Raw genomic sequence first — 71,887 nt, 5'->3', positions numbered from 1 at the left:
TGGTAGGTCCCAGCTAGGGTTTCTGGTCCAGGAGATCTAGGGGAGACTCTAGAACCTACCTTTCTTTTTTCCTTTTTTGGCCGTACTATGCCACTCCACTAGACCATTCAGGTATGACCTAAATCAAATCCCTTATGATTATACAGTGGAAGTGAGAAATAGATTTAAGGGCCTAGATCTGATAGATAGAGTGCCTGATGAACTATGGATGGAGGTTCGTGACATTGTACAGGAGACAGGGATCAAGACCATTCCCATAGAAAAGAAATGCAAAAAAGCAAAATGGCTGTCTGGGGAGGCCTTACAAATAGCTGTGAAAAGAAGAGAAGCGAAAAGCAAAGGAGAAAAGGAAAGATATAAACATCTGAATGCAGAGTTCCAAAGAATAGCAAGAAGAGATAAGAAAGCCTTCTTCAGCGATCAATGCAAAGAAATAGAGGAAAACAACAGAATGGGAAAGACTAGGGATCTCTTCAAGAAAATCAGAGATACCAAAGGAACATTTCATGCAAAGATGGGCTCGATAAAGGACAAAAATGGTATGGACCTAACAGAAGCAGAAGATATTAAGAAGAGATGGCAAGAATACACAGAAGAACTGTACAAAAAAGATCTTCACAACCCAGATAATCACGATAGTGTGATCACTGACCTAGAGCCAGACATCCTGGAATGTGAAGTCAAGTGGGCCTTAGAAAGCATCACTACGAAGTGAAGTAAGCCAGAAAGAAAAACACCAATACAGTATACTAACGCATATATATGGAATTTAGAAAGATGGTAACAATAACCCTGTGTACGAGACAGCAAAAGAGACACTGATGTATAGAACAGTCTTATGGACTCTGTGAGAGAGGGAGAGGGTGGGAAGATTTGGGAGAATGGCATTGAAACATGTAAAATATCATGTATGAAACGAGTTGCCAGTCCAGGTTCGATGCACGATACTGGATGCTTGGGGCTGGTGCACTGGGACGACCCAGAGGGATGGAATGGGGAGGGAGGAGGGAGGAGGGTTCAGGATGGGGAACACATGTATACCTGTGGTGGATTAATTTTGATATTTGGCAAAACTAATACAATTATGTAAAGTTTAAAAATAAAATAAAATTAAAAAAAAAAAAAAGAAAAGAAAGCATCACTACGAACAAAGCTAGTGGAGGTGATGGAATTCCAGTTGAGCTATTCCAAATCCTGAAAGATGATGCTGTGAAAGTGCTGCACTCAATATGCCAGCAAATTTGGAAAACTCAGCAGTGGCCACAGGACTGGAATAGGTCAGTTTTCATTCCAATCCCAAAGAAAGGCAATGCCAAAGAATGCTCAAACTACTGCACAATTGCACTCATCTCACATGCTAGTAAAGTAATGCTCAAAATTCTCCAAGCCAGGCTTCAGCAATACGTGAACCGTGAAATTCCTGATGTTCAAACTGGTTTTAGAAAAGGCAGAGGAACCAGAGATCAAATTACCAACATCCGCTGGATCATGGAAAAAGCAAGAGAGTTCCAGAAAAACATCTATTTCTGCTTTATTGACTATGCCAAAGACTTTGACTGTGTGGATCACAATAAACTGTGGAAAATTCTTCAAGAGATGGGAATACCAGACCACCTGATCTGCTTCTTGAGAAATTTGTATGCAGGTCAGGAAGCAACAGTTAGAACTGGACATGGAACAACAGACTAGTTCCAAATAGGAAAAGGAGTTCATCAAGGCTGTATATTGTCACGCTGTTTAATTTATATGCAGAGTACATCATGAGAAACGCTGGACTAGAAGAAACACAAGCTGGAATCACCAGATTGCCGGGAGAAATATCAATAACCTCAGATATGCAGATGACACCACCCTATGGCAGAAAGTGAAGAGGAACTAAAAAGCCTCTTGATGAAAGTGAAAGTGGAGAGTGAAAAAGTTGGCTTAAAGCTCAACATTCAGAAAACAAAGATCATGGCATCCGGTCCCACCACTTCATGGGAAAGATGGGGAAACAGTGGAAACAGTGTCAGACTTTATTTTTCTGGGCTCCGAAATCACTACAGATGGTGACTACAGCCATGAAATTAAAAGACGCTTACTCCTTGGAAGGAAAGTTATGACCAACCTAGATAGCATATTGAAAAGCAGAGACATTACTTTGCCCACAAAGGTTCGTCTAGTCAAGGCTATGGTTTTTCCTGGGGTCATGTATGGATGTGAGAGTTGGACTGTGAAGAAGGCTGAGCGCCGAAGAATTGATGCTTTTGAACTGTGGTGTTGGAGAAGACTCTTGAGAGTCCCTTGGACTGCAAGGAGATCCAACCAGTCCATTCTGAAGGAGATCAGCCCTGGGATTTCTTTGGAAGGAATGATGCTAAAGCTGAAACTCCAGTACTTTGGCCACCTCATGCGAAGAGTTGACTCATTGGAAAAGACTCTGATGCTGGGAGGGATTGGGGGCAGGAGGAGAAGGGGACGACAGAGGATGAGATGGCTGGATGGCATCACTGACTCAATGGACGTGAGTCTCAGTGAAGTCCAGGAGTTGGTGATGGACAGGGAGAGCTGGCGTGCTGCGATTCATGGGGTCGCAAAGAGTCAGACACGACTGAGTGACTGATCTGATCTGATATGATCTGATGCCACTCTGCGGGGTTTTAGTTCCCCAACAAGGGATGGAACCCAAGCCCTGGGCAGCGAACGTGCAGAGTCCTAGCCACTGGACCACCAAGGAGTTCCCTGGAATCTGCATTTCTCACACGTTCTCAGGTGATGCTGGTGCTGCCAGTCTGAGGACTGTGTCTGAAGAACCACTGTCTTAGGGGTACAAAGTCAAAATTAAGTCTATCTCTAGTCAGGCAGAGTCAAGATAGGAGGCCTCTTACTCCCTCCCTTGAGTCTAAAATGGGAAGTTCTCAAGCCTGAGCGTCACTCGGGTGCAGGAACAGGAGGTGGGCTGCCTGGGTGTGCTCGTCCCAGGGGCGGTCACAGCCACAAAGGTCCGGCGTCTCAATCCTGAGGACACGGCAGCCATGTCTATTCCTACAACCCGGCCATGAGCGAGTCTTGGTTCTGAGCAGTAAGACCAGCAGTCCTCCCTGCATTGACAAGGTCATCGGAGGGGCAGATGGGGACTGAGCTCGGTCCTCCCTGTGCCACCGAACCCCAGCTCATGTGCCCAACACACAGTGAGGCCAAACTAACCAAAACGACAGAGTTCGGAGCAGAGAAAGGTTTATCGCAGGAACATGCAAGGAGACAGAGAGCTCATGCCCCCCAAAATCCTGAACTCCCCAAAGGTTTCTGCAAAGCATTTTTAAAGGCAAGGTGAGGAAGGGGCACAGTTGGTTTCTGCAAATTTCTTTGTGTAGGAATCCTTTGTTCTTGCAGCTGTCCATGTAGGGCTGGCCACGATGTTCCTGTAGCCCTCCACCAAGACAAATACTATTCTCCGTTCTGAAATTTTTATTGCTATACAAATGGAAAAGTGTTATACCCTTAAAGGTCAGAGCCTTGAGAATGGGCTGTCCTGTCTATTTCAGGCTCTAGGCAACATTCTTTACCTAAAGCAAAAGTGATAGAATACAAAGGTTAGATGAATGGATAAAGGTGTGGTACACACACACACACACACAGGAATATTACTGAGCCATAAAAAGGGATGAAATTGTGCCATTTGTGGAGACATGGATGGACCTAGAGTCTGTCATACAGAGTGAAGTAAGTCAGAAAGAGAAAAACAAATACTGTAGATTAACACATGTATGTGGAATCTAGAAAAATGGTATAGATGAACCTATTTTCAGGTCAAGAATAGATGTGGATGTAGAGAATGGATGTGTGGAAACGGAGGGGCGGAGGAATTGGGAGACTGGAAGTGACGCGTATACAGTTGTATGTAAAACGGCTAGTGGGAACCTGCTGTAAAGCAGAGCAAGCTCAGCTTGGTGCTCTGTGATGACCTGGAGGGGTGGGGAGGGGGTGGGGGGAGGCTCAAGAGGGAGAGGATTTACGTGTACATATAGCTGATTCACTTCATTGCACAGCAGAAACTAACACAACATCATAAAGCAATTATACTCCAATAAAAGAAGCAGAGCTCATGTGGACTCAGAGTTGTTCCTCCCTATTATCACACCGGCTTGAGAAGGCCATCAGGAGGTGTTGCCCCGTCCAGCCAGAGACAGTGGGCTGGAGGGAGGGGACAGAAGGATCGCCCTCTCTTGACCTCCCTACAGCCCAGGTGACTCTGGGCCCTGGCCCCAAGTCATACTTCAGAAGGCCCAAGCCAGTCCCTCCTCTGGCCCCTCCCCCGCAAGGGCACCCACTTCTAGATCATCTCCAGATCTGAGCCCCCTGCCCTTCAAGGGCCTGCACAAGCCTTCCTTGGCTGTAGTCGTCGAACCGCACAGCCAGTATCCAAAGCTCTGAGCAGTGCGTTGCTATCTGGGATGGAAGGAGCCCTAATCTGTAGTATTACTGATTTCCACAGTATCAACATTCCTACTGGGGCCAATTTCAAGACACCAGTGTGAAGTCAGCAGGGTCACAAAATTCCTTTAAAAAAAAAAAAGCTTCTCTTGCTATGGAATGAAAGCAGGAGTGCAGAAAACAGGGAACAGGCTAGCAGCCTTCATTTGTACTTTTGCCTCAGTCCTGTGTTTATTAGCAGCAAGCCAAGAGCACCATCCTAGACAGAGTATTGAAAAAGCAGAGACATCACTTTGCTAACAAAGGTCCGTATAGTCACAGCTATGGTTTTTCCAGTGGTCAAGTATGGATATGAGACTTGGGCCACAAAGAAAACAGCACTGAAAAATTGATGCTTTTGAACTGTGGTGTTGCAGACTCTTGAGAGTCCCTTGGACTGCGAGGAGATCCAACCAGTCCATCCTAAAGGAAATCAACCCTGAATATTCACTGGAAGGGCTGATGCTGAAGCTGAAACTCCAGTACTTTGGCCACCTGATGCAAAGAGCAGCAGAGGATGAGATAGTTAGATAGCATCATCGACTTGATGGACATGAATCTGAGCAAGCTCCAGGAGAGAGTGAAGGACAGGAGAGCCTGGCAGGCTGCAGTCCATGAGGTCATAAAGAGTTGGACACGACTTAGCAACTGAACCACAGCAACAAAAGAGCATCACTCCTGCATCCACAGGGAGGCTGGGCCGGTCGCCGCCAACGGTGGCCGTCGTCCATGCGCTCGCAAAGGAGGGCCTTCTGCCCTAATAGGCCTCCATGCAGACGCCGGTACTGTTGGTTTCCTACCCACAGCCGCCCCCCAGCCCCTTGTTCTTTCCAGGAGAGCCTGCTGCTCTCCACAGAGAGTCAAAGACCCTGTATATATGTTTGTTTTCCAGGTTTTCTTGCCAAATGAGACCCAACTGGCCAGTGGCAGCTGAGACACATAGTCTGCGGGGACCTCCTCCTGTAAGAAATTTCCCCTCATACACAAGAGGAAGGTTTCTCCTCTTCTCCTCTGGACATAGTGATTCTGCCGTGATGCCTGACAAGGTGCCCACGTGCAATGTTACAAACATGCACAAGATGACAAAGACACTTCTTTTGTTGTTTTAATTGTGACAAAAGACACATATCATAAAATTAACCATTTTCAAGCATATAGTTCAGTAGTGTTGAGTACCATCACATCATTGTGCAACCAGTCTCCAGAACTGTTTTCTTACCCATTTTCTGAAGTGTACTTGCTTCACAATGTTGTGTTAATCTCTGCTGTACAGCAGTGACTGAGTTATAAAGATGCAGACATTCTTCTTCATATTCTTTTCCACTGTGGTTTACCACGGGTTACTGAATATAGTGCCCTGTGCTCTGCAGTAGGACTTTGTCCCTCCTGTATAAGTAGGTCACATTTGCTGACCCAGCCTCCCACTCCATCCCTCCCCTGCCCTTCTTTGGCAACAGCAGTCTGTTCTCTATGTCTGTGAGTCTATTTCTGTGTCATAGATAGGTTCATTTGTGTCGTATTTTAGAATCCACATGTAAGTGATATCGGTGTTTGTCTTTCTCTGACTTCACTTAGTATGATAATCTCGAGGTCCATCCGTGGTGCTGCACCTGGCATCGTTTCGTTCTTTTTTTTTGGATGAGTAATATTCCATTGTACAGATGCACCACATCTCCTTTATCCACTCATCTGCCAGTGGGCATCCAGGTGATTTCTATGTTTACTGTGAAGAGTGCTGCTATGAACGAAGGCGTGCATGTATCTTTCTCAATTATGATTTTGTCTCCAGAACTTTTCTCATCTTGCAAAACTGAAGCTCTGAAATACCTCACCATCCTACCCCACCCCGACCCTTCATCCCCAAACACCATTCTACTTCCTACTTTCTGTCTCTGTGAATGTGACCACTCCAAGTATATAAGTGGAATTATTTAGTATTTGTCCTTTTATAACTGGCTTATTTCACTTGGCATAAGGTTCATCCTAGATGTGGGATGTGCCAGAATTTTTCTTTTTTACGACTGAATAGTATTCCCATCACATACATATAATGTGTTTTATAATGTAAAATTATATAAAATTATAATTATAATAAAATTATATAAAATTATAATAAAATTATAGTTGTCTTGTATTCCCATCACATACACATAAACCACGAGCTGTGCATCCATTCAGACGTCAGTGAACACTTAGGCTGCTTCCACCCTTTGGCTACCATGAATAAGGCTGCTATAATCTGGATGTACAAATACTTTTTCAAGACGCTGCCTTCAATTCTTCGGGGGTACAGTCCCAGAACTGGCATTGCTGGATCATACGGTAATCCTATTTTAAAAGTGTGAAGGACTGCCATACCATTTCCACAGCAGCTGCACCACCTAACATTAACACCCACAGTGCACAGTGGTTCCGAAGCATCACATCTTTAACAACACTATTTTCTTTTTCTGTTTTTCTGTTTGTTTGACGAACAACAAACAGCCACTATCTAATGGCTGTGAGGGGTGCTCTCGAGTTCTTGATGGCACTTGGAGCCACGGAACCAGCCTGGAACTGCCCTGCCTCCAGAGGTCTTATGCAGGAAATAAGTAACAAATATCCTTCTTGCTTTCATCCCGTTTAGGTAGGTCTTAAGTATCTTCTAGTTGATGCACTGCTCTTTCCATGAGACCCCAAACAGAAAGGACTAATTCAGGATTTTAATCTGTTTCTCATACAGGAAGTCCTTTAGATACGAACCTTCAAGTTTCGGATTTTCACAGATGTGAAGTCGCACTCTCATGTCCAGTCGCTTCTCGGCTCTCATGTCTGGTGTGCACTGTCACCCGCGTGCGTCTGCTGCGAGTGGCTGTGTTTGTGTACTTGCTGTACAGTGTTGTCCAGAGTAAAGTAGCACAGTATCTTCATTTCAAGCCCAGGATGTCCAGAAGCAAATGTAAAAGCAGCAGTATATAGCTGACTGTGGTAGCTGGTACCTAGGCTAACTCTGTTGGCCTTAGGAACAAGTTGGACTTACGGATGTGCTCTCAGAATGGAGCTCGTTTGTACGTAGGAGGCTTACTGTACTATGTGCTGCTTCCTGCACTCTTGGAACCTAACTCGAATTCTAGGCCAGGATCAAGTCATTCTGTAGAGCTATGCAAATACAAAGGAGTGCTCCTAACCAGCTTTATCCATAATAACCCCAAACTGGAAACAGCCCAGATATTCATCAATAGGAAAAATAAACCGGTACACCCCTACAAAGGGATACTATGCAGCAACATACAGATCAGAGCAATAGTTATTGTCTCCTTAGCAGCGGGGATTGTCTGGAAAGGGGTACAAGGAGACTTTGGGGGTGATGGTAACGTTCCGTCTCAGCTGGGTTTGGGGTTGCAGGGGCAGAAAGCCTGTCACGCAGAGTGGAGGCTGTATCTGAAGATGTGTGCATTTCCTTGTAAATTTTACATCAAAGGAACAAACTGTGAATTAATATTTACCTCTAGCGAACTGTATGCAAGCTGAAAATCTTAGGGGGCAGCTTCCTGGTGACTGCAGTTTACTTTATTAAAGTATTTTTGTAATAGATGAGGCTTCCCTGGTAACTCAGTGGGTAAAGAATCCACGTGCCAATGCAAGAGACACGGGGTCACAATCCTGATCCAGGAAGATCCCACATGCCGTGGAGCAGCTAAGCCTGGCGTCCTAACCACCAAGCCGGTGCTCTAGAGCCTGGGGGCCACAACTGCTGAAGTCCCCGAGCCCCAGAGCGTGCGCTCCTCAGCGAGGGGGTCCGCGGCACCGAGAAGCCCACGCACCGCAAATAGAGAGGAGCCCCGCCCTCTGCAACCAAGAGCCAGCACCGCCAAAAATAAATAAAATGATCTTTAAAAAATCACGATCGGTGGGTGAATGGAAGGGTGGACAGACGTGTAAGAAGTACCGAATGACGATGGTAAGATACGGGTTGCAGGCGTCTGCGTGTTTCCTGTAAGATTCTTCTGACATCACCAGCTAAGAGCATTGGAAAATGACAGTAGCTGGAAGTTTTGGTTTCACATGATAAAAAGTTTCTCTGAATTCCTTGAGGGCTGGAGTAAAATTGAAAGGATGTAGGTGAGGCGATGAGAGAATCAACAGCAAACGTTTTACACTCTTTTACACTTCTACTACAAAAACTTACTCTTTGGTTAGGATCGAAGACGCAAGCGCTGCTTGCTGTGCAGGAAAGTCTGAGACGGGGCGCCCGGGATTCACCGAGAACTCGAGGAGCCCCTGAACCGACAGGTGAGCCTGGCGCCCTTCACCGGGCGCTCCTGACGTCTCTCCCGCCCTGGGCCCTCCTCCGGCTTCACTGGAACCTCCGGGGAATGAAACTCCTTGACACACCCCCAGGCCCTGCACACTTGTGTCCCCGAGCCCCGAGAGGTGACTTGGAGCGAAAGGCAGGGGCCGATCGGCCGGCAGGGCGCAGTCAGCCCGGCGTCACCCTGCCGCGGCTGCCTCTGTCCAGCCGCCCCAGCAGTCGCCACTCCCGCGGCTCTTCTGCGTTGCTTCCAGACCATGGCGTCACAACGGTCAGCCCTGGAAGTGATGCTGGAGGGCACAGGGGTCAACGGCCTCGACTCCTCGAAGAGCCGAACTGTAAGGAGAAAGGTGTCCTCCAACCTCCAACCTCAGTAAACGTTGAGAACATTCGAAACTAAAAGACGCGGAATGCTTCCCTTTCGGGACACGAAATGCTTCCCTTTTGGGACACGGAAGTTGCCTGTACCGTCAAGAAGATGACGGCCGCAGCCTCTGAGGTCGAAGTCCACCCTGGGCAAGGCCAGCACCAACCGGAAGACTGAGGCCCCTCCCTGAGGGGCAGGTGACAGGACACGGACCTGGTCATCCTCTGGCCCTTGCTTCAGATGCTCCTGGGGAAGTTATTGAATCGGCTGTGTGCGAAGGTGGAGGTCCCCGCTGGGTCAGTCCTTCCTGACAGCGCAGTTTCCAGCTGAGGCGGCCTAAACCAGGAGCTACTGCTCAGCACCCTTCTCCTCACTCCATCCAGTCCGAGGGCTTCTGAGAGACCCGCCCCCGGACTGAGCCCCAAGAGAGCCCCCCAGGCCTCCTCCCCTGGGGCTTGTGAGAGACCCACCCCCCGGCTGAGCCCCGAGAGAGCCCCCCAGGCCTCCGCCCCTGGGGCCCACCCCTCTCTCCTGCTTCTGCTTACGGGCAGTGACCTCATGTCTGAATAGGTTTCACTGTTGGCAAAGATTTTACTACCCCTCATTTAGTCTCGCAACCACGAAGAGAGAACGTTTTACTGAAGGGTTGGGGGGATAACATTAGACTATTAGGTGTTGACTCCTTGCCTAAGAGCTTCCCCTTTAGCTCCTCTCAACAGCCCACATCTGCACAGAGCCAAGCAGACTTACTAAAAACCACTCTGCAAGGAGGGGACCCCAGGCCCCGGCCTCTCTGTCCCACAGAACAGCTGAGAGCAGACTCCAAGGCCCAGACATCTGGGTTTTGCAATCCGACTCTCCACTCAGTAGCTGTGCAAACGTGAATGAGTTACTTAAACTCTGAGCCTCGGTTTCTTCATCTAGAAAAACAGAATTACCTCTTGGGGTTAAGTAATAGTGGTGTGCTGGGAGTGTTTAACAGCTGGCTCCCTGAGGAGGAGTATCATACATATGAGTGTGCATCTACTGTTCTTACTGAAAGGCTATATAGCACACAGTATATAAAGTGTACGATCCTCTTTACTGTTAACTCCATATACACAATTCTCACAGAATGCATGCCTTTATTTTTGCCAAAGTTGCAACTGACATAGTTCTGGCATGCTGATTGACATCTTAAATATATTAATACAATAATTGTGTGCATGCTCCACCACTTCACTCAGGTCCAACTCTTTGCGACCCCATAGACTATAGCCCACCAGGCGCCTCTGTACATGGGACTCTCCAGGCAAGAATAGTGGAGTGGGTTGCCATGCTCTCCTCCAATACAATAAAACAAACAATAAAAATGACATCAGAACTTGTCTTGTTTATCAATGATGTGAGAAATTGCTTTGCTGAACCAGGTAATACTTTTCAACTACTGGACTATTTCTTCATTTTTCTATGCTATTTGCAATGGTTAACAGCAACAGACGTGAGACACTTACAAGTTTAATCTGTATCCTTAACATTTTCTCCATCACTTTCTCAAGCCTATAAAATCAACAAAACAATAAATCAAGCCCTGATTCAGAGCATGTGCAGATTTTCATGGTATAGATAATCCCTTGGCAGGGAGATGGGAAGGTGTGCAGAAACACGCTGACATAAAGGATTCCCACCATGCACTTACACACACATAAAGCATTAATAATACATTTAAAATAATTAGGGAGAGATGAGCTTTAAGTATTACCCCTTCAAATATAACTCAATTGTAAACTTACATAACTTAATTTTTAATAATGGTTGTTTCTACCAACCAGGTCACTAAATCCCTGACCAGCTCACACCAGACCTCAGGAGCCCCCGAGCTGGGCCCCGCACAGCATGGCAAGAGCAGCCCCTGCAGGACTCGGCTGCTGTGACTGGGGACCACCTGGTCCACAGGCATACGCCTTTACAACACTGTCTAGATTGGCGCCCTGGATTTTCATGGAACCTCACTTTGCATTAAAAAATAAAAAATCCTGAGACACATGTTCAGTAAATGTAAGTAATGAAGAAGTAAACCATCACTTTATTCCTCAAAAATCCTGTCCGACAAAATAGCTTTGAAAAAGAGCAGCCACTGCGATGGTGGGGGGCGGGGGGCCGGGGAGGGGGGACACAGAAAAATGATCAAGACAGAACGCAAGTGCGGGTGCTTTCCAGATTGGAAACTACCCTACTTGTGTTTAACTGTAGAATCTGCACAGGAAATGAAATATCTTTTGTAGGAGGGAAAAACAGACGAAAATGTACAAGCAAAGCAACAAAGTAATGGGGCGGGGGGAACCGCTGAGGTTAAGGATAAGAAGAGTTCAGAGAAAAATGAAGCAACAGATGAGAAAACAGCTTACCTCAGACACCGTAGAAGGTCATATTCAGTTCTGTGTGCCAGCTTCGCTGGTGGCTCAGGCAGTGAAGAATTTGCCTGCAGCGTAGGAAACCCAGGTTCAGTCCCTGGGCCAGGAAGATCCCCTGGAGGAGGGCAGGCAACCCACGCTAGTATTCTTGCCTGGAGAACCCCATGGACAGTGGAGCCTGGCGGGCTACAGTCCATGGGGTCGCAGAGTCAGGACAAGCGACTTAGAACACAATTATCCTGGGTTTGTGCCTGAGTCTTTAACATTGGGCTCACTCTCTTTGGTTATCTGTGTTAAAATGCAGGGGCAATGCTCATCCTGAGAGCACGATCACCTTCTGGGGAATGTGCCCCCACATAAAGGGCTCTGGAGAGGCTCTGAGCTTCCTCCAAGCCTGCACTCATGGCTCCTGCTGCTGCTGCTGCTGCTGAGTCGCTTCAGTCGTGTCCAACTCTGTGCGACCTCAGAGACGGCAGCCCACCAGGCTCCCCCGTCCCTGGGATTCTCCAGGCAAGGACACTGGAGTGGATTGCCATTTCCTTCTCCAATGCATGAAAGTGAAAAGTGAAAGTGAAGTCGCTCAGTCATGCCCAACTCTTAGCGACCCCATGGATTGCAGCCCACCAGGCTCCTCCGTCCATGGGATTTTCCAGGCAAGAATACTGGAGTGGGGTGCCACTGAGCCTACAATTGAGCCTACACACACTCAATTCAAAGTGTTGTTTTAAGTGAACCTACTACTCTGGTGTCTAAAAATCACCCCGAGGCCAGCAACTTTCACACTGTGAAGGGCAACTCTGACAAGGCTCCTAAAACACAGGCCATAGTTGTTCCTCAACTTCTAGAAAGAAAGAAAGTGAAGTCACTCAGTCGTGTCTGACTCTTTGCGACCCCATGGACTGTATCCTGCCAGGCTCCTCTGTCCATGGGATTCTCCAGGCAAGAATACTGGCGTGGGTTGCCATTTCCTTCTCCAGGGATCTTCCTGACTCAGGGGTTGAACCCGGGTCTCCCGCACTGCAGGCAGACTCTTTACTGTCCGAGCCACCAGGGCAGCCCCCAGACTAAGAATTAAGAAAAGCAAATGTAAAAAGTTTTAATAGGCCTGCTGCTGCTGCTGCTATGTAGCTTCAGTCACGTCCGACTCTGTGCGACCCCACAGACGGCAGCCCACCAGGCTCTCCCGTCCCTGAGATTCTCCAGGCAAGGACACTGGAGTGGGTTGCCATTTCCTTCTCCAATGCATGAGTGAGTGTTAAAACTAACACCAGATCCATGAACTGGCTGTTTTTACTCAGTTACTCAGCAGCAGTTATTTCCAAAACTTGCAAGGATTTCCATCTGTTTTGCTTTCCATCAACCACACGTTTATTTCAAGTTCATTGTTTCTCACCCTGTGCAAAAAAGGGGCAAAACACGATATAAATTTGTACAATACTCAAAAGAATATGATCAACATCCTGATCAAAACTTGAAGTGGGTTACCAGGGACTTTTCTCCTGAAAGCATACTTTCCAAAGAGTGTTAGAAGAGCTCAGCACAGAAAAAAACGGGGTGGAGAGGGTGGTGGTTATCTGGTGGAAAACGTTTGGGAAAAAACCTGCATCCCCCTAAACCCTTCCTTAAAGGACACACGCACATCTGCTCATCAGAGAACACGAATGCCGTGAAGGCCTCTCGGTCACCTTGGTTAACCCAGTGTTTCCACATTCATTTCATCAAGAAGCCCATGTCTCCCACCTGACATCAACTAACATTCACAGGAAGGTAGGGGTATCACCGGTCTTGGAAACAACTGCGGGAAACGCTGGTTTAAGTGGCCCGCACGGCTGTACACCCTGTAAGGCGAGAGGAGGCGGTGGTCGTGTGGAGGCTTCCGACCCGGTTCATGGTCACCGCCGAGCCCTGTCTACACCAGGTCCTCCACCCTGCCTCTCCACATTCCCTAACCAGGAAGACCACCTCATCTCACAAAGCAAACCTCCATTCAGCTGGCATCATAGAAAACTAACAGTCTTTTCTGGAATCTCTAAACAAACTCTGAAGTCTCCTTTTTTAAAAAGGCCTACATATTTATACCCCACCCCCACTCCACCCCATGCTGAATTGGAGATCTACATAAAAGAGACCCTGCTCTGCTCAAGGGAATGCAGTAAGGTAATTATAGATGGTCTTACAAAAAACTCAAGATAGGAAAATACCAAATACCACACCTGGTTAGAAACAATATTTATTATTCCCTCCCGCCATGTACAGATTACTTTTCAGAAACATGAACGTATTATCCATATCTTCATCAATAACAGTTTGTAGAAAATAAACTTAATTCATATCTTGTCAACAATATAGTTCTATCATTTTTTTGAAACAACAGCCATTTTATTTTTCCATGTCAGTTCAAGAATAGCCTCAAGTTTTACATTTCAGATCAAACCAAGACAATCTTTGTTTCTAGGTAATTGCCTGACAGAGCCCCCCCCCACCCCCTAAAAAATTCTATACCCTAAGTGATAAACTCTTCTTGTACATTCAGCAAACTTTATATTGGAAAAGAAAAAGAATAATTGAGATAGGTACTTACTCTCGTGCACAGTAATAAATCTAGCTGAGCTTCTACTCCTTGCTTTGCAATGATGTTTACATAAAATAAATCGTATCTTATCAAGTTACAATGGTAATTTCTTGAAATGTGTTTATGGAAGCTATACACTTAATCCACTGAAATTTCCTTCTGATTTTTGAATCTGCAATTAAACCATCGCCATAAGGAAAAGCTTCATCCCAAGATGTTTCCCCTTTTCCTCAGCTATTTCTCTCTAAAGGCTTGAATCGTCTCTCAGATCATGTAAAGAGATATGTTAAAAGCACAAGAAAAAAATGTTTTAGCTTGCTGACATAATGCCCTTAAGTTTGCTGACATAATGCCCATGTCTTAACTTTAAAATGTAAAATCAGAGTTAAAGCATCACTTAATTCATACAGTACATTGTTAATCGACAGTGTCCCACCAACTCAGAAGTTCCCCAAACTGGCTGTCTTCTCCGCTTTTATCAATAGTAAGTTTATAACCAATGACTCAATCAAAGAATGTGCTTGTAGTAGGCTGCTGGTTTAACTTTAGAATTACAAGTTTCAATCGTGGGCTATTTTCAGATATAGAAACACTAAGAGTGGCATATGAACTATTAAATTTGTTTCCCATTACCTACAGGAAGAATTTGTTCAAATAAAATTTTACAAGACAAAATGCAAATCTCTATACCTATATATAGATGTATACATGTATATATTGAACCTAACTAAAGTTTTATAAGCAATACTAACATAGTTCTGGTTACACATTCCTAAAGACTTAGTAACTGCTTTAAAGATATATGTTATAAAGAGGCTTATGCAAAAGGCAAAAATTAAGAAACAACATGATCTTTGAGGTTCTCAGTATTACGTCAAAAAGCTGTTTCTATTTCCCATAGAAGAAAACTATGCATTTATCTTCGGAAAAAAATTATAAAAAGATAATGCTATCATGTAAAGAATTCACAAAAACTATACTGTATATCCCATAAAAGTCATACCTATTTAAGGTAAATCACAATTATGGTTTACATTGTACTACAGACATCACCATCACCTTTCCTCTTTAATAAAGAGAGGGTTTAATTCTTTTTTAACTTACTTAACTAGTGCCACAGAAATTCAAGTCCTAGTAGCAACAAGTTAAACAAGGTTACAAAATAAGGCATTCTGCTCACATGTCATTAAAAGTAACAGGCTGAGATAGTAAAGGGGACCTTTTCATTTTTGTAATTTTATATAATCTAAAAATTACACAGAAGGCAATCTTCAGCCAAAAAATCCAATTAGCTACTATCTTCCAGGGCAACAGAAAAACATACATAAGATCCTCAACTTTCTGGTGATTTTCTCCAACTGCCATAAAAAGGCCAATCTTACCTTCTAAGATTGTAATTGTAAGATGTAATAAAGCCCAAGAACAGAAATAAGGATGAAATGTCTTTGACTATTCCTAAGCCTGCAGGTCACACACTAAATGATTTTTCAAATTATAGGTGAAATCTAATTTGACAAAATCCCTGTAGTGTTATTTAGGGGAAAAAACACAAAACAAGTGGCTTCAGAACACACTTGCACACCTACATTCACACACACAGGCACACATCAACATGTGAAACTGTTTTCTTAAACATTGGTTCTCCAGAAAGAATCAAAATGTTTATCATCAAGCTGCAGCATGTGTATTAAAGGGCAGCAATGAAATCTTTTTAGCACAAGGTAAGAATCTGAATGAACTTTTAAATGACCAGTACCTGAATCAAAAATTTTACTAGAGATGAACTCTAAAATACTTATTTTTTGAAAATCTGGACTCAACTGCCTGTTGCACTTTCACATTAAGTGTTGCTTAAATAAACAAAAATAGAGCATAAATTCAGCCTCTACTCTCTAAACATTTAAAGCAATGGTTATGTTATCAACAGGTAAAATGCACCTAATCTGGGTCTTTTGACACCTCTTGTTTTAAGTTTATTGTATGATAAAGTTCTTCACAGTTTAAAATATTGTGAAGAGATATATTTATGTATAACTATATTCACATGGATATTATGTACACCACTATGTATTTAATGTACCCATAATCTTTGAATATATGTGTGCCAGAGGATACCCCACACCTATGCAGGAACCCTGAATAGCAGATTGGTGTGGACTGAAATGATTTCTCAGAAAAGAGTAAAAGTTAAAAAAAAAAAAAAAAGATAATTATTATGAATAATTATAACAAAAATTTTACCGTATTTACATAGTGCCTATCTCCCAAGAGGTAAAGATGCTTTACAGACGGTGGTTAGGCCGTGTGGGGCGGGCCTGGGGAAGGGTCAGCTCTCATTTCCACAAGCAGGGAGCCTCCCAGGCCCGAGCACGCCCACGACGACGCGGCACCCACACCGAGGTCTCCTGACTCGCGGGGCCTCAACCGGCAGAGCAGAGTCCCGTGCTGAAGTCAAGCTTCCGTCTGACAGAACTTCCACCGCAGAGGGTACCTTCAGGCCCTCAGATACTTGTGGTTACGCATTACATTTATGTCACAGGGAGATCAAAATGGTTTTTGGTTTTGGCAGATGAGCAAGTCTAACATTCAGTGTGAGTGTAATTCAGTGTAGCTTCTCCAGTTAAGTGCTGCACAGCGGCGGGTCTCTCGGGACGGCGCGCGGCCTCCAGCCAGGGCTGGGGAAATCCCGGGCCGGCTGCGGAACGGCCTGCGGGCTCGTCGGCCGCGAGGTCTCCACCTCCGCGGACGGCGCGCACAGAGAAATAAGCGTTTCAGCACAACATGTCCAGTTAGCCTGGGTCGGTTCGTGTCTAAGTCAGCGAAGGCCTTAGGGGTGAACTTTAAAGGCCAGGAGCTCCTCAGAGTGCATGTTGTTTAAAGAGCGAAGATCTGGCAATTTTAGGAGAAGTTTTGTAAAAATAGAGGCCTCGTTTGGGTGGTTTTTCATTATTAAGGTCCTGAGCGCGCGGATGAGCGTTTCCTGCAAAGCCTCCACGGAGTTGACGTTTTCTATCCCCGATCGATCTGCGGAGAGCGAGGAGCAGAGGGAGAGGAGAGGACAGTGTTACTAAGGATAACAGTCATAACTCGTACTTGTCAGTCTCATTAATGAGCTCAAACCAAAGTTTTATACATGGGAACAAAGGCAAAAGATACCTGACAGGGTTTTTTAAAGCCCAATGGCAAATGTTTGTAGCTATTAATCATATTATAAAGTATGTATCACATAGTACACCTGATAAATTAAAATTCTTTATACCGCTTAGGTATCTTTGCTCACAAAAATCTAGAGGTTCTGATTTTTTAAATACGATACCACCTAATTTCAACTGCTTCTAATGAGCAAAACGAGATGAGTTGTGTGGTTTGGAAGTGTATTTTCACCCCATATGGAACATTCCACATCTGCCTGTTACCACGGGCGGCAGGCACCCGGGGACCCACGCGTGGACCCCTCTCCCCGTGAGTGGGCCAGACTCACGACTGAAAGCAGCATCACAGGAAAAACCACGGCTTCCACCTCAGACAGTCTCACTGCTTGCTCTGAGGAAAGCCAGATGCCATGTGAGATGCCCTAAGATGTGGCCCAAGTGCTCAGGAGCTGAGGGCTGTCTCCAGCAGCCAGCGACCAAGACATCCAGTGGGACAACTCGCAAAGAACCGAGTCCTGCCAACGACCACGTGAATAAGCCTGGAGGTCAATCTTGCCCGAGCGAAGCCTTCATATGGACGGCTGACAGCTTGAACACAACCTCCTCAGAAACCCTGAGCCGAGGCACCCATAGCCCAACCCTCAGAAGCTGAGAGAGAAAAAATGGACGCGTTTTTAAGCCCGGGAATCTCTGGGTAACTTGTTATGCAGTAGTAGTTATCTAACATAGCACGCAACTCTATTATCTGTTCAGCTCAGTTCAGTCGCTCAGTCGTGTGACTCTTTGCGACCCCATGGACTGCAGCACGCCAGGCCTCCCTGTCCATCACCAACTCCCTATTAATAGTTGTATTTTACTTTCATTTAGCATACTGTGTTTACTAAATTCATCATACAAAAATGTTAATAAGTTAGTGATTTAATATAAATCAGTAATAAAGGAAACTACCTTTAAAAGAACCAAACCATGGACTTTTTTCATCAGCAAGGGCTATTTCTTCCCTTTACAACAGGAGACAGTTGTACACAAGAAATATTCAATGGCTCCGAGAAGAGGGGGTTGTAAGGGAGGTTGTAAGGGAGGTTGTAAGGTTGGGGGTGTCAGGGAGGGAAATCAAATTTTCACACGAAACTGTAAGATGGACAAAAGATCTCCTCTCGACACCAGACTTTGGCCATACAATCACAAGATCATCTCTGGAAAACTACTTAAAGCTTTGTAATAATGCTTCCAAGACCCTCCCTTGCCTTTAATGTTCAAGCAATTGTTTTCTTTAACAGTCTTGCAATTCATTAATTCATTCACCAAACACTTGAATGAGTGTGGTTACCGGTATGTGTGTGCATAGTTGCTCAGTTGTGTCCAACTCTTGCGACCCACAGACGGGAGCCTGCCAGGCTCCTCTGTCCATGGGGATTTTCCAGGCAAGAATACTGGAGTGGCTGCCACTGCCTTCTGCAGGTCACCTGTGTGGTGCTACGGAATACGCAGTGACCGTGACAAGCTGCAAGTCCTCGTGTTTAGAGAGCTGATATTCTGACAGAAGAAAGGAGCTGCTTTACACTACGTCATCTGTAATTTACAACTGGGAAAAAATGAGAATGATCCCCCAAAACAAAACAGTCTAGATGGCAGTAGTACCAGTACCAAACAGTACGTGGAAAAGGACATTTGAGTTGGTTTTATACGTGGTTGATCCTCCAGTGATTATCTTGACTTTCAGTGGCCTATGCCTCTCTATTCAACTCCCTTCACTGTACCTAAGAATGTTAATCATAAAAAACCACAGTTTCATGATTTCGAGGCCAGAAGACCTAACTACAAACCCAGCTGATCATAAACAATCCCCTAGCAACTGCAACAGTAGAGGCACAGACTGAAACAGAAACTCATCTTCCCAACGGCGCACCACGGGCTGTACTGCTGGTCGCGACGCGGCTTTCCGCGACCTTCACCATTTCACCAGAACTCCCTGACTGTCCGTCTATAGACGGATGTGAAATCCCCTCCACCAGCCCCCCATGGGGACAACGGACACCTGCACCCCGACGAGCCCAGCCTGATACCCACAGGCCAGTCTGACCTCCACCTGGAAGGGATTCTGCCCTTCCACACAGCCTGAAAAAGAACTAACCTTCCGGGTGCAACTGCTCTTCTCCTCACGGTATCAAGATCCTCCCCATCACTCAGGCAAGTAAGTTTGAGACTTCTCTCTGAACAGCTAGAGCTGTTCAAGCAGTACAGGGGGAAGGCTTCTAAAGCTAGACTAGTAGTGGTGCAAATGCCTGATCAGCCCATTATTAAAAATGTGACCTCAAACAAATTATTTAAGCCCCCACCCCTGCCGTTCCTCAACCTCCTCGCCTGTGTAACTGAGGACAGCATGTCCTAGCTCACATGCAGGGTCTGTTGTGAAGACAAAATTACATAACGAGACCATTAACCAGCACATCATCTGACAACAACCAAAACAAAGCAAAAACCAGAAGGCAAGGGTAGATTCCAAGAAAAACAAAAGCTATTTTGAATATAAAGCAAACCGTAATGTTGCTTAATTCTAAGCGGTTAGCAGAAAATACAGAAAGACAATCCATCTCTTACCTGACACCTGAACGTTCCGTCAGGAAGCACAGGTTTGGGGGAGAGTGAGTCTAAGTTGCCTTGTTACCCTTTCAGCCCCACTGAGGGAACACTATGAGCACTATTCCCGTAATCGTAACACTTAAATACGGATGCTTTCCTGTTCAGTTTTTAGAATCAACTGATAAAGCACGGAAGACAGTCACATCTCTAGAACAGGATGTAAACGTTTTCATTCTTGACAACACAGAAGAAACGCTAGGACCAAAGAAGTCAGGCTGCAGAAAAAGTGGGATGAGCCTCCCTGGACGTGAGGATGCATGAGCCGAACTCCTGAGGGTCACGAACAAGCGAAGGAGCAGAGTGGGGGCATATCACAGTCATTAAATAACTAAAGTAACTGGGGGGAGAAAACAAACATAAAAACTGAGAGGGGAAAATGAGAGGGTGCTTTCATTTATCAGCTGAAAAGTCAAAGTCGCTCAGTCATATCTGACTCTTTGCAACCCAATGGACTATACAGAATATTGGAGCGGGTTGTCTTTCCCTTCTCCAGGGGATCTTCCCAACCCAGGAATCAAACCAGGGTCTCCTGCATTGCAGGCGGATTCTTTACCAGCTGAGCTATCATTGATCTGTTACATCTACTAAATAAAAAGGCATAAGGATAGTATTTCGAGTTGGATCAGCAATCATCAGAATAAGCCTGAAGAATAGGCTAGCAAGAGAATAAAGAGGCTTTCCATTTTATACCCTTCCACCATTACTGGATTTTATTTTCCTGCTTTAAAAATAACAATAGTCCTTTTTTAAGAGACAAAGATTTAAATTTGATATGAACATTATCATCAAGTATTACAATGTATCATTTTAAGATGCAGGTATTTCTGTGTTGCTTGTATATCCTCATGTATAAACATAACAAAAATAAGAAGGCCTATCTTCTTTTACAATTTGTCTTTCTCCTTCAGTAATATTATCCACAAGCAGGCAAAGGGACAAATGGGTTGGTGGGTAAATGGCTAGAGAGAGATCCCTAACGTTAATGGTGCTCTTTTTTGGTGGTGATATTATCACCCCTTATTTTCATCTTACTATTGACACTGTCTAATTTCTCAAAGAATCTGTATTATTCTTATGATCAGAAGACAAAACAAGGCTTTCTCCAAGTTAAAATCTGAAACAACAGAGAAATCACATTCCTGGTGGAAACTACGAAGGAGCACGGTGCCTGGCAAGCAGACCATCTCCCCCCGACCTGCCTCGGGAGCGCCCCCGACCGGCCGCGTCCCCCCTGACCTGCCCCAGGAGCGGGGGGCCACCGCCTCTCCCCTGACCTGCCCCGGGAGCGCCCCCCACCAGCCGCGTCCCCCCTGACCTGCCCCGGGAGCCAGGAGGCCACCATCTACCCCTGACCTGCCCCAGGAGCGCAGCCCCTCCTCCCCGCCTCCTCTGCCACGGCCACCTCCTCATCCCTCAAGTCACCTGCACAGCCTGTGAAGCCGACCCTCCAGCTGACGGCGCACCGCTCCGGCGCCCCGGGGTAAACACAGGACCCACGTCACAGTGGCTCAGCACTCACGCCCAGGGGCCCCCCACCGTGGAGTCACACAGCCACTCTGCTGGGGTTCACAGCGGTCACTCAGCCCGGGGCTCCCCGTCTCCCGCCTCCCGCCCCTCGGGCCGTCCTCACCTTCCACTGGGGAGACCTAACACTCTACCCGCACGGTCCCGCTCCACCACCATCCTGCCCACAAAGCCTTCTTCATTCCCAAGACGCCCATCTACCGCAGGCAGAGCCTCACCGGTTAGAACATAAAGCTTTCTGCGTTGGTTCTGTCTCTCCAAATGGAACCTACAGCCTGTGTCTTCAACCTCGTCTGTAACCCTGAGGGCCTCGCGCTCCAGGCCCATTCACTAGATAAAGAAGTTAACCAGTATGGAGCACCTGCAGTTTCACGATTATAGATTTACTAACCTGAAGCCAACTCAAACTATTACTAATTACTTATCAAGAGACTCTGCAAAACAGTGGCTTATGTGCAAGAGGCTTCCCAGGTGGCGCTAGTGGTAAAGAACCCACCTGCTGATGCAGGAGATGCAAGAGACAAAGGTTTGATCCCCAGGTCAGGAAGATCCCCTGGAGGAGGAAATGGCAACCCACTCCGGTATTCCTGCCTGGAGAATCCCATGGACACAGGAGTCCACAGGGTTGCAAAAGAGTCCGACACGACGAGCGATTGAACACACACATGAGCCAGAGGCATTGAAAAGCTACTGAGAAACCAGGCCTCCCTCCCTGACACGGTCCATCATATTATCCCGTAACTGCAGGTAGAGGGGGTCAGAAAAGGTGGCCCAACAATGCTCGCAGATGGCCTAACCACCGACGTGCTACGGGCCCTTCGAGATACACAAAGAACTCACCCTCCCCAGGGATTACTGGTGTGAAGAGTCACTGACTGACAGCTCAGCCAGTAACCAGGGGCCATACTCACATTTCACAGCCCTCCCTGTGCTCAGCACAAGGGCTTTTACACAGCACGAAGTCAATGGGGAACTTAAAGTCAGTCACGTCAAAATACTGTCTAATTTTCCACGAATGGTTTAAAATAAAGTTGGGGATACCTAAAAATGGCTGGCACTTTTTCACACGTTCCCAAGGAAGTCACTGTCTCAGTCCTGAATTCTTACTGGGGGGTAATCCCTCTCTTACTGTCTGAGCTGAGATACATGGGTCAGAAACAACCGCAATGTAACACCAGGTGGCAGAGAAACTGGGAAACCCCGCCGGTGCCTCACGAGCATCAGGAAACGCTGGGACACAGCAGCCGCAGCACTCACTCAGGCAGAGGCTCGCGTCTGCCCTGAGGCTCCCACGCACAATCGCACAATCGCTTCCCTTCCTAGGAGGAGGAAACCGAGACCCAGAGAGAGACGGGTACTTACCGAGCCACACAGAGAACTCAGGAGCAAAGCTGAGTGACAGCCTACAACTCATAATTCTGATTTTTGTAACAAAAGAGTAATATCATACATCTTGATACTTACAACACTTTCAAGTAACCCACATGGTATTTTTAATTAAAACTTAGATTTGGATTACCACTGCCTACCTGGTGATATACAATCTTGCAAAAAATAAATCCATGAGATATTAAGACTTGTAAAAAAAAATATGAACAAAAGCTAAAGATTAAGAGAGGTAGACATGAGGCCCAGATCTCAACATCCGTTTATCGCTATACAGCACTTTTGACTTTTACTGTCATGGCAAAAAAAATTCATCATGCAAACATAATAGACCCCTAGTTCAGCATCTTCCCTAAGGCCTTGGTCCCTCTACACGACGGGCAGAACCTAGGCAACTGCAGCCTTGTCCCCAGGCTGCTCACTGCATTCCAGGTGGCACGACTGACTGTGAACCGGCTTCCTTACCTGCAGAGACCAGGACAACCGCTGTGAACAGACTCATCTCTTCATCACTCAGCTGGAGGGCGTTTAGCTTCTCACTGAATTCAAACATGGAGTTCAGCAGATCCCCGGCTCCCATTGAGTGTAAATCATCCACACTATACTTCTTTCCACTTAAAAAGGTGACAGTACGTTCCTTTGCATCAAACAATGACGCAAACCGTACCATTAAAACCTGGAAAAAGAAAAAGACTTAAATGTATATGGGGAAGTTCAATCATAATATGAGAAAATAACTCAGTATTCAAGTCAGTTAAGAGATAACCTACGTATTTTAAAAAGCTGTAGAAGAAAAACTGAGTTTATTTTTACCCAGAACCATTTGCTTAAGGCAAATTCCCCATCAAAGCAATACTCTAGGAAGAGCATAAAAAAAAAATTCTAGTCACCAGTGACAAAATAGTCAACGCCTATGGTGCTCTGACGCTATTAACAAAGATTCTGAAATGCAGATTCAAAATTAAAGCAGGCCAGAAAACCCCAAATTAAAGCAGGCGATAATGCTAAGAAGTCTGAAACTGGGCCTTGGGCAAGGGTATTAAAGAAAGTCTATTAAGCTATCAAGTACATCACACGGTCTGTAAGCCCGAAATAAAAAGAGCAGTATTTCAATGCAACAACACCTGGAAACATCCAAACACCAAATGCAGACAAGCAAAGATGAGCTCTAGTCTATTTCAAGAAATGGTAACCCAAAGAGACACAAACTGTTACAGCAGGTGTTCTAGATATCAAGTTATGATGGAAATCCAAGCCAAGAGTCACTGCGGACTCATTCCACCCTAGTCAATGCTAACGACTATGTCCTGTATTTCTCACGTGACCAGAAGAACGCTGAACTAACACCTGCCCTTTGCAGAGCTCCCAAGCAAAGACTTGCTTCACCCAAGGCAGCCCGAGAGAGAGGGAGCCTTCTAAGAAGACAGCCCGAGAGAGGGAGCCTTCTAAGAAGGCAGTGCTAGCTCTGCAGCCAGCTGTCTCCAGACAGATCACAAGGGGAACAGAACACACGTCCTGGACTCTGAGATCTGTGTTCTAGTCCTGACTGTCATAAATATACTGGTAACCCAGGAAAGAAGTCTCTTACCTCTCTGGGCTATAGTTATATAACCTCGTAACTGGGTGAACTGAACTTGATCTCTGACATCCCCTTCTGACTTTAAATCTGGAGGTCCACTGATCAAGAGTCTGTCTTCCAATGCAGGGGACATGGGTTTGATGCCTGGTCAGGGAACTATGATCCGACATGTCCCGACTAGAGGAACCCACGAGCTGCGACAAAGGCCCAACACAGCCAAAGTCCCTTAAGTCTAATATTTTCCTTTAAACTGAAAATTCTAACCTATAGGTGTTTCTTTGGAATTATATCACAGCTATTTTATTTGTGAAAACATCTTCTTCTCTATTCTAGTCCAAGTGGCCCAGAGAACAGAGCCAAAGGCAAGGGGTTTTGTGAGGGGTGCATGTGTGAAAACAGGCGTGAGGAAGAAGGAAATGCGATGAAAGGAAAGTCAGTAGCAGAGGACGTGTCACCAAGCTGGACACCACCTGACATCAAGCACAACCGACATCTGGGCCATGTGGGGCCATCCAGGGACATGAAGCTCCCCCCACTTCTTCTGCTGATCAAAGGCTGGGGCTGCCCAACATCAGCTCCCACCCTCCCGTGGACTTCAGGACAATGCCCACGTGAGCTCCAGGCCAGTTCTGCGCCCTTGCCCACCTCAGCTGTGGCAGGGAAGCCCCAGGCCAACAGATGAGAGGCACCTAGCCAAGCACAGGAAGAAGCTCTGTCTGGGTCCTATTCAAGTTGGCAATAAGAGCTGCCCCAGGCCCAGGAGACAGCATCCCAGAAAGAGAAGCTGGAGTCAAAAGAGCAGCCAAGGATTCTGACGAGGCCAAAAGGATTGTGGTAGTACATATGAAACATCTGCTACATGGACCAAATATTTCACCATCTCTTAAGAGACAAAACCACGACCTGTTTGCCCTTTGGTCTGGTACTGAACCCAGGAAATGCTGGGCTGGGCTTCTGGTAGGAGTCTAACTCCGGAGAACCTGCCAGGTTCACACCTAGAGGCGGTTCCAGGACTTGGAGTTTCTGTGCTGTGAAGCCAGCACGTTTGCGTTTCAAGCCTTGAGTCACGCAGGGTTTACCTTGTCTCTCCCCAAGATCCTGGGATGGTCATGCTTTTGTTGGTAGTTTCAGCCTCTGGACTACAAACACTTGTTGAGAAAAGAATGAAAATAAAATACTACCCTGCCCTGTATCAACAACATTCAAGATAAATAAAAACCTACCTCAAAAGTCCCAGCCTTTAAAAGGTTGACCTGGTCATGCTGCGAGAGATCTCTGAACCCAGGAATGCGCTTTGCAAACTCCACCACTTCCTTCACTGCTGGGGTGAAGCTCATGGAAAATTCTTCCCAGATTTCATGCCCCGATTTATGAGGATCTACGTACGGAGACTTACTCATCGGACAAACCTAATATGCACAAAACAGAAGAAATCTTCGATTATGAGAGGTGGGAAAGAAACTTCCAAGGTAGCGTATCAGTCAGTGGAAACCCCAACAGGAAAATACTCTCCGACACCACAGAATCTACTGATATTAGCTAGCACTTTCTCTACTGCTGCTCCCCTTGTGACACAAAGGCTCAGAGTGGCCTAATTTAAACAGCAGTCAACTTTTCGTAAAAGAAGTAGCCTAAGCAAAAAGTTCATCTGTTACAAGCTGGTTCAAAACCCTGGTGCACAATCTATAGAAACATAAAGTAGCTGAGCGGCTGGGGCTGGGGCAGGGGCTGTTTGCCAACAGGCATAAGGGATGCTTTTGGGGGTGATGGGGACGATTTAACACTGGATTATGGCAATGGTGCATAACTAAAATTACTAAAAAGTACTGAGACTGGACACTTGCCTGTTGCACAGGTTTGAGAGTGTACTTTGTAACACTACTATCGTCTTACACTGGTTTTACGATTGCCAAGCAAAGTCACACATGTGCACTTGACTCTCAGGCCTGTTACTTAGTTATGGCAGACATATAATTACCATCTCTTAGATAAGGAAATGGGACTTTAAGAGGGTTGTGATCCATCCAAATACAGCTAGAAGTCAAGGCCTAGAGCCCAACCCCACACTTAGTATTTCAAAACTCACTGTTTCCTAAATAGGCAAAATTACATTGCTGTAATTTCAGAGAAGAAAAGATCTAAGATGCTTCATTTTTAAAAAAGAGGTCACTGACCACTTATTTCATATACAATGGTGTGACCACTGGCCTCCACTTGTTCAGTGAGGACCCAACGGCTGGACACACAGGTGCACCTTCTAAATGAGGATGGGGAGGCAAGAGGAAGAGGCCAGAGGAGGGACCGGCACGCCACGCAGACACGACACGCAGACACGCTAACAAAATCAGCCTTCACGTGCCGACTAAACCCAGGAGATCCAGAGATGGGACGGCTCCATAACCATGGAGAACATCACAAATGAGAACCTAAACCTTTACATATTTTCCCCTCCTTACGGCAGTCACTAAGCCTAAAGAAAATAAGGTTACCTTCCAGATCCATGGACTCAAAAACTTCAAGGGACCAAAACAAACAAACAAACATTTAACATTAGGATTGGGGTAACTGAGTCAACTATTTTGAAAATGAAAAAAGAAGATCTGAATTACCCAGCTGTAGAAAACACCAAGCACTGTCAAAGGACCCGATGGTATAAACAGAGCCTTGGGACCGCTGCTGTGGATAAAAGTCTGGCTGAGCATAAACAGCGTGCTTTCACACAGACTGCTGGATTTAATGAGACACTTAAATGACGTTAACACTGACTCATCCCACAGGATGAAGTCTAAGAAAATTCTTAGAAACCAGCGGATTATCTTAAACTATTCCCAAGTCTTCAAACCATGAAACACCCATGCTCTATATCCAAAGACCTTTTTATATATCATGATGGTTAAAGAAGACACTTTCCATCCCAATCAAGGAATTACTGACTGTGGCAAGCTAAAGGATCAGTCCCCTTGAGGAAATCCCAACGCTAGTAAGGCCAAAACTAACTTGAATGCCTACATTTTGAAAGGGTTTTCTAAGAATTAAAGGATCAATTCTTCATAACCCATAGTTTACATAAAATCCTAATTCTGATCACAGTATCAATCAAATAACATGCATGTGTACCTAGCTCTGTGTGCAATCAGGTCATTCCACAAATGCTGTTTATTCAAAATATTTGATCTAAAATACCATGCAAAAGGGCTTCTAATAAATGTCCTAGCCCTCCTGACCCTCACCCCCGCCTCTGAAGTTGGAATGGCCTCCAAATAAAAAGCAAGCCTTCACAGTTTTCCTGGACACAAAGTGAGCAAAACACATGATTTCACTATACCAGGTGCATCCTCGCTCCAGTGTTGCACAGGAAACCATTCTTGTTCTCGTTCTGAGAAAACCCATCTATGGAAACTCGATCGCACACTCGTTGAGTATAAGCGCCGGAGAAGCTCACGCAGTGTCCGCCCGCGACACAGACGGCGTGCCCGCCGGGGTAGTGCCCGCCACTGCGGCCCTTGTAGTGTCCGCTGAGGTGCTGCACGCTGTCGGCACAGGGGAAGCGGCCGTGCGGCCCGCCCACACAGTGCTCGTGGTTCACGCTGTACTGCTCCAGGCTCTTAGGGAGCCGCTCTCGCGGCAGCGCCGCCGTCTCCGCTGAGCTTTCGCGCGGCTCCTGATTATACATGAAGGTGTCCTTGTGAGCTCTGGTTACCATGCCGATCACTTCCTCCTTCGCAAAATCGGAGGAGGAGGGAGAAGAGCTTTTGTTGCTGTCTGACTCCAGCTGGGGTTTGGGTCGCGGTTGTTCCTGGGCTGGCAAGGCGATCTGCTCGTGGTGGTCTGCTAAAGGGTCACTGTGCAAACGACCACTGAGCTGGCTGTCCATCATGGTCCTCATCGCGCTCTGCATCTCGATCAGCATCCGCTGTTTCTCACGCTTAGGAATACGCCCAAACCGAACAGCTATTGCAGAAAAAGATATTCAACATCTACATGTTAAAGAAGACCCGTTTATTCCAAAGAGTAACACAGAATTGGCTCTGACAGCTACAGCTTCTGATCACACAAGAATGCCCACTTGAGTCTGGCCAAAAATCACTCTAAACTTGCCGGTTACGTTTTTGAGGTACCACAGGAAGTGGGAGTGAGGAGAGAAATTTTTCACTTTTATCTCAAAATAAAGCTTAAGAGAAGACTTCTTGGGTATTTTATAAGCAAAGTCTAAGAAAGAAATCTGAAATTAACTAATGAAAATCAGTTTGAAACAAACCAGCATAACTGCACAGCACCTTACTAACAAGGCTGAAGGCTGTGTCCTCGGGGAGGCGCGCGGCTGCCCACACCCGTCAGCGCTGGACGCACAGGCACAATCACTTCCTGACCTCTGTCCGTTCACTCTGTAACCTTATCCTCAAGACCCAACTATTAAGGGATCACCTTTTCCAACTTAAGAGAAAATCTTAAAAAAAAAAAGGAAGAAAAAATCACAGTCGATAGAAATGTAGTTACTGGAAAATAAACTGGCTGGATTTTAATTAAAATCAATGAAACAAAAATAAAGCTTTAGTCTTAGAATGAGTCCTGTCTCCAACATTCCTATCTCTGAGGGAAAGAAAAGCTTCTTTCTATTCTACTATTTATACACAGATAATAAAAATTCAATACATCCACCCAGCAAGGGAGTCTCACTGCTCCAACTGCAGCCTCTTACCCTGTCGCAACCACAGACATAACTTTATCCTTTTGCACACTCTACCTTCGCTCCCCTCTGCACGACTGATGGCCATTTTTACTCTTGTGGAAATCACAATATCCATCAAGTTTGGATTAGTATTTCTAGAGCCATAAAAAAAAAATTTTTTTTAAGCAACTGAAAACATAGAACATCAATTGTTGAAACCTGTCATTCAAGAACCTACTTATTACAACACTATTTCTGTGTCAGTAGATACTAGCTAGAGTAACCTAAGGGACTGCTTAAATCACCCTTCCCTAGATAAATACAAGGCTCATTCTTAGCAGTTCTCAATTAACTCCTACCCTGACCCCTCTGAAAGCCTCACAGTCCTCGGTTATGTTACTTGGAAAAGAATGAGACTCCCCGAGCACTACAGAAGAGTCACGTCCCAGTGAGGTCGTCCACACACGACACTAAAGGTCCGACCAGTCACCACCACTTCTGCTTCCCACAGGAGTGGAGCGCGCCAGGATCGAGCAACCACCTCCACACCAGGCCACAACGGTCTTTCAATTCTGCATCACCTTTGAAAGTACAATCGGTGCCGAAAAGCATGGTGTCATCTCAGGACTGAGAAGTCACAGAGCTAGTTCACAGTGGGAGAAATGGGTTCCTCAGAACGACTAAGACAGAAATCAGGGGGAAAAGCCAAGAACTCCTATATCAAGAAAAACTGCACCTTTATTTTTTGAAAAAGAAAAAGTATTCAAATCACACAGAGGAAAAGTGGGTCTTTTCACAGGCAAGAAACAAAAAGGGGAAGTGAGTCAAAAGCTGTTTCTGAGATGATGATGCTAAAATTTGACTTGAATCAATTTGGCATCCTGTAAGACAACAAAATGTGTTTTTGAAAATCCATTTCACCCTGAGCACAAGGGGGCCTTTGGCAATTGACTCCCGGCTCTGGTTCACGCTGAGGAATAACGCCAAGCCCCACAGGCTTTAAGAAGAGCACTCTTTTAATGGGGACATACCATCTCTTGACATTCCGACAGACAGACACTTTTTGAAGCGACAGTGCTGGCATCTGTTCCTGTTCATTCTCATTATAGAGCAGTTTTCATTCTTCAGGCACTTCTTGTACTGAATGTTTTGCTGAATGCTTCTCCGGAAAAAACCCTAAGAACAAAGGAAGTTGTAGGGATCCGATTAAAAACATCCAGGGGAACTCCTTCTAAGCGTCCCCCGCACCTAATTAGCCAGTACGCTACCGGGGACCCGAGAAGTCATCTGGCTGAGAGCAGGGGAGAGACGACACTGGCACTCAGATCGCCGCCGAGCTCTCTGGTACCCGCGAGCGCCTGCCGGCCACGCAGAGCCCTTTCCCCCTTCCCTCTGAGAGTCTCAGCGCTGCCAAAGCCCCCGTGTCCTACGCTCCGTTCACCTGTTACCAGCCGGGGCCGCAGCCACGCTTTCCAGCTCATACTGGAGTCACTTACAAATTCCCAAACTCTTGCAATATGAAGGACATCCTCAACAAGATGACAGAGAACGGTGTCCACACCGCAATTCCCTCGCTAGATCTAAGGGTCACGTTAGGAGATGTGGTCTTTCCTGGATTACCCTCTGCTGACACCTCCTTATACATTCCAGATGTCCCGGTTACTTATCAGCTACAGGTTAAGTGTCATACACACACCCACAGCTCCCGGCTGCATGATCGCACACAGCTGCCCGTATTTACTACACAAACAATTCAAGTTCATGCTCTGTGAGTGGTCTGCAAAGACCTCCACTTGACTTTTTCAGGAAAATCAAAATCACCAAAATTATTTTAAACTGCAGTTTCCTTGACTGTCATAACTAACCACATTATTAGATGAATCTGTATTAGTGATTGTGGGATATAACATTTTTATACTTTGTTACTGTAATACTATACTTGGGCACTATGATATCTGAGCTAGCTTTAAGAGTAATTATGTGTGGCATTTATCACAAATATGCACTTAGGTTCATTTGCTTGTGCTTTGGTTTCTCTAGCTATAAACATAGTTATTTCATATCTTTTGTAAAAAGAAAAAAAAAAGAAAAACGATTTATAGAATTTTTAAAACAATGAAAAAGTGCTATTTCTGAATGAAGTACAGTAGTCCTGTGAAGTGATGGAGCCATTAAGAGCTACAACACTCACAGCTCACGAGGAGCCACCCTAGGAAGTGTTTCCCCTTCACGTACAGGTAGTGTTTCGCTCGCCCACCACATCCCGCCAAACCGGTTCCCTGCTTCTGCCTTCCAGTCAGAGAAGAGCGCAAGCACAAGTCTTGGCCGCATTAGTTTTAGACGCTCAGGAGGAAGGACCAGATGAGAAGAGAGGCTCCCTAGATGTGAGCAGGAAGTACAGACTTCTCACTTGGAACTACCTGACTCAGGAATGCTCAAAGCAACTTACAAATGAGCTTACCCAGGGCTCAATTTATACTTGAGACTCTTTCACTTACTTGGCATTGCTTCCGAAGGTATCACATTTTTACAAGCATCTAGGAACTGCTTCCCGTTCCCAGCACCTGACAGGTCAGAGTGTCAAAGGACCTGATGAGATCTGCTCCAAGCCTGGTTACTCTAAGTCTCCAGAAGGCAGCAGCCCCGCCCGAGTGCTCCCTGCCCTCCTCTGCCACCCAGGACACTGCCTGACACGTCAGTGAGTGAACACTTCACACTAGACTCAAGTTTGAGATAACACATTTATTTTGATCAAAATCTTAAAGGAAAAAGACATACTACATATATTTAAAATGTAGTTTTAAAATATGCTTTTCAAAATGAGTTATGTTTGTACATGACATAAAATGCTTAAAACTTTAAGGAGCAGCTGACTTCTCTCCTCCTCCCGGATCATCAACCATGTAATTTCTTTAATCTCAGAATCGGCAGCTTAAACCAACAAAAGCATGCATTACCTTACAGCCTTCACAAGCATGAACGCCGTAGTGGAATCCTGAGGCCACGTCCCCACAGACTTTACACAGGAGAACCATGCCACTGAATTCTGAAGCACAAATAGACACAAAAGTGAAAAGCTGGAAGAAAAGCTAAAACTGTTTCTTTCCAATGGAGCACTGTATTTTGTTTAACTTGTAAATACTTTAAAAAATATACAAATATGTAATGTCTGAGAAAAATCTTTATACCAAATTGACATATCAAAAGAAATCATGCCTTATGGCACTGCCAAAACTCTCTCAGAGAGCTGAAGATCCTGGACAGACACTGAAATTTTGTAAATCTAGAATTATTCTACATCAGATATGCAGCCAGAACTAAGAAACCAATTCTATGGGGTAAGAGTAAAGAAATCAGTGCCAGGGGCGTCAACCAACAGAAGGTGCGAAGTGGGGTCTCCACAGGCCACTGTGCAAACAGTCCGACCCGCCTTCGGGCAGAGCCAGGTGCCAGCCCTTCCTGACCCCGCCCTGAGCCAGCCCGTGACCTCTGCACTCACTTAGGAATCCACATTCCCACTACTCTGTGGGATATTCCAATCCTCCAAACATTCCTAGTGCCAGCTTCATGAAAGCAAACTCCTTTCCCTGAGTGAGTGCTCCATTCTAGAAACCAGACTCAGCAGGAGGAGTGCAGAAGAAAGACAACCACAGAAGGTAAGAGGGTGCCCGAGAGGAAACACGGGCAGATACACCACCTCACCACAGAGAATCGATTAAGACAGGCCCTAGGCTGTAACTTTTAATTAAGGTCATCACTGATTTCTGAAAAATTACTGAAATATAATTTCCCAGAAGGGGGTGAAAAGTATACCCAGAAATAAAATGGTCCCCACCAAATGAACAGGTGATAAAGTAAGCCCCACCTGCAATTCGTGGCATCAACTGTCAAAAACTAGACAACTCACTTGTCACTCCACTGTGACTCTTTGTCACCCCAGGGGCACTCGATTTGCTGGTTTTCATAGAACAATCTATTCGATCATTCTTCAGGATGCCTTCAATACTGGAGAGATCGCCATTTTTGGGGTTCCCATTGCTATCGGAATGAGTGCTGTTTGGAGAAGACGGGACAGAAGAGGACGCGGACTGGAAGCTATTCTCGGAACCCTCACTGTGACAAGAGGCAGGGCTGGACGCCGAGCTGGAAGAGCTGATGTAGGCAATCACACCTCCTGGAGAAGAGGGGGTGAAACCAGGTAATTAGACACATGATAATGCATATTTTCTATTTTCTCAAATCTCAACAGTAAAGTCACTAACTCTGGAAAACAGGTTAATGATCAAAATTACCGCAAAAGGCAAAAGCAGCTTATTTTCTTCCCTATTTCCTACTATTCCTGCTTCCACAAAGTTCAAAGCTATAAAATTCCCACTGGTTTACAAAGTGGGCAGGCTCTCACTGGCTCTGTTATTCTCAGCATGTACTGATCCGAACTTAAACACTTTTCATTTTCCAAACTACTCCTAAAGGGGGATGGAAGATCTTCCTGAGCGACAACAAAGCCAGTCGTCATGTCTCCTGGGCCATGAGGAAATCTGGTTCTGGTCCCTCTCTGCCTCCTTCTCTATCCCTTTACACGACACCGTCCCAGAACAACGGGCTCATCACTCACCCACCCCACTCCCCAGCATCTGGCTAAAACACAGGTCAGTCAAGCACAGATGTAACATTTGGAACTCCGGATAAAGGAATCTATCTGGAAACACAAAGCCTTTCACAGCTGTTCCTCTCACAGTCTTTGTGTTCTGATGCTCCCCAAAGATCCCACGACTACCCACTGAACCCCAGTTCCGCACCTGCCTTCTCCCTACTCCTGCCATCGGACTTGCAGACACACTCCTCTCCAAAGCAGCTCTTGAGAAACCCAGACGCACCGCTTGTTCTCCTGACTCACTGTTTACAGTGAGTATCAAAGAGGCTGGAAGGCAGACAGCATGCTCTGAGCTAACTCCCCTTCACAGAGCTACCTTCAGAACACTCTTCATCACTTCATTAGGATAAACTCCACAACTCCCCCTGAAACTGGCCGTGACCTCTTAAGAGACTGCGAACCGTCCAGCTTAAGAAACAGCGCTTAAAATGACTCTCAGGGTGTAATTTCAAACTTCTTCCCTGAAAGTGATAAAATGCTGCAAGAGTAGCCTCACGGCCAGAAGTATTGTTTTTCCAAATCCCAGGCCAAACAAGCAATTTTCATCTTCTCTGCCAAGGCCTCCTGTGGTTTCTTTTCTTCTCTCCTCCATCATCAGCCAACATTTACTGGCTTTTTTCAATGTCCATCACACACAAACGTTAATTATCTCTCTTCTATCACTGTCTTGAAGTCTTATTTAAACCTACTGTTTACCTGTTTCCATCTACTTCTCAACAAGAGAGATTACAAGCACCTAGGTGCAGAGTGTCTTTTAAGTCTCTATACATGCTTTACAGATATAAGTCTGACATAAATTTCTTCTTTCTTTTTTTGGCTGTGCCATGTGGCATGTGGGATATTAGTTCCCCGACCAGGGATCAAACTGGTGCCCCCTGCAGTGGAAGCACGGAATTCTAACCACTGGACCACCAGGGAAGTTCCAAGACATAAATTATTTCTAATACCTACTTTTCTGCCTTTGTAAAGCCCACATCTAATATCATGGACAGATCAGAAACAGAGTAAGGTATTACTGTTGCTGTTGTTGTTGAGTCACTAAGTCGCATTTGATTCTTTTAAGACCCCATGGCAGTAACAAGTAAAACAGACATTTCTGAGAATAACCTGAGATGACTATTCCGAAAGGGAGGATTTTACAGGTTCCCAAAGTAACAACTGCAATTTAAGCATTCACTCTGAAATAAACGCTTTGTCTGCTAAAGGGAAAAGACTCCCCAGTCTTTTTTTAAATAACAGCCAGACTTTACAGGTCATTCAAGTGTACACACACACACACACACACACACACACACACACAGCAAAATGCTCAGGCCAAATCAATTCCAAAGGACAGTAAGTCATTTCCACTTAAAGAGAAGGAAAAAAAAGGCAGAGGGATAAGTCACTTTTAGTCTGTCATGATGACGTTAGGAACCAGACATGTATTTAAGTACCAATTACACAAATCCAGACTCGGAAGCCCCTAGGAAGTAGACCCACAACCACAGTGCTCTGGTTATAACCCAGAAAAGAAGTGAGAACAGGTGCCAACTGTGCCATGAGAAACACAACTGCAGTCGTGTCTGACTCTGTGCAACCCCATAGATAGCAGCCCACCAGGCTCCACCGTCCCTGGCATTCTCCAGGCAAGAACACCGGAGTGGGCTGCCATTTCCTTCTCCAATGCATGAAAGTGAAAAGTGAAAGTGAAGTCGCTCAAGTCGTGCCCGACCCTCAGCGACCCCATGGACTGCAGCCCACTAGGCTCCTCCATCCATGGGATTTTCCAGGCAGGAGTATTGGAGTGGGTGCCATCGCCTTCTCCGAGTGTTCACCATACACAAACTTAAAATGCACAATGCAGATAAAGGCACTTGAGTCTTTTTAATCGTCTTGCTCGTACATCTTTGAAATTTATTTAACGTTGTGTTAATTTCTGCTATACGGCAAAGTGACTCAGTTATACACACACACACACACACACACACACACATATCCTTTTTCAAATTCTTTTCCATTATGGTTTACCCCGGGATACTGAATATAGTTCCCTGTGCTATACAGGAGGACCTTGTTGTTTATCTGCACTTGAGTCTTAAAAAGACAAAAAATACAATGTGGACAATTCCATCCACGTTTCCATTCCAGAAGCATACATCTGACATCAGCACTGAAGCTAGAGGTATGAATCCGCTTTTCCTAAAGTCTGACCCGCTTCCAGATGCCCTTAACCTGCGCTTCCCACCTGCTCAGAGTGAAGCCCGAGCTTTAGGATGAATACCTGTCCCGCAACCTGGTCCCTACGCATACACACCAGGCACTCTCAAAGCGTGGTCCTGCACCAGTGGCTCCAGCATCGCCTGGAACTCGGTTGGAAGCGCGGTCTCAGGCCTCAGCCTCCGAGCGCAGTGAAGCCTGGGCGTCACTGTCACAAGTCAATGACTTCATCTGTGCTCAATGGGAGAAAAAGCAACCAAGGGTAATCTCAGCAACAATAATTTTATCTAACCACTGATTTTAAAATCTGAAGACTCTCCAATACTCCAAACACAAGAAAGAGTCCTAACTTTGAGTTTATTCTCACGATCCAAAGAGATTATGCGAAACACGCATCATCAGAACCGCCCCTAGTGTTTTTCTCAAAACACACATTTCCAAGACCCTGGCCCGACTGGAGAAGGCACCCTCAGGAATGAACTTTCTTTTGGCTGTGCTGCACTCGAGCTTTCTCTAGTTGCGGCGAGCAGGGTCTACTCTTGGTTGCACTGTGTGGGTTTCTCATTCTGGTGGCTTTTCTTGCTGCGAAGCACAGGCCTGATCAGGGGCACCTGGGCTCAGAACACAGGCTCAGCAGTCATAGCTCATGGGCTCAGTTGCTCCCTGCCAAGGCAAGTTCTTAGCCACTGAACCACCCAGAAGTCCAGGAATGAGCATTTTGAACAAGCTCTCAAGGCAAGTCTTTGCAGGCCGAAGTTTAAGAATGGTTACAATTAGTAAATTCAAGCACAAATTGGCCCATAATTTTCAAGGCTGATCTTCTCACTAACTGCCTGAATATCCCTAACATACTGTGAATCCAAAGAAAAATGATTTCAACCTTGAAGTCTCTCAAATGTCATGTTGCTAGGTAAAACCACCACTGCTTTCACAAAATTTTAGAGATTTGAAGATCACATTAGAAATCCCAGGTGGTAGCAACTGATATTTTTTTCATCTTTATCTCCACTGAGAATGGATACAAAGAAAAAGATTATTCTTAGTCCTCAACAAATCCCCAGAGGAAGCTCTCACAGCTCTTTATCTTTCCTAAAGGACCACTGTAGGTAGTGGGAGACTTCCCTAGTGGCTCAGGGGAAAAGAATCCGCCTGCCAATGCAGGAGACCTGGGTTCAATCCCTGGGTCAGGAAGATCCCCTGGAGAAGGAAATGGCAACCTACTCCAGTATTCTTGCCTGGGAAATCCCATGGACCTGGTGAGTTATAGTTCCTGGGGTCGCAAAAGAGTCAGACATGACTTAGAGACTAAACTACTACTTTAGGTAGCAAATTCACTAATGTCTCAAGAGGATAAAAGGTCAGGAAGTTAGACCTTTCCAGGGCCAGGATTTCAGTCAGCCATTTACATCCACAAGTTCTTCTGAGTGGAGATCTGAGCTGTTCTAATGGCTTGAGAAGTGTTTTAAAGCTGACTGGGCAACGGAAGGTATTAATTACTCAAAACACACCTTCCTTTGCAAAAGTTCCAAAATCAAACCCAAGAAAAATTACTGCGCTATTATCAATTCAGTTAAGATCCAACTCCTGTCTTTTAGGGAATCAATAATAATTTACAACCAGCAATTGTGCCAGGAACCATGGAATCAAAGATGACCCATCAAGGAGCAGGTACATTCTCTAAGCAAGACCTTCAACACTGACGTAGTTGTCTTAGCGTCAACCAGACATCATGCTACCAACCTGATGATTAGCAACCCAAGAAGGTTAAAATTTAATTTCTTAGAAGGTAAGATGTACATCTAGCAGTTCCTCAATCCAATGAAGAAGGGAAGTGAAGATTACAGGTCAGCAAGAATACTGAAAATAAGGAGTTCCCTGGAAGTCCAGTAGTTAAGAATCCACCAATTCAGGGGATACAGGTTCAATCCCCAGTCTGGGGAGAATCCACCTGTCGCAGAGTAACGAAGCCCGTGTGCATAACCACTAAGCCTGCACCGCAGCAAGAGCCACCACGATGAGAAGTTCAGGCACCGCAGCCAACAGTAACTCCCACTCGCCACACCTGGAGAAAGTCCATGCAAAAGCAAGAAAAACATAGCCTGGCCAAAAGTAAATAAAATGTCGAGAATAAAATGACACGATTTCACACCACGTTTAGTCCTCATAAGAACCCTATAAAATTAACTTCCATTATTCCATTCTACAGAAGAGGAGGTCAGAGAGGTTAATACAGCTACCAAGTGGCAGGGCCAGGTTTGAACGTCAATTCCAGAGCACAGACTATTATCTCTTACTGAGAAGTCCTCAGCATGCAAGTCACTTTCAATCTCTCTAAACCTGAGTCATCTTCTATTAATATAAAATGGGAATATCTGCCAGAGTTAGTATAAGATTGAAATGAAATGATGTTCATAAAAGGGAACTATTAAAATAAGTGCCTTTTTACAGAGAGTTTTTAACGAAAATGCAAGAAAGGTAAAATCCCTGAACCAGCAAGTCCTAACACCTCCAAAAACAGGCAGCATATACTTCTCAGATGCCTCAAGCTAAAATTAGCTGAGGCTGAGTTGTCTCTATTTTTAGTTGAAAAGAATCCTGGAGTTGGGCCAGGTTCCCAGGCTAGGGCTTACCCAGTGGTCAGTTTCAGACAATCCCGAAGTCAACATCCAACTCTGTACCGCTGGGAGGCACTTGCTGTCCTCACACAGCCTGCCTGGGCTTTTCTCACCCGGATTCCAGACTGGCCCAACATCACCACCACCCCACTCCCTCTGCTCACCATCCTGGAAAATACACGCTTGAGATCAAATCATGACTGGACTTTTTTTTTTGCCTTGTGACTTAGAACAAAACATGTTTACTCAAGAAGCTTTATGAGTTTTCTCATTTTAAAAGCAGGTTTTCAATACCTTCTACTCACGGTATGACAGAGTGGACCTAACGAAGCCCTGAATTTCCGGTTGGGTCCCACTGTCAGGGCTCCGGAGAGCAAGATGGCGCTCTCCCCAGAGCACTTCACAGACCTGGGGAGACAGCCCTGTCGACCTTTCGTTCCAACACAACGTGAGCCACAGTTCACACAAGGTACCGAGAGTACAAGGGTGCCGTAGAAGCCAAGGATCAAGAGCGAAGGTAACAGACAATACGCGGAGTTTTAAAGAATATGAAAGCGATTAAATGATGTACCACGTAAGAGACTACTTAAGAAAACAAAAACAAATAGGTCTTATTTTGACAAACACAGTTCTTGTCTCCAAGAAAATTGCTGGAAAGGTGGGGAGGGGACAAGGGGGACAAGAGTAATCTAGAGCCTGGGAGTAAAACCCGTGGACCAGCAACAAGATTAAAAAAGAGGAATGATGAAACTGGGTGGCTCTGCTGACCCTTGTACCATGCAAACTGCGGGCATCTACTCAGTGTCCCCTCACCCCCAAAGGCAGGAGCCCAAGCCTCGCATGCACCTTTAGGAGGGACGGGGGCTTCAACCCCAACTGTGACTACAGCACAGCCATTGGTTTGTGCTCCCCGAGGGTATTTCACAGACCTGCCCCTAAGGGTAAGTTATTCACTTCGTGGAACTTAGACCCTCCCCTTCCACAGTGGCAGCATTAAGGGGAGGCTCAAAGTAGTAACACATGTACAGGGCCCATATAGAACACATAAATGCTCCACAGATACTGGTGATCATTATTTCACCATCACTATGCTGGGAGAGTTGGATTCCAAGAGTTCAAACAAATCTAAACCTCCCTATCCGTTCTTTGTCCTTCAATTCTGAATATGTCATGTGGACCCAGATTTCTCTGCAGGTTCTTATTTCCAGGCCACCTTATGAATTCCTCAACTCCACTGTCTAGTCAGGCAACTTCCTTCTTCACTTAGAATTCTTCCCATTATCTTACTGTTTCTCTCTCCAAGTGAGAACAGAATGGTAGTATGCAGTTACCTTTACAGTAAAAACATCAAGCAGAATGGTATTTAAAGAACTTCAGTCAAAATCTGTGACAAAAATGTATCGAGTCCATTTCCACAGCTTCACTATTTCTCCTCCGTATTTGTCACAGAAAGGGTCACACAATGAGTCATGAAAAATAGGGCAGTTACACCAAATGGTCACTGGGTGAATGTGTTGACTAATAAAATGATATCAACCTAAAGGGAGGGGCCAGAGGCATGCCACCAGAACTGAATTTGTCCCCACCCTGGGCAAGTTATATGTTAAGGAAATGAAAAGGAATGCTTATTTAAGTTCCCTCAGACAGAGGGATGGCAGAAACACTATACCGGATAATAGCTTGAACTTGGAGCCAAATGGAGAAAGAGAAAATTTAAGAAAGATAAGTTCAAGTTCCTACAGTTCAGGTCAAACAATTATCTGCACAAGGGATGAAACTTAACTGCAAAACAGTTCACATGAAAAGGGTCTAGTTGATGGCAAGGTCACTGTGAGTCAGCAAAGCAGTATGCCACAAAAGCCCAACCTGCCAGACACCTCCTTTACAGCAGTCATTAATCGTTCTACGACTTCCACCTTTGGATGCCACATCCCAAAGGGCAACAAGGATGATGATCAGGGGATTAAAAAAAAAACCACGGAGCAAGGACCAAGGGATGTGAACTGGATATGGAAGGGGGGTTGGGGGAGTCAGCAGTCATCCCAAGAAAAGGTTAGTTTGTAATCACACCGTAAAATCAAAATTAAGATCAGTGATAATGTTCCAGGAAGGTTCAAATCTGAGAAAAACTTTCTAACCTTATCCGCTCTCAAAACTATAAGAATTCATTCACGCCGAGGTAGACGAGGATGAATTTCTTACTCTTGAAATCCCTAGCAAGTAAAAGTTTTATTCCGTAACAAAGTTACTCAAATTCTTAAACTATCCTCAAGGCTATATAGGCCCACAGGTAATTAAAAGACAAGAAAATGACTCTATTATTTACTGTTGGTGGAAGGTTCACAATTTGTTACCAGGGGCATGGTTTTTCCAACATAATCACTGGCTGCTTCCGCAGCCTCACTGGATTCAAGCAAAGGGCTCTCCATGGCAGGGGGCGGACAGACAGAAGGGCAGAAGGGACCCTAACACTGCTCCCTAGTGCGGAAGCAACAGGAAATGGGACAAGAAAAGGATTAATAAGCTCATATCTGTTATTCTGGGAATTCCCAGGCTGTCCAGCGGTTAGGGCTCTCACTGCCCGGGTTCCAACCCTGGTTGAGAAACTAAGATCCCCAGCCCTCAGGGCGGGGGGAAAAAAATCTGTTATCGGATTCAGGAAAGATCAGCAACCTCGGGGTCGCTGGGGGTCACCGGGCGAGACCGGCCAGGGTGAGGCTCCCGGCCCGCAGGCGCCGCGGGCGTGTTCGTCACCGGAGGTGTTTCACAAGGTCGACCGCGTCCCCGAGGAGGTCGTTGAAACGGTAAGGGTTCTTCTTTGTTGTGGAGACGAGGCAGCGCCACCCTCGGCGAGCCGTCCCCAGGCGACCCTGGGGGGTCCCCCTCGGCGCCCGCCTTCTCCGCTCCGCCCGGGCCGAGGGCACTGCGGCGTCCGCGCCCTCCCGGCCGCTGGGCCGCGGGTCCCCGGGGCGCGCGCACGCGCGGCCTCCCCTCAGCGAGCGACCCCGCGGGGGAGGGGCGGCCACGTCAGAGCCCGAGGGCGCGGGGGCGGGGCCTCCCGCGGGGCGGGGCCTCCCGCCGGCGCGCGCCCGCCCCCAGGGGCCCCCGCGGCCGGCGAATGTGGGTCACGGAGCCGCGCGGCCTCACGTGTCCCCGCCCGCCGCCGCCGCCCCGGCGCCCATTATGTAATGCCGCGTCACGCGCCCGCCCAGCCAACCGGCGGCCTCGCGCCGCCGAACGTAAACACAGCACGCACGTGGCTCGCGCGGCCGGGCCATGTGAGGGGGGGCCGGGCCGCCGCGCTGCGGCGCTGCGGGCGGCCGGGAGGGCGGCCCGGGGGGTGCCGAGCGCCAGGCTCCGGGCGGGCCCCCCGCGCCGCCGCCCGTGAGGGGCCCCGCCGCCGCGCTCGCCCGCCCGTCGGCCCCGCGCGCCCGCCGCCGCCGCGCCCCCCGCCCTGTAGGCTCTTACCCGCATTCACCTCCATGGTGCCTTCGGGGAGGCCCGAGGCCGCCCGTCCGCAGAGCGGGCAGCGCCCCCGCCGCCGCCTCAACGCCGCGCCGCCCCGGGCCGCCGCCGGCGGTGGTCGCGGGGCGCCCTCATGGGCGGGGCGCGCGGAGGCCCGCAGCCGGGCCCCGGGGCCGGAAAGCTAGCTCGGGGAGAGCGCGCGGCGGCGGGCGGCGCTCCTCGCGGGCCCCGACAACAAAGCGGCGGCGCGGCGGCTTCCTGCAGCCAGCGCACCGCGGCGGCGAGGGCGGCTGACGGGAGGGCAGCAGCGACCATGTGACCCGCGCACACACCCTCCCCCGCCCGCGGCCGGCCGCTGCGGCGACTCCGCCCTCCCTCCCGCCCGCCCCGCCCGCCGCCAGCACCCGCGGCCACCGCGCCTCCGGGTTTCCCGCCCGGCCGGGGTGCCCAACCCTGCACCCCGCCCCCCGCCCCCCGAGGACTCCGCAGGTCACCTCCGATGGTTACCTTGCAACCCCCACCTCACCTGGTGACTCCGCGGGTCACCCCCGATGGTGACCTAGACCCCCTCCCCCCCGCACCTGGTGACTCCCTGGGTCACCTCCCATGGCGACCTGGGACCCTTCCCCCACCTAGTGACACCTCAGGTCACCTCCCATGGCGACCTAGCACTCCCTGCCCCCCACCTAGTGAGTCCGCAGGTCACCCCCGATGGTTACCTAGCACACCCTCCCCCGCCACCCGGTGACTCCGCGGGTCACCTCCCATGGGGACCTAGGACCCCCCCCCCACCTAGTGACTCCGCAGGTCACCCCCGATGGTGACCTAGACCCCCTCCGCCCCCCCGCACCTGGTGACTCCGCGGGTCACCTCCGATGGTCACCTAGGACCGCGGGGTGGCGCGGAACAGACCCGCTTTTCAGGATCCAGGCTGGGCAGACTGCTGACCGCCCTGGGGGTCGGCGCTCCCACAGACAGCTCTGCTGGAATCTCCTTCCTCTGCACCGCTCGGTGACTTCATCCAGTCCAAGAGCTCAGACATCTGTGTTCTGAATGAGCTTCAGGCGCTTGCGTCCAGTAGCCCGTTTGATTATGCCACCTTGATGTCCTTTGGCAGCTCAAGTTTCAGGTGTAAACAGGTGCCTTTTTCTTCCCTTCAAAAGGACGAAACTGGAAAAACATGACCTGTGTGCTGAGGTATGAGGAGGGAAGTGTGTTGATGCCTGCAACTGAAATGAATTGTGAAAGTAAGGGAACTCCCTGGTGATCCAGTGCAACGCTGGGCTCCGAATGTAGGGAGCCCAGGTTCGATCCCTGGTCAGGGAAATAAATCCTGCTTGGCACAGCTAAAGATCCCATGTGCTGCAACTAAGACCCAGGGCAGCCTAAATAAATATTTTTAATAAAAAATAAAATGTGTTTAAAGTAAGATGGGCTGAAGAACGTGGATAGAAATACAGTAAGATGGCCCTTGTAGATGTCATATGTGGGTATTCACAACTGGTAAATGTCTTCCCCAGCTGTTCCTTGGAGAAGGCAATGGCACCCTACTCCAGTACTCTTGCCTGGAAAATCCCATGGACGGAGGAGCCTGGTGGGCTGCAGTCCATGGGGTCGCTGAGGGTTGGACACGACTGAGCGACTTCACTTTCACTTTTCACTTTCATGCATTGGAGAAGGAAATGGCAACCCACTCCAGTGTTCTTGCCTGGAGAATCCCAGGGACGGGGGAGCCTGGTGGGCTGCTGTCTATGGGGTCGCACAGAGTCGGACACGACTGACGCGACTTAGCAGCAGGCAGTTGCTCTTTGAAAATTTTCCGAGTACAGTGTTGAGGGAACTGTAATGTGTGAGACATCCCTTCTCCCTCCACCACCCCATGAGCACACACACCACCCCATGAGCACACACACCACCCCATCTTAATCTTCATATTTTGGTAAATTTGCCAGTTCCTGAAGCCAACAAGTCAAGTTTCTCTTTTCTCTCCTTGTCCCTCTGTCTGTCTCTCTCACTGCCTTTTATACCTCTATTCAATCCATTAAGAAATCTGAGCTATTCTGTCGTCTATTGCTGTTTAGTGGATAAATCATGTCGCTAAGTTATGTCCGACTCTTTGCAACCCCAACTCTTTAGCCCACCAGGCTCCTCTGTCCTTGGGGATTCTCCAGGCCAGAATACGAGAGTGGGGTGCCATTCCCTCCTCCAGGGGATCTTCCCTACCTAGGGATCGAACTCCTGTTTCCTGCATTGGCAGGCGGATTCATTACCAGCGAACCACCTGGGAAGCCCTCTGCGGTATTCTAACTTCAGTTTTAATACTTTTCACCATCAGCATGGATATTACTCTGCATCAAACCACCATCATCTCTTGCCTCCTGCTGCTGCTGCTGCTGCTAAGTCGCTTCAGTCGTGTCTGACTCTGTGCAACCCCATAGACAGCAGCCCACCAGGCTCCCCCGTCCCTGGGATTCTCCAGGCAAGAACACTGGAGTGGGTTGCCATTTCCTTCTCCAATGCATGAAAGTGAAAAGTGAAAGTGAAGTCGCTCAGTCGTGTCCAACCCTCAGCGACCCCATGGACTGCAGCCCACCAGGCTCCTCCGTCCATGGGATTTTCCAGGCAAGAGTACTGGAGTGGGGTGCCATTGCCTTCTCCTCATCTCTTGCCTGGGCTACTGTAATAGTTCCCTAACAGAGAAACGACTCCTGTATCCACCTACAACCACTTCTCCACAATTGGAGTGTTATTTTTTAATGTAAATGAGATGTAAGTACTCTGCTCAGAACCCTTCAATAGCTTCCTATTGCTTTTTTTTTTTTTTTTAATCCAGTGCCTTAAGCTGCCCTGCAAAACCCTGCACAAACTCTGAGCTCCGTCCCCAGCACTCTGCACAAGGGGGTCCTCTTTCCTTCCCTGCCTCAGGGCTTTATCACCCTCTGTGATGCTGGAGCAAGACTTCAGGCTACACTTTGTAGCTTGCTTTTTCATTTTCTGTATCAACCACCATCTGCTTCTGCATAGGTAAAAATTAAGCTGACCCAAAGAGTGCAGAAGGCAGAAATCACAAAGAGGACATCACAGCGGTCCCCTCAGTGTCCTCAGGGCATCAGTTCCAGGACCTCTGTTGTTTTTGTTTCCCTAAGTCATGTCTGACTGTGACCTCATGGACTGTAGCCCACCAGGCTCCTCTGTCCGTGGGATTCTCCAGGCAAGAACACTGGATCGGGTTGTCATGCCCTCCTCCAGGGGATCTTCCTGACCCAGGGATCGAACCCGCATCTCTTATGTCTCCTGCATTGGCAGATGGATTCTTCACCTCTAGTGGGAACCCTAATATAAGCTGTGGACTTCGGGTGTGTCCATATAGGTTCCCGAGTGGTGACAGATGTACCCCTGTGCTGTAGGGTGTTGATCGTGGGGGAGGATGTGTGTGTCGGGGGACAGAACATCTGTGGGAACTCTGTACTCATCATTCAACGTTGCTGTGAACCTGCAACTGCTCTAAAAAGTAGAGTATATTTTAAAGAGAGAGAGAGCGATGAATGGAGAAAGCAGCGGTGACATCGATACACTATCATGTGTCGAATAGGTACCTGGTGAGAAGTTGCTGTGCAACAGGGAGCCCCACCTGGTGCTCTGTGATGAGCGGAGGGGCGGGGTGCAGGAGGGGAGGGAGGCTCAACAGGGAGGATGGCTGATGGGGGTGGTTGTAGGCAGAAACCAACATAACATTGTAAAGCAATTGTCCTCCAGTTAAAAACAAACAATAATAGAGAAGGTGCTACCAGTTAAGTTGGAAAAGAAGAATGGAAATAGGCTCTCTCTTCCACGATAATGCCTATGAAATAAAATCTATTATCTTCAAGCCTCTCATCCCGAAAAGGTCGCCTCCATCCTGTGCGGCTTGCTGGTTAACTGTCAGAGCCTGCAAAGCTATAGATGGCCCTGGTCGGTCACGGCCACACCACTGGCCCCTGGAGTTGCGTGGGGCTCCTCAGAGCCAGAGGAGGGGCAGAGCGGCACCCCGGGGGACAGTTCCCAGAGTTCCAGAGCTGCCACGGAGACCACCTTTTGCTGCTGTCTTCTAAGGAGCCTCCGTTTTTAACCCTATGGAGCCTGTGACTAAGTCCACAGGAATTCCCAGACTATTCAGAGTGGGTTTCTACCTACTCCTCCTTTCTCTTTCCTCTGACAAAAATAATCACTTTCTTGAACGAAGTGACTGTGTCTTCAAATGTCATCTGTTAAAAGAGGCAGATTTCCTGAGAAAATCACCTTATCAACCCTTATATTCCACTGACACTGAGGGCCTGGGAAGCTGCACACAGAACCATCCAGTCTGGATGCAGATGAAGAAGTCGAGAGCCTGAATCGGGCTTCCCTGGAGGCTCTGTGGTAAAGAACCCACCTGCCAAAGCTGAAGATGCAGGTTCGATCCCTCAGTTGGGAAGACCCCCTGGAGGAGGAAATGACAACCCCCTCCAGTATTCTTGCCTGGAGAATCAATCACAAGGACAGAGGAGCCTGGTGGGCTACAGTCCACGGGGTCACAAGAGAGTCAGTCACGACTTAGTGATTAAACAGCAACAACAAGCCTACCGTTAGAGTCCTCTGATTGCAAACTCAGTACAGCAGGCCAAGGAGGGCCCTTCCTGCGAGGGCCTGGGTGCAGGAGAGACGTGAGGAGACAGGGAAAGGGAACAAGAGGAAGTTTCCTAATAGTTAAGGCCAATTAGAGATGTCTACTATTTTTCCTCATTTTCAACTGTTCTGATGAACCCTGCTGGTTCCCAGCACCTCAGTAACTTTCCACCTTAGCTTTGCCTTCTCTGTGCCTTGGATCAGCAGTTCTCGAACATTTTTATCTTGGAAGCCCTTAGTGTGTGTTAGTCGCTTAGTCGTGTCCGACCCTTTATGACCCATGGACTGTGGCCCACCAGAATCCTTGTCCATGGGGTTCTCCAGGCAAGCACACTGGAGTGGGTTGCCATTTCCTCTACACTCTTAAATTATTGAAAACAGCAGAGCACTTTTTCACAGACTGTATTTGTCCTATCCACCTATTAGAAATGAAAACAGGGAAATGTTTAAAACCCAAGCACACACAACACGTAAGTCACAGAACAGCGACATCATCAGATGTCAACAGACAGCTTTGGCGGTTTCCTCTGCTCACAGCAAATTGCAATTGCTATTCAACCTCATGATAGCTGTGATGTAATTTCTTGAGGCTTTTTTTTTTTCTTTACTGCCCTGGTCACAGCACTAGCTTCTAGAGTCATTGCCCAATCATGCCTCTATTGTAAACAAAAATGTTTGAATACTTATTTTTTAACTAGAAGCATAATTTCATTATATTATACATAAATAATAAACATTTCAACATAATGACCAACGATGACTTACATAGGTATCAGTTCAGTTCAATCTCTCAGTCATGTCTGACTCTTTGCGACCCCATGAATTGCAGCACATCAGACTTCCCTGTCCATCACCAACTCCCAGAGTTTACTCAAACTCATGTCCATTGAGTAGGTAATGCCATCCAACCATCGCATCCTCTGTCATCCCCTTCTCCTCCTGCCTTCAATCTTACCCAGCATCAGGGTCTTTGCAAATGAGTCAGCTCTTCGCATGAGGTAGCCAAAGTATTGGAGTTTCAGCTTTAGCATCAGTCCTTCCAATGAACATTCAGGACTGATCTCCTTCAGAATGGACTGGTTGGATCTCCTTGCAGTCCAAGGGACTCTCAAGCGTCTTCTCCAACACTGCAGTTCAAAAGCATCAATTCTCTGGCGCTCAGCTTTCTTTATAGTCCAACTCTCACATCATACATGACCACTGGAAAAACCATAGCCTTGACTAGACAGACCTTTGTTGGCAAAGTAATGTCTCTGCTTTTTAATATGCTGTCTAGGTTGGTCATAACTTTTCTTCCAAGGAGTAAGCATCTTTTTATTTCATGGCTGCAGTCACCATCTGCAGTGATTTTGGAGCCCCCCAAAAATAAAGTCAGCCACTGTTTCCATTGTTCTCCCATCTATTTGCCATGAAGTGATGGGACCGGATGCCATGATCTTAGTTTTCTGAATGTTGAGCTTTAAGCCAACTTTTTAACTCTCCTCCTTTACTTTCATCAAGAGGTTTTTTAGTTCCTCTTCACTTTCTGCCATAAAGGTGGTGTCATCTGCATATCTGAGGTTGTTGATATTTCTCCCAGCAATCTTGATTTCCAGTTTGTGTTTCACCCAGCCCAATGTTTCTCATGATGTACTCTGCATAGAAGTTAAATAAGCAGGGTGACAATATACAGCCTTGATGTACTCCTTTTCCTATTTGGAACCAGTCTGTTGTTCCATGTCCAGTTCTAACTGTTGCTTCGTGACCTGCATACAGGTTTCTCAAGAGACAGGTGAGGTAGTATGGTATTCCCATCTCCTGAAGAATTTTCCACACAGTCAAAGGCTTTGGCATAGTCAATAAAGCAGAAGTAGATGTTTTTCTGGAACTCTCTTGCTTTTTATATGATCCAGCAAATGTTGGCAATTTGATCTCTGGTTCCTCTGCCGTTTCTAAAACCAGCTTGAACATCTGGAAGTTCACAGTTCAAGTATTGTTGAAGCCTGGCTTGGAGAATTTTTAGCATTAATAGGTATCATCACTATGTAAATCAGGTTTTCTCATTTTATCTCTTCATAAAATATTCAGTTAAACACATTACAATATTACATCTGTGCATAGAAAAAAATCACTCAATCTGAATTAATCCATTGACACCAAGATAAGTGAAGTGTTTATGCACAATCCTAGAAATGAGGCGCACACCCAACACCCTCCAATGCAGTAACAATATCTTATGAGATGCAATAAAGCAAAATACATTCCACCAAAACAGTCAAGTTTGTGTTGAACAGAAAAGTACTCTACACTATTCCAGTTTTTAAATTTAAGTTAGTTAAAATAAAATATAAAATTCAGTCCATCAGTGTCACTAGTTATGTTTCAAGGGTCAAAAGCCACATGTAATTCATGGTAACCATATCCGTCATTACAGTTTTAGAGACTTTCTTATTCTTCCTGAGTCAGCATGAGGAATTATTATTCTAGGAATTCGTCTATGATGTTTGTTTTCAGCAATTATTTATTATCTTTTAAACCTCCATCAATTTTGTGGTTTCTCAATCTTAATTTTATTTGTGCTTTCCCACCCCCGTCCCCCAATTAGTCCTACTAGAAGCATGTCTACTTAACTGGCTTTTTCAAAGGCTCAATTTGGGGCTTTATTGATTCACTATACAGTATTTGTCTTCCATTCTACTCTGATTTCTGCTTTTTGTTTTGGTCGCCCTCCTTCTGTTCTATTTTCATCTGCTTTTTCTAACTTCTTAGTTTAGACCTGTATCTTGTTAGAGGCTTCCCAGATGGCTCTATGAGTAAAGAATGCCCCCGCAATTCAGGAGATTCAGGAGACACCGGTTTGATACCTGGGTCAGAAAGATCACCTGGAGCAGGGCATGCATCTTGTTAAGTTTGCTTTGGTTGGCCAGAGCCTGTCTTTCCTGTTAGTGGCTAAGGAACCCCTCACTGATAATGCTTTAATTCATCCTTTCCTCCTCCAGGGAGTATTCTGGTTACTACCGCAGTGCAAGAGAGCCCCTCAGAACTTAGTGGTTTTAAACAGAGCAATCACTTCATGACCTTGGATGGTTCCTATGGGTCAGAACTTGCAGAGAGAGCCTCCTGGCTGGGCGTTTCTGGCTCAGGGTCTGTATTCCTGACGATCAGACAGTGGGCAGGGCCTGAGGAACCAGCCCCCTGAGGCCCAGCCCAGCCTCTCTCTTGGGCGGTTATTGGGCACCCCGTCCGTCGGGCCGCTCAGGGCTCCAGCACAAGTTCTTCAGGGAACAGGGCAGAAGGTACGTCACCTGTTCTGTGCGAGCCTCAGAAGTCACGCAGCACCAATTTTGCTGCATTTTTAGTTACACGGGAAGTCAGAAGCACACCCAGATTTGAAGGACCAGCACGCACATGTCACCTCTTCATAAGAGGACCGTCAAGGTCCTGTTGTGAGTCGCGTGTGAGATGGAGACTGTTGTGCCGCCATCGTTGTTCAAACTGGGAACAGTGACACACACAGTCCACCCTGACTCGAGGAGCTTGTTCCAAGTGTCATCTGTAAGACGCTGTACTTCTCAAGGTGAACGTTTCCACAACCTCCGCCTGGCGGCATTTTCTAAGCCTCAGAATAAAGAGAAAGGAACGAATCGGGTAACAAGTGGGCCTAGAAAGGCTCCCACTCCAAATAATGGCTCAGTTGTTGAAGTTAGATCCCTCATGACACAACAAAGACCCCATATGCCACAAGTGAGACCCGACACAGTCAAATAAATAAGTAAATATTTAACAAAATGACGTCTGATGGCACTGGAATGGGAGAGCTCCCTCAGAGAAGACTCTGGTGGGAAGAATGCGATCCACACATAACGGGTGTAATCTATGCAACACTACAGAAAATCCAAGACCACCCTCAACAGAAGTCATCCGGCCAAGGGGCCTCATTGAGTAGAGTCGGAAAATATCCAATGGCATCTGGACACCCTAATTGAATTTTGTAAGTACTCCACTGATTTAATAACACACTAAACAGATTTTTAAAAAATAAGAAAATGTTGCATGACAGTTCAATAAATAAAAATGCCCAATCATCTTGAATACTCTCTATCATAGTTTGAAAAGAAAAAACCTCCAATAAGGGAGCAGAGGAGGAATAGATTGGGAGTTTGGGGTTAGTAGATATGAACTATTACATACAGAATGGATAAACGATAAGGTCCTTCTGTATAGTACAGGGAACTGTTCAATGCCCTGTGAGAATCATAGTGGAACAGAGCATAAAACATGTATATATGTATAAAACCGTGTCACTTTGCAGTACAGCTGACATGAGCACAACATTGTAAATCAACTACACTTCAGTAAAAAATAAATTTAAAAATAATAGAAAAATAACCTACAATAATTTTTCCTGGGGTGGGGTGAAGAAAGCAAAACCATCAGGCACAAAATATAGCTCTAGGGCTTCCCTGGTGGCTCGGTGGTGAAGATTCCACCTGCTAATGCAGGAGACGCGGGTTTAATCCCTGATCCGGGAAGATCCCACATGTCGCAGAGCAACTATACCCATGGGCCTCAACTACTGAGCCTGCGCTCTAGAGTCCGCTTGGCCGCCACGAAGAACTGCAGCACCTCACCCCCTCTCCAGTTACTGGATCGGGCCACGGGCTAACAAGGGCTCCCCCGCACAGTGAAGCTGGGGAACCCGGCCCTCTGCTACCGGAAGCAGAGACTTTGCAGCAGAAGCGCTCTCCGTAGGGACGGGGTAGGCAGCCTTCTAAGTCCCCAGTGATCCCTGCCTCCGGGTATTTACCTCCTTGTGTAATCCAACCTCCCCTTCCAGTACTGTGAACTGGACGGAGTGACTTGCTTCTAAAAATAGAATACGGTGGGAATTCCCTGAAGGTCCAGTGGGTCAAGACTTCTTCCAATGCAGGGGGTGTGGGTTTAATCCTTGGTTGGGGAGCTAAGATCCTGCATGCCTCAAGCCCCCCAAAACTGAAACATGACAGGGAAACAATGTTGTAACAAGTTTAATAAGGCCTTTTAAAATGGTCCACATAAAAAAAATCTTAAAAAAAATTAAAATAGAATACAGAGGAGGGATAAGTTGGGAATTTGGGGTTAACATACAAACACTACTATATAAAAAGCAGATAGCCAACCTACTATATATAGCACAGGGAACTCTGCTCAATATTCTGTAATAACCAAAATGGGAAAAGAAACTTAAAAAGAAAAAAATGAGTAGACACATGTATATGTGTAACTGAATTGCTTTATTGTACACCTGAAACTACCACAGCATTGTAAATCAACTGTACTTCACTATAAAATAAAAATAAAAGTAAGAGTAGAATATGACAAAGCGATGGATGCCGCCGCTGAGATTCTGTCATGCAAGACTAACATATCTTCCTCACACTCTCTCTTTCCAGCTCTTCTTATCTGGTCACCCTGATCAATGGTTAGCTATGTTAGGAGCTGCCCTGTGGAGAGACACTCCTGTGGTCAAGAACTTGCTGTCTGAACAACAACCAGCAAGGAACTGGATCCTGCCAACAAGCAGTGCATGAGGTCAGAGCGGATCTTTCCCCCAGCTGTGCCTGGAGATGACTTCAACCACACCCGGCACCTTGACTGCAGCCCATGGAGACCCTGACGCAGAGAACCCGCCTAAGCTGCATGCAGATGTCTGACCCACAGAAATGTGAGATAATAAATGTCGTCATTTAAGCTGGTAAATTTTACGGTAATTAGCTACTCAGCAGTTGATGACTGACTAATAAAGGGGACAATCAGCAGATCGGGACACTGAAAATTCATACCTGTCCAAATTCCCCCAACGTCATAGGGACCTAACAGACCTGTGGATAAATAAACACCAGCCAGTAGAGCCAACAGGCTTCCCAGGTGGCGCTAGTGGTGAAGAACCCGCCTGCCAGTCCAGGAGACGTAGGAGACTGTGCTCCAGTCCCTGGGTGGAGAAGGTCCCCCAGAGAAGGAAATGGCAACCCACTCCAGTATTCTTGCCTGGAGAATCCCATGGACAGAGGAGCCTGGAGGGCTACAGTCCACGGGGTCGCACAGAGTCAGACACGACTGAACGCACACACTGTGAGCAGTAGAACCGACAGCTGGGAATTTCCAAAGGAAATCTTTGAGTCCACGGTGAGTATGAAGCTGAAAACAATGGGATTGATTCAACGTTTGCATAAGTGAAGCAGTAGGTCCCACCCAGATCCCACCCTCCAGCGAGGCTTTATAATAATCAGTGCCGCTCCCTAGAGCGTCCCAACACACACACACACACACACACACACACCCCTCCAGTCAGCTTTCTAATACTTCACTCAGATATAAACAGAGAACAGTGGATCACTAGACTTTTGAGGGAAGAGGCTACCATATGGAAAGGAAACAGAAACTAAGAACAATACAAGACGCAAGAAAAGCACTTTATAATAGGAGAGAGAAGAGAAGATAGAGCACCCATGAACTAGGATGCTACAAAAAAGAAACAGAAAAAGCAAGAATTACTGAGTAATAAAGACAATGTATGAAATTGTATTGGAAAAATTAGAAAGCAAAGAAACAATTATGCAGAACAGAAATACAAAAAAAAAAAAAAAAAAAAAAAAGACTTTACAAGCAGTTTTTTAAAAAAAAACTTCTAGATTAATCCAGGAGGGACTTCTCCAGCTGTCCAGAGGCTCAGACTTCACTTTCCCGTGCAAGAGTTTGTCCCTGGTTGGAGATCCAAGATCCCAAATGCCTCGCAGCCAAAAAACCAAAACATGAAACAGAGCAATATTGTAATAAATTAAATACAGACTTTAAAAATAGTCCACATCGTTTGGCAGAAACCAACACAATACTGTAAAAGAATTACGCTTCAATTTAAAAAAATCTTAAAAAAAAAAAAAGATTAATCCAGGAGATATAGTAGGAGTTCTGGAAAGAAAATGATCAAAGAAATAATTCCAGAGAATTTTCCTGGAATTAAATGAAAGAGTTTCCAGATTAGAATACTCTCAGATTATGCTGCACAGGTAATAAAAAAAAAATTAATTTCAAGACACATCATGGTGAAATTTCAAAGCATCAGGGACAAAGAAAGAATAATAAAGAACATCCAGAAAGAAAGATCAGATCACAGGCAATATGATCACATAGAAATCAGACCATCATGAGACTTCTCAACAGTGGCAGTGAACGCCTGGGAATGCCTTCCAATTTTTGAAATAAAAATACTTCACCACAAAACCCAACTGAACCATCAGTCACGTGCAAGGGTAGGATAAAGATAATTTAAGACAGATAAAGTTTCCAAAAACTCCCTTTCTAGACATCTTCTCCAGAAGGTTACTAAGGTGATGTAACATAGATTAGAAAGATGGAGGGAAGAGGAGTGTATGACGTGTGTGTTGCGGGGGGAGGAGTAGACCCAGACATGTCAAGGTACGGGAGGAAGACATGTATGTGATAGAGAAGTGTTATTTATTTCATTCTCGTCCTTACAGGAAAAAAAAAAAAAAACTGTACAAACTTTTTGGCCAATTCAATAGAAAGTCGATAGATAATGCCTGAAACTTGTGAGTAAAAGCAATAGCATTATAAGGAAATCATTTAGAAATACTGAGATACTATACAATGTCATGAACCTCCGTCCATAGATCATCAGGCACTCTGTCTATCAGATCTAGTCCCTGAAATCTATTTCTCACTTCCACTGTATAATCATAAGGGATTTGATTTAGGTCATACCTGAACGTACCTTAGGTCTAGTGGTTTTCCCTACTTTCTTCAATTTAAGTCTGAATTTGGCAATAAGGAGTTCATGGTCTGAGCCACGGTCAGCTCCCAGTCTTGTTTTTGCTGACTGTATAGAGCTTCTCCATCTTTGGCTGCAAAAAATATAATCAATCTGATTTCAGTGTTGACCATCTGGTGATGTCCATGTATAGAGTCTTCTCTTGTGTTGTTGGAAGAGGGTGTTTGCTATGACCAGTGCATTTTCTTGGCAAAACTCTATTACTCTTTGCCCTGCTTCATTCCGTATTCCAAGGCCAAATTTGCCTGTTACTCCAGGTGTTTCTTGACTTCCTACTTTTGCATTCCAGTCCCCTATAATGAAAAGGACATCTTTTTTGGGTGTTCGTTCTAAAAAGTCTTGTAGGTCTTCATAGAACCGTTCAACTTCAGCTCCTTCAGCATTACTGGTTGAGGCATAGGCTTGGACTACTGTGATATTGAATGGTTTGCCTTGGAAACGAACAGAGATCGTTCTGTCGTTTTTGAGATTGCATCCAAGTACTGCATTTTGGACTCATGATGGCTACTCCATTTCTTCTAAGGGATTCCTGTCCACAGTAGTAGATATAATGGTCATCTGAGTTAAATTCACCCATTCCAGATTACTGTCACTCTGCTTATTTAACTTACATGCAGAGTACATCATGCGAAATGCTGGGCTAGAAGAAGCACAAGCTGGAATCAAGATTGCCGGGAGAAATATCAATAACCTCAGATATGCAGATGACACGACCCTTCTGGCAGAAAGTGAAGAGGAACTAAAAGCCTCTTGATGAAAGTGAAAGTGGAGAGTGAAAAAGTTGGCTTAAAGCTCAACATTCAGAAAACAAAGATCATGGCATCTGGTCCCATCACTTCATGGGAAATAGATGGGGAAACAGTGGAAACAGTGTCAGACTTTATTTTGGGGGGCTCCAAAATCACTGTAGATGGTGATTGCAGCCATGAAATTAAAAGACGCTTACTCCTTGGAATGAAAGTTATGACCAACCTAGACAGCATATTGAAAAGCAGAGATATTACTTTGCCAACAAAGGTCCATCTAGTCAAGGCTATGGTTTTTCCAGTGGTCATGTATGGATGTGAGAGTTGGACTATGAAGAAAGCTGAGCGCCAAATAATTGATTCTTTTGAACTGTGGTGTTGGAGAAGACTCTTGAAAGTCCCTTGGACTGCAAGGAGATCCAACCAGTCAATCCTAAAGGAGATCAGTCCTGGGTGTTCATTGGAAGGACTGATGCTAAAGCTGAAACTCCAGTACTTTGGCCACCTCATGTGAAGAGTTGACTCATTGGAAAAGACTCTGATGCTGGGAGGGATTGGGAGCAGGAGGAGAAGGGGACGACAGAGGATGCGATGGCTGGATGGCATCACCAACTCAATGGACATGAGCTTGAGTAAACTCCGGGAGTTGGTGATGGACAGGGAAGCCTGGCATGCTGTGATTCATGGGGTCACAAAGAGTCAGACATGACTTAGCGACTGAACTGAAGGAGATACTGAGAGGCTGAAAGCTGGGGACTGAAGGATGGGGAGGATAGGGCAGGGTATTTCTGTTATTTATCATAAGCCACGTAGGGCCATGTGATTTCTTAAAATAGGTGAATTCATTAGTTTGATGAAAATAAAAGTTGCTTTAAAAACAAGAACTTTCATTAGCGGATGTAAACTATTATACACTATTATAATATTTACATGTATATTATATACATATAAACCCACACAACTGAGTGGGTGGACAACAGGTCCCACTGAACAGCACCGGGAACACTGTTCAGTATCTTATGATGGACCATCATGGAGAAGAATATGAAAAAGGATAAATATGTGTGTACGACTGAGTCACTTTGCTGGACAGCAGTAATTAACACAGCACTGTGAATCAACTACACTTCAGTTAAAACAAACTGAGGAAAAAACTGTCCAATTCCCCTTAAACACCACAATCTTTCAAGGATTAAATAATACAAGCATCTGAATTATTCGATGTTTGAGTTGCTTTCTCACTGTCTCCATTTATGGACAGGGTATCACTGGTGAAAATCAGTCTCTTTCTTCCAAATTGAAAGAATAAAGAAGCCTTGGCACTAAACTCCATTTCTGGCACTCAAGCCTAGCGAAATTATTCTAAAAATAGAAAAATCTTTATGTGAAATGATGTATAGCACTGTTTATATATTACTATATAATAATGCCAACAAAGGTCCATATAGTCAAAGCTATGGCTTTCCCAGTAGTCATGTATGGATGTGAGAGTTGGACCATAAAGAAGGCTGAGTGCCAAAGAATTGATGCTTTTGAACTGCAATGTTGGAGGACTCTTGAGAGTCCCTTGGACTGCAAGGAGATCCAACCAGTCCATCCTAAAGGAAATCAGTCCTGAATATTCATTGGAAGGACTGATGCTGAAGCTGAAACTCCAATACTTTGGCTACCTGATGTGAAGAACTGACTCATTGGAGAAGACCCTGATGCTGGGAAAGATTGAAGGCAGGGGGAGAAGGGGACGACAGAGGATGAGGTGGTTGGATGGCATCAGGACTCAATGGACATGAGTTTGACTAAGCTCTGGGAGTTGGTGATGGACAGGGAGGCCTGGCGTGCTGCAGTCCATGGGGTCGCAAAGAGTCGGGCACAACTGAGCGACTGAATGACAACAATATATTACTGTAAATCTGGCAAATCTTTAACTGCCCAAACATAAGAAAATTTGAATTCTCCTCAGTCTTTAAAAAGAATGTTTATGAAGGTGAAGTAATAACATGAAAATATTGATAATTTACTGTTAAGTGACAAAATCAGTGCAAAAATTGCATATGAAATAGTATTACAACTATTTTTTTAAATATCTGTACATAAAAAGATTGGGAAAATATATCAAAAGATTTACAATAGTCTTGTTTCAATGATATTATGGATAATTTTTTATTTTTACTTTGTATATTTTCAAAAATGTTTCAGAATTTTTATTACTACTATAACAAAAATATGAATTAAAAATACTTTAAAATATGAATTAAAATCAATTTTTATATTTTTAAAACTTTGGAGCTTACCATTTTGATTTTGCCAGTTAAAGTTTATTGAAGTACAGTTAATTTGCAATGTTGTGTTAGCTTCAGGTGTACGGCAAAGTGTTTCAGTTATACATATACACGTATCCACTCTTTTTAAGATTCTTTTCCATATAGGTCATTACAGAGTATTGAGTAGAGTTCACTGTGCTATAGAGTAAGTCATTTTTAGTTGTATGTTTTATTTATAGTACTAAAACCTATGGACTTTTAAAAAAGTCTTATTGGAGTATAGTTAATTCACAATGCTGTATGAGTTTCAGGTGTACAGAAAATGATTCACTATACATATACATATATCCACTCTCTTTTTTAAAAAAGTTTTTCTCATATAGGCCATAACGGAGTAATGAGTAGAATTCCCTGTACTACACAGCAGATGCCTATTAGTTATCTATTTTATACATCAACATCAGTTCAGTTCAGTTCAGTCGCTCAGTCGTGTCCGACTCTTTTCGACCCCATGGACTGCAGCACGCCAGGCCTCCCTGTCCATCACCAACTCCTGGAGTTTACTCAAACCCATGTCCATTGAGTAGGTGATGCCATCCAACCATCTCATCCTCAGTCATCCCCTTCTCCTCCTGCCTTCAGTCTTTCCCAGCATCAGGGTCTTTTCCAATGAGTCAGTTCTTCACATCAAGTGGCCAAAGTATTGGAGTTTCAGCTTCAGCATCAGTCCTTCCAATGAATATTCAGGACTGATTCTCTTTAGGATGGACTGGTTGGATCTCCTTGCAGTCCAAGGGACTCTCAAGAGCCTTCACCAACACCATAGTTCAAAAGCATCAATTCTTCAGCGCTCAGTGTTCTTTATAGTCTAACTCTCACACTCATACATGACTACTGGGAAAACCATAGCTTTGACTAGACAGACCTTTTTGGCAAAGTAACGTCTCTGGTTTTTAATATTCTGTCCAGGTTGGTCATAACTTTTCTTCCAAGGAGCAAGTGTCTTTTAATTTCATGGCTGCAGTCTCCATCTGCAGTGATTTTGGAGCCCCCCAAAATAAAGTCTGTCACTGCTTCCATTGTTTCCCCATCTATTTGCCATGAAATGATGGGACCAGATGCCATGATCTTAGTTTTCTGAATGTTGAGCTTTAAGCCAATTTTTTCACTCTCCTCTTTCACTCTCATCAGGAGGCTCTTTAGTTCTTCTTTGCTTTCTGCCATAAGGGTGATATCATCTGCATATCTGAGGTTATTGATATTTCTCCTAGCAATCTTGATTCCAGCTTGTGCCTCTTCCAGCCCAGCATTTCTCATGATGTACTCTGCATATAAGTTAAATAAGCAGGGTGACCTTATGCAGCCTTGATGTATTCCTTTCCCGATTTGGAACCAGTCTGTTGTTCCATGTCCAGTTCTAACTGTTGCTTTTTGACCTGCATACAGATTTCTCAAGAGGCAGGTCAGGTGGTCTGGTATTCCCATCTCTTGAAGAATTTTCCACAGTTTATTGTGATCCACACAGTCAAAGGCTTTGAAAGTGAAAGTGAAGTCACTCAGTCGTGTTGGACTCTGCAACCCCTTGGACGGTAACCTACCAGGCTCCGAGGTCCATGGGATTTTCCAGGCAAGAATACTGGAGTAGGCTGCCATTTCCTTCTCCAGGGGATCTTCCCAACCCAGGGACTGAACCCCGGTCTCCTGCATTGCAGACAGATGCGTTACCGTCTGAGCCACCAGGGAAGCCCTCAGCAGAGGCTTTGGTGTGGTCAGTAAAGCAGATGTTTTCCTGGAACTCTTTTGCTTTTTCTATGATCCAACGGATGTTGGCAATTTGATCTCTGGTTCCTCTGCCTTTTCTAAAACCAGCTTGAACATCTAGAAGTTCACGATTCATGTACTGCTGAAGCCTGGCTTGGAGACTTTTGAGCATTACCCTGCTAGCATGTGAGATGAGTGTGATTGTACAGTAGTTTGAGCATTCTTTGGCATTACCTTTCTTTGGGATTGGAATGAAAACTGACCTTTTCCAGTCCTGTAGGCACTGCTGAGTTTTTCAAATTTGCTAGCATATTGAGTGCAGCACTTTCACAGCATCATCTTTTAGGACTTGAAATAGCTCAACTGGAATTCCATCGCCTCCACTAGCCCTGTTGGTAGCGATGCTCCCTAAGGCCCACTTGACTTCGCATCCCAGGATGTCTGGCTCTGGGTGAGTGATCACGCCATCTACATGCAGCAGTGTGTATATGTCCATCCCAGCCTCCCGAATCACCCCTCCATCCTTGCCCCCTCTCCTTTGGGAACCATAGGAGTGTCCTCATGTCTGTGAGTCTGTCCCTGTTCTTTAAATAAGTTCATCCATATCATTTATTTGAGATTCCACATAGGAGTGACATTTTTCTCTGTGTGACTCACTTCACCCAGCACGATTCCATAGGATTTTTTAATGGCAGTCATTTCAAACCCATAGACAGTTGATTCTCTGACAAGCTTATGAATACATTTTAGTCAGAATTATCTTGACATGGATACATTTTCAGCAGGAAAGTATTGACTGGACAAATCCAGTTTTGAGTAATTTATTGCTGAACTAATCAATAATTGACCGGTTTTGGGTATGGTGAAGTTGAACTATTTCAAATAGTTCCCATTTTCACTTTGTTTGCTGGAACTGTTTTCATAAAAATCCAATTTCTCCCTGAAAATCTTAAAAGAGCTGATTCATTGATTATTTTTTTTCCCAATCAGAGTTTCAACTATTAAGATTTCTGTCAATGACTTATTTTGTCCGTCTGCCTTATCAAGTTTTGCAGATTTTCCTTTTGCCAAGATTTAATTCTGTTATTTTTGAGTCAACAATAAATCTTACCATGTTTAGTTTTAGCCATTGTCAGTTTTATTTTAAAGTCATTATGAATTTTTTTTTTTTTTTGTAGCCTACTGATTATCTATTTTTTAAAAATCTAGGGAATTCCCTGGCAGTCCAGTGGTTAGGACTCCTAGCTTCCACTGCAGGAGACAAGGGTTTGATCCCTGGCCAGGAAACTAAGATCCCATATACCATGGAGCATGGCCAAAATGTTAAAAATAAAAATTAAAAAAATACCTCGCCTTCCGCTCTCTCTGACTTCCTGCTTCCCTGGCTTCCTTTCCTCATCACCAACCTCCCAAGCTCATTCCCAACTCAGGGCATTTGCATCTGCTGTTCCTTCTGCCTGGAATACTTTTCCCTCAAATCATCATAAGCTGACTCCTGTCCTCCACATGGCACCTCAACATCCTCTCCTTCTGGAGAAAGGCCCGATTTCTATTTAATTCCACCCTTGCTGCACCATTCTTGTCCCTGCCTGAAACTGTTTCTCTTATTTACCTGTGTATTATCTCCACTACTAAATACAGAATACATGGGAGCAGGGACATTTCATTCTTCTGACACATGTGTATTCCTCAATACATCTTTTTTTCTTAATAAATACTTGTGGAATAGACGAATGATGTATAGAAAGACCAGCGACGGAACAAGGAACAAATGTCATGGAAGAGTCAGAAATGCCATCACTAAAGAGGTGTCTTGTGATTGAAGGATGAGGAGAAATTCAGGTGGTGGGGGCAGGCAGTTCAGAAGGGGAGCTAGTGCATGAACAGAGATGAGAGAAAGGAACACGAGGTCTGGGAAGGTGAGGTCTGTGCAGATGTGTCTAAATGAGAAAGAAGGGAGAGCTTTACTGAGCACTGAGACAGCAATATGGTTGAAGCTTAAATGGTTTCATTACTGCCTGACAGTCACGGCAGCAAGCAGAACAACACACCCAAAGGCATGCTCAACTGTGCCATAATTCCCCGGAAACTCGGAGCATCTTACAGCTCACGAGAGCAGGGATTAAGCTTGCAGATAGCATTCAATTTGCACATCAGCTGACCTTAAACCTAAGAGGTTAGCCTGGGTTATGCAAGTGGACCAGTGTAATCACCAGAGTTCTTTAAATGAGGAATTACGGGGCAGGCTGAGAAAGACCTGGCTGGCCGTTGCTGGCTTTGAAGATGGAAGCGAACCACCAACGAGGAATGGGGGCAATCTCTGGAAGGTGGAAACGACAAAAAAAGTCTTCCCCTAGATGCTCTGGAAAGAAATACAGCCTTGCCAATACCTGGATTTTCACCTCTCAAGACCCTCTTTGGACTTCTGACCTCTGAAACTGGAAGATCATAAATTTGTATTGTGTTACGACACCGAGTTGTGGTTCCTCATTACAGAAGCAGCAGAGAACAAATAGAGACATCAAACACAGATGCTTCATCACTGCAGTCAGATGAGGAAGGGAGAAGCAATGCTCACGGCTCATTTGAGCCCACATTCTGGGGGATGGAAAGTCTTCAGTAGCAACAGAGAAGCAGAATCCCACTACTAGAATGCTGACTTTACCCCGTTCACCTGTGCTTGCATAAGCTGCAAGAACAACCTACAGGGCCTGGGAATCTCAGATCACCTTGCAAGGGTCAAGAGAAAAAGTGAACCAGTGAGCCTGGATGGAGTCCTTGGGGGCAGGCAGCACCGTTTAACCTTACAGTTTCCCCAGGATTTAGAAATCACTTCTTACATGCATCCCTTAAGCAATCTTTTATCAATTTTTATCTATCAAATCTATCAACATTAGATAATAAGTCTTCTGATAGTCTGAGTTTGTTTTGTTTTTTTAAAATGAGAGAACAAGAGTGGATGCTTTCATTGAAAGAAGAGGAATACAATCTCTGAGGACTGTTTTATTCTCTCAGGAAGATGGGCAAACTGGGACTGATCACCATTTTGCACTAATTCTTGCAGAGTTGGTCCTTATAGATCCACCGGATCCCTCTCTTTTGCTCTGTAAATTGAGCCGAAATTGTTCCTGCGACTGGAGAGTGCTGGCTGCCTGCCCAGAAGGGTTGCCTCTGCAGGCTCTGTATAACGAGGCAACCCACACGGCTGACCTCAGCATAAATAAAAGTTCAAGCTGGGACCTAAATTGTTAGCACATTTGCAGTATGAAAGCCAAATAGCCAGAGGAACTGCAGCAGGATGACATCATTCGAACAACTCGCATGATCCTTCAGTCATTCAGAGAACCAGCTTCACAGGTGGCGTTCCGCGCTTGGGAATGACAGCGCGGACCACAGCTGCCCAAGGGCAGGCTTCCTTCTCACTGCAGACCCAGGACAAAACGTTAAGAACGCAGCCACGCTTGCTGTTTGCTTTTGGTCTGTTGGAATGGCTTGTCTGGAGGTGAGGAAAGGTACAAAGATGTTTCATTTCTCTTCGTGAAAAAAGGTTTCTGCAGGTGAATGTGGCAGGAAGAAAGCCCAGATGATACGCTGCTTGCTGCACGACAGACCTAATCGAGAGACAAATTATTGGGGCAGGGAAGAGCCACTTACATATGTCTTTATTTTTGATTATTTATTTGACTGTGCCATCTTAGTTGTGGCACTCGGAATCTTTGATCGTCATTGCAACATGCAGGGTCTTTGGTTGCGGCATGCGAACTCTTAGTTACAGCATGTGGGGTCTAGTTCCCTGACCAGGGATCGAACCCTGGCCCCCTGCATCGGGAGCTTGGAGTCTTAGCCACTGGACCACCAGGGAGGTGGCCCAGGAATAGTGACTTTATCCGGAAGCCAGCTGACAGAGAAGATGGTAGACTCATGCCCCCAAAGACCCATCCTTCCTGAGTTAGAATTCAGGGTCCTTCTATACCAAAAGGGAAGGGAGTCAAGTCAAACACTTCCTGGTTTCATCAGCCTCTACAGGGACCGTGGTAAATTTTTCTGCCCTGCAGTCATTCACAGACGGCCCTGTTAGGATGTTTCATGCTCATGACCAGGAGGCAGGATTCCCAGAGATGGGCCTCTGTGTATAATTTAAGTTTATAGGCACATCCCTTTTGTAGCAAAAGCAATGGAAAGGCTAAAGTAAAAGAAGTGGATCCAATATGGAGTCAGATTTGTTCTTCCTTATTGCACACAAGTACAAACCCTCCACATTTCTTCTGGGCTAATAGAGAGTTCTGGTCATTACTTTGCCTTATCTTGAGCTAACTTTAGAAACCTCTGTTAACCTCCATCCATTCAACTACTGATGTCACTGAAAAAAAAAAGAAGGAAACCTTTCTTAACCATGTTAATAAATGTTATATAAATAGGTAAATTTTGAAGTATTCTTAACGGAAAACAACAGTATATTGTGGTGTGAAACTGAAAATATTCTATTTTAGAATGTCTAGTATTTGTGATTATATTCATTACTGTGGCATTCTACTAGATTTTCCTTCTTCAAATTAATGACCTGTCCTAGAAGAAGAGGTGAAAAAACAGGAGAAAACACCTTAAATTAGATGTTAGAATTTGAACGGCATGTTTGTATATCTTTATGTCCATTTTTTAAAAATCCATAAGCATACATATTTTAAACAATTTGCTAGCTTGCAAAAACATTTATTCATGTTCTTCGCTACACAATACAGCAACTATTCTAAAAGCTTATGGCTACATTTCCCCGGAACCTAACAAAAAACAAAAGATCAGAAGAAAAGAACATCGCTGGAGAAGACTGATGGCACACTTCAGTGGAAGGCAGTGTTTCCCAACACTTTTTTTTATTGTCATTCACCTACAGGGAAAAAACTAAATATTTAAATTGTCTGTAATGGAAACAATGAAATACCAAGGAATAAGATTTTGTCACGTGGGCTTGAGTTTCAGAGGGCCACAAACCATTGTAATATTTGTATCTTTTTTGCCCCTCAAAAACCAATTTTCATCCCCTTGGAGGCACTATTTCCTTCCCCACTTGGGAATGCATGGAATAATCAAAGCAAGACAACATTCTTGCTCCACCTACCCACCCACTCAAAAAAAGGCAGGGGGAAGGATGAAGGAAGGGATTTGAATGTAGGCCCTTCTCCCCCAACCCCATCTATTCTGTGTATAAGCTGATGTGTGTGTTGAGCTGGGTTTTCCAGGAGTGATGCTATGGACATTTGGGGCTGGATAATTCTTGGGTGAGGGTGGGGGTGGGGGGGGTGGAGAGCTGTCCTGTGCATTATAGGGTGTTTAGCAGCATCCCAGGCTTCTACCCTCTAGAGATGCCAGTAGCAAACTCCCAACTCCCAAGCGTGAGAAAAATATCTCTGGTGGCTCAGATGGTAAAGAATCTGCCTGCAATGCAGGAGACCGGGGTTCGATCCCTGCTTTGGGAAGATCCCCTGAAGAAGGGAAAGGCTACCCACTCCAGTATTCTGGCCTAGGGAATTCCATGGACTGTATAGTCCATGGGATCGCAAAGAATTGGACACAACAGAGCAAATTTCACTCAATCATGCATCCAAAATATCTCTCAGTTCAGTTCAGTCACTCAGTCGTGTCCAACTCTTTGCAAGCCCATGAATCCCAGCGCTCCAGGCCTCCCTGTTTATCACCAACTTCCGGAGTTCACTCAGACTCACATCCATCAAGTCAGTGATGCCATCCAGCCATCTCATCCTCTGTCGTCTCCTTTTCCTCCTGCCCCCAATCCCTCCCAGCATCAGAGTCTTTTCCAATGAGTCAACTCTTCGCATGAGGTGGCCAAAGTACTGGAGTTTCAGCTTTAGCATCATTCCTTCCAAAGAAATCCCAGGGCTGATCTCCTTCAGAATGGACTGGTTGGATCTCTTTGCAGTCCAAGGGACTCTCAAGAGTCTTCTCCAACACCACAGTTCAAAAGCATCAACTCTTTGGCGCTCAGCCTTCTTCACAGTCCAACTCTCACATCCATACTAACTGTTGCCAAATGTCCCCTGGCAGGGGGGTAGGGGGCAAAATGACCCCCATCGAGAAACACTGGCCTAGAGTGACTCACAGAGCGGCCACAGTGGGCAGAAGCGGAGCTATGGGGTCTGGAGCGGGAGAGAGACCCGGGGACATAGGCAAACGGCAGGACCACTCTGTGGAATGCCTGCCGCCACTGGAACCAGGGGCTGCGACTTGGTGGCTTACCAAAAGGCACGCTTGCTGTCTTACAGTTCTGTAGGTCAGAAGTCTAGCATGGCTCTCCCCAAATTTAAAATCAAGGCGTCAATGGGGCTGCGGGCCTTTCCAGGGCCTTGAGTGGGGAACCTGTTTTCTGGCCTCCCCCAGCTTCCAGAGGCTGCCCAAGGGCCTTAGCTCATGCTCTGTCCATCTTCAGAACCAACAATGTCCGGTCAAGTCCGTCTCATGTGCCATCTCTCTGCCTCTGAGGCTCATTGCCCTCCCTCTCATATTAAACAGACCCTTGTGACCACACCGGGCCCACCCAGGTCATCGCCCCATCGCCAGGTCAGCCGATCAGCAAACTTATTCCACCTGCACCCTTAATCCCCCTTTGCTTTGTGACTTAACATACGCGCGGGATTCAGGCATTAGAAGGAGAAATCTCTGTTACTGTTGTTTGCTTATGTACTGGGGGCTTTTCTGGGTCTTGGTTGCTACATGCGGGTTTTCTCTAGTTGTGGCAAGTGGGGGCCGCTCTCTAGTTGGGGTGCATGAACTTCTCACTGTGGTGGTTTCTCTCGTTGCAGAGCACGGGCTCGGTCTTTGGGGTGCACAGGCTTAGTTGCTCCTAGGTATGTTGGGACCTTCCTGGAGCAGGAATTGAACCCATGGCCCCCACAATGGCAGGAAGATTCTCACCCACTGCAGTGCCAGGGATGCCCAGGATGGGATGTCGCTGGGAGAGGGCATGAGCCTGCCCGCCACAAGTAAGTCTGCAACGTCCCCACAGACAGCGACCTTCCTGACACTCAGCCCAGAAATGCACGCCGTTTTGAAGGAAAGAGTCCGAGTAAAACACACACTGATTCCTGCTCTTCCTGGTAAGAGACTCTCTGCCCCTTTCTTTATAAAACAACAGAAGTCATTTTTCATCAGGTGATAATATATGGGCCTCGTGTGGACTGTTTCACTAGGGTGTACCCTTCAGCTTGGGAAGTCTCAGGTTAAGGCAAAGACCACTAGACAGAGGGGTGGATAAAGAAGATGTGTTACGTATGTACAACGGAATACTACTCAGCCATAACAAAGAACAAAATAATGCCATTTGCAGCAATATGGATGGACCTAGAGATGATCATAATTGAAGTAAGTCAGACAGAGAAAGACAGGTATCATATGATATCGCTTATATGTGAAATAAAAAAAAAAGGATACCAACAAACTTATTTACGAAACAGAGTCACAGATGTAGAAAACAAATCTATGGTTACCAAAGAGGAAGGGGAGGGAGGGATAAACTAGGAGGTCAGGATTAACATGTATACACTGGTGTGTGTGTGTATTATAGTATATAACATATATACACTGTATATAAAATAGGTAATCAACAAGGACCTCTACCCACTACTCTGTAATGACCTCTATGGGACAAGAATCTAAAAAAAACCCAGTGGCTATATATATATGTGTGTATATATATGTGTGTATATATATGCATAACTGAATCACTTTGCTGTACACCCAAAACTACACAACATAGTAAGTCAACTACAGTCCATTTAAAAATAAAAAGATGGAGCCCTCCAGGCATCGTTTAGTATAGTATGGAAATGGCTGGAGTTTCACTGTGTAATTTCTTTAGTTGTTGAATACCCCTTAATTAAGCCCGATTTAATAAGCATTCTCACAATAGCTGTTATTGGAAGGCTGCCTCCCTCAAAACACCCCTCAAAGCTGTGCCAGGTCTGTGATGACTTCTGACACTTCTATTTAGCTGTGGGGTTCGGGGGTCCATAAACCCCTCACATTGCAAAGAGAATCGAGGGCTTTAAGCCGTTCTGACTTCTAAGCACCTGCCATCAATTGGCTATGTGGTGATATAACTTACAGAGGTTCTTCCCTGTCTCTCCCCTCAAAATTAACCTCTCCACTTACAAAAACCACAGAGTCCAGCGGCAGGCCCCACCGACCAATAATAAACAACACTGTGGTTAGTCGCTCAGTCGTGTCTGACTCTGTGACCCCCCTGGACTGTAGCCCACCAGGCTCCTCTGTCCATGGATTCTCCAGGCAAGAGTACTGGAGTGGGTTGCCATGCCCTCCTCCAGGGGATCTTCCCGACCCAGGGATCGAACCCAGGTCTCCTGCATTGCCGGAGGATTCTTTATCAGCTGAGCTCCTAGGAAGGTTCTCTATTTACATATGTATACTTTTTCATATTCTTTTTTATTATGGTTTATTACAAGATATTGAATATAGTTCCCTGTGCTGTACAATACGGTTTTGTTTTTTATTTGCTTTGTATATAGTAGTTTGCATGTGCTAATTCCAAGTTCCTAGTTTAACCCTCCACATCCTCTCCCCATCAGTAACCATACATTTATTTTCTATGCCTGTGAGTCTGTTTCTGTTTTGTAGAGAAGACCACTTGTATCGTATTTTAGATCCCACATATGAGAGATTTCTGTGGTATTTGTCCCAAGTGTTTCTGAACTCACTGGTTGGCTGAGGGCAAGAAGATGAATCTGAGTCTGGTGACCCTCTGTCGCTTCCTGAAGCCCACCCTTCTTTCCCTTCCCCGAGTCCCTCTCCTTGCTTCTTCTTGGCCATCCCTCTCTTTTCTTTTTTTTACTTTTTGAAAGACACTATATTTAAAAAAAAGGTAAGCCACAGACCAGGAGAAAATATTTATAATACATAGTATCTAGGGAAGGACTTGTATCAAGGATATACAAAGAGCTCTTCCAACTCAACAATAAAAAGACAAACAACTCCATAAAAAATAGGCAAAATTTTGAGCATTCAAAGACACGTGAATGCCAAATGGACTCGTTAATATATGCTCGTAGCATTAAGGAAACACGGATGGAAACAGGATGTTCTCCTGGTGCTGGGGGTGAGTCACAGCATCCTTGGGATCTGTTGGAGAAAGTCAGATATCCAAACACGTTTGGGGCTCCGTTAGGAAGGAAGAGACGGGGAGTGGCTGAGACCTGGCAGTGTCCCCGTGCTTGCCAAGCTCACAGTCTAGTTGGTGGTAAAGTCTACAGTCTTATTTCATAATCAATCACCACCTCCACAAACATGACACCCAGCTTCTTCATAAAGAAGGAGACAAAAGCTATGCTATCTTTTTTCTGAACAACTCTGACTTTTTCGAATGAAATTTTCTTTATTATAAGTAGTTATGTGGATTGCCTACTGTGTTTCAAGTTCTAGGCGTAGGTCCATTTGGCTTGTGCTGTGCTCATTGGTGTCCGACTCTTTGTCACCTCGGGAACTATAGACCGCCAGGCTGCCCTGTCTAAGAGTTTTCCAGGCAAGAATACTGGAGTGGGTTGTGATTTCTTCCTCCAGGGGATCTTCCTGACCCAGGGATGGAACCCACAGCTCCTGAACTGGCAGGCAGATTCTTTACCCCTGAGACACGTGGGAGGCCCGTGGGTCCATGCCTCTGTGTGTTTATTGCAGGAGCACATGCGTAAACTCTGCAGCCCCTCTCCTTCTGTAACACTCACTGAGCTTCGTAGTGGACCAAACAGGACTCCAGGCTGCACCAGGCCTAGAGCCTCTGGGGGTGGAGGGTGGCCAGATAGACAATAAATAAGCAAAACAAAGAGAATGTCAGGCGTGCCTGCCGAGGGGGAGAATAAAGACAGGGGAGGAGAGGGAAGGCCAAGGTGCAGGGTGAGGGGATTTTATATGAAGCGTCCAGGAGGGCCTCGCTGAGAAGGTGACGTTTAAGCAAAGACCTGAAGGTGAGGGAGGGAGTCATGTCTGCATTTGCAGGAGGGGTGTTCCGGGTGAAGAGAAGACGGCACGACCACTGCAAAGACCCGAAGGTGGAGTGTGTGTCATCGATTTGAGGAACAGCAAGGAGCCCAGGAGGCACAATGGTAAAGAATTTCTGCCTGCCAATGCAGGAGACACAGGTTCAATCCCTGGGCTAGGACGATCCCCTGAAGAAGGAAATGGCAACCGACTCCAGTATTCTTGCCTGGGAACTTCCATGGACAGAGGAGCCTGGTGGGCTACCATCCATGGGGTCACAAGAGTTGGACACGACTTAGTGACTAAACACACACACACACACACACACACACACACACATGAGGAGGCCAGGCTCAGAGGCAGGAGCAAGGGAGAATGCAGTGAGAAATTAGGTCAGGGAGATAACTGTGCCCCGGGTCACTCTCAGAGCAGCTCTCAAAGACAGTTGTCCCTCCATCTCAGGGGTTTTCTTTTAATTAAAAAAACTTTTCTGGCCACACCACGAGGCATGCAGTCCCCATGGAACCCCACGGATCCCAGCAGGATCCAGCCCTTGCCCCCTCAGTGGAAGCACGGAGTCTCAACCACCAGACCTCCAGGGACGTCCCATCTCAAGGACACTTTGAAAATTGGTGGGAGTGTTTTATGAAAAACATTTTGTCACCATGATGACAAAGACGCTCCTGGTATTTTATGCGGAGGGGCCAGGGAAGACAGAAGCCCTGCCAATATGTGGGACAGTCCCACTCCTTGGGGAACTGTTTTGTGTTTAACAACTTTCAAATATCTTGCTACATTTTAAAAGGGGAAAGACAAATCAATTTTGTTGTATTTTAAAAGTTTTTATTGGAGTGCAGTTGATTTACAATGTTGTGTTAATTTCATGTGTACAGCAAAGTGATTCAGTTATGCACACACATATCCCCTGGTTTCTAGATTTTTTTCCCACATAGGTCATTATGGAGTATTGAGTAGACTTCCCGGTGCCATACAGTAGGTCTGTATTGGTTATCTATTGTGTACGTAGCAATGTGTGTATGTCAATCCCAGTCTCCCAGTTTATCCCTCCCCCCTTTCTCCCTGGTCACCATTATATTGTTTTCTACATCTGTGACTCTATTTCTGTTTTGTAGATAAGTTGAAAAATCTCTTATTATATGAGCCTGGGACTTAACTTCATTTCACGTATAAACACAAACTGCTTTTTGCACAGTTTGAATGTATACTGTGTTTTCTAGGAGTGTGACTTCCTTGTGAAGCCAGTGAAGCTCCCTGTGGGTTTTGTTTGGAACTTCACTGAGAGTTTTTTTTAATGAATTAATTTATTTGTTTGTGGCTGTGCTGGGTCTTCATTTTGAGCGCGTGGGCTCTTCATTGCTGCGCGCGGACTTTCTGGTTGCAGGGAGCGGGGTCTGCTCTCCGGGTGGGTGAGTGGGGGCCGCTCTCTGGTTGCAGTGCAGGGGGCTCTCACTGCAGGGGCTTCTCTTGTTGTGGGGCACGAGCTCTAGAGTGCAGGCTCAGTACTTGTGGTGCTTGAGCTTAGTTGCTCCTAGCAATGTGGGATTTTCCTGGACCAGGGATCAAACCCACGTCCTTTGCATTGGCAGGTGGATTCCTAACCACTGGGCCACCAGGGAAGTCCTTACCAAGAATTTTGAAACCGTTCAAAAATCAGAGCACCGGAGGCAACACTTTTCTATGGTATCTGAGCAGCTTAAGATACCTGTATCAGCTTATAGTTACAGGAATTCTGTACAAAGGAATGCATACCTTCTTAGTGTTTCATAGTACATCCTGATCGAGCTGTATGCAGAAATCTGTATTTTGCAATACATATTGTTTTATTATACTTTTATTTTTCCTCATATTACAGCTTGGGCACTATATTGATTTTTCTGAAATTATATTTGTAGATTAGTTGTCATACATAAATTTCATGATAGTCAAGAGGGCACTATAAATCCCTATTACAAAAGAGGGTGTTGAGTCCTTTGGACACAAAAATAGGGTTGAAAACTGCTAGTGTAGGAGTCCTGAAGTCCTTTAAAATTTTTTTCTTATATTTTCCTCTGAGAATTAAAGTTACTGGTGAGTTTCAAGCCCAAGAGTGCCGTAGTCCGCGAGTGTCAGCAAGGCCACTCTTGCTGCTTCTGTGGAGAGCAGATTTGGGGGACGCCCAGCGCATCGAGTCGCACACGACTGAAGCGACTTAGCAGCAGCAGCAGCAGCGCTAGTGTGGACGGACTGTCGGCCTCCTGCTCCCGTCGTGCCTGGCCTGGGGCTCTCCACCTTTCCCCTGTCACCCAGCAAGCGTGTCAGAGCACCGCTCAGCCTCTCTGCCCCTCAGCTGCCCCTTCCAGAAGCAGCTCTGTGTGCTCCCCGCTTTCTCAGCTCCCTCGGTCGTCCTGGGTCTGGGCTCTGTGATTCTCCATGGCTTCTGAGCTCATATGTATGTGTGTGTGTATAGCATATATATGCACATATATTTACTTTGTCTATGTGCTTATATTTATTTTACGTACTTGTGTGTGTGTGTGTGTGTGTGTGTGTGTGTGTGTGTGTGGATGTGTGTGTGTGTGTGTGTGTGCATAAATATATCCTGGAGAAGGAAGTGGCAACCCACTCCAGTATTCTTGCCTAGAGTTCCAGGGACAGAGGAGCCTGGTGGGTTACAGTCCATGGTGTCACAAAGAGTCAGACATGACTTA

At 45.8% G+C, this 71,887-nt stretch overlaps 1 protein-coding gene and 2 long non-coding RNA genes across 5 annotated transcripts in view; 2 read left to right on the top strand and 1 right to left on the bottom strand.

Moving 5' to 3' along the window:
• The window catches only part of LOC129642932 (uncharacterized), a 7,484-nt gene extending 368 nt beyond the window's left edge, over nt 1-7,116 (top strand). The window contains exons 2-3 of the long non-coding RNA XR_008709935.1: nt 5,345-5,414; nt 6,937-7,116. This is a non-coding gene — a long non-coding RNA (uncharacterized LOC129642932). The remainder of the gene's footprint in view (nt 1-5,344; nt 5,415-6,936) is intronic.
• A 6,601-nt stretch (nt 7,117-13,717) lies between these two features.
• On the bottom strand, nt 13,718-42,274 carry NR1D2 (nuclear receptor subfamily 1 group D member 2). 3 transcript variants are annotated; one of them, XM_055566896.1, is made up of 8 exons: nt 41,965-42,274; nt 32,936-33,202; nt 31,986-32,074; nt 30,060-30,204; nt 27,685-28,310; nt 25,583-25,768; nt 23,246-23,456; nt 13,718-17,099 (listed from the first exon to the last, which is right to left on the bottom strand). In XM_055566896.1, exons 1-8 carry the CDS (start codon nt 41,978-41,980, stop codon nt 16,903-16,905), a joined length of 1,737 nt encoding a protein of 578 aa, XP_055422871.1. In that variant the 5' UTR covers nt 41,981-42,274; the 3' UTR covers nt 13,718-16,902. The 3 variants fall into 3 exon arrangements, with proteins under 3 accessions (XP_055422871.1, XP_055422874.1, XP_055422873.1); XM_055566899.1 differs by having other exon boundaries at nt 41,975-42,273; XM_055566898.1 differs by lacking the exon at nt 41,965-42,274 and adding an exon at nt 41,170-41,838.
• LOC129642933 (uncharacterized) lies at nt 41,228-71,584 on the top strand. The gene is made up of 3 exons (XR_008709936.1): nt 41,228-41,300; nt 65,996-66,289; nt 71,254-71,584. It is a non-coding gene; the product is annotated as an uncharacterized LOC129642933 (long non-coding RNA).
• The last annotated feature ends 303 nt before the right edge of the window (nt 71,585-71,887 follow it).

Source organism: Bubalus kerabau, chromosome 2 (genome assembly GCF_029407905.1).
Source record: "Bubalus kerabau isolate K-KA32 ecotype Philippines breed swamp buffalo chromosome 2, PCC_UOA_SB_1v2, whole genome shotgun sequence".
Classification (NCBI taxonomy): domain Eukaryota; kingdom Metazoa; phylum Chordata; class Mammalia; order Artiodactyla; family Bovidae; genus Bubalus; species Bubalus kerabau.
Note: the sequence above shows the minus strand (reverse complement) of the source record. Positions and strands in the feature narration are given on the sequence as shown.

What these genes read in the sequence shown, in the direction of transcription:
- NR1D2 (XM_055566896.1), bottom strand. An exon ending in CTGGAGCGAGGATGCACCTG is followed by an intron (nt 25,769 to 27,684) that starts GTATAGTGAAAT and finishes TGTGCATATTAG; the next exon opens with GTTTGTCCGATGAGTAAGTC. An exon ending in GGTTGTCCTGGTCTCTGCAG is followed by an intron (nt 17,100 to 23,245) that starts GTAAGGAAGCCG and finishes CGCTCTCCGCAG; the next exon opens with ATCGATCGGGGATAGAAAAC.